The following is a 72,089-nucleotide window of genomic DNA, read 5'->3' on the forward strand; positions in this document are numbered from 1 at the left end:
TTCGTATATTTATGCCATAGTTTAGTGTAAGCTATAGCGACTAGTCCATACTTAGTGAACATGTCCTTATTAGGGGTGCCCTCCAGTGGAGCTGGATGGTTCATCTCTAATAAGCGGTCCGGGCTAAACAGGCTACCAACCAGTGGGGAGAAGATAGGCATGACGGATTACAACGGGGACAAAAGTCTGCACTACCTATCTTATCACGGCGGGCAAAGACTAGACAGAATATTTCTATTCTCCGTTGTTTGCCGGCGGTGAATACCTCAAACGAACCAATACCGAACAATCGGTCAATCAAAACAATTCAGTGGGGAGAATAAGTGGGCACGAAAAGTTATCGTTACCTACTCTTTCTCTCCCTGCAAAGAGAGACCTTGTTCTTCCCTGTTTGCAGAAAAAGAATCTCCAGACAATAATCCACGAACGACAGTTCGGGAAACAGTGGGGGAGGAAGATAGGCACGACCGATTACAATGGGGACAAAAGTCTGCGTTACCTATCCTTCACTGTTTGCAAAGAGAGAGCCTGTTGTTTTTCTCCGATTGCAGACAGCGAATCTCCAGAGGTTTCAACAAAGCGTAATACTAGTATTATCCAAACAAAACAATTTTTTCTCAGTTCGTCGTGTTTACACGACCTTACCCGGACCGCATGGACGGTTTCCTGTCCTCTGGATCCAGCGCCCGATCGTCCTCTCTCCTTCGTGATGTTCGCGGCACTCCTGATGGTTCCCAGTCAGGACCGTAGATCACTCGAGAGAGGTCTGTTCAGAACTAGTGAAGGTCGGATGATCGGCTGTCAGACGAGGGTCTATCGGACACGAGCTCTTCCCGATCGTTGCAGTCGTTCACTCTGTCATCGGGACCTCTCCCACTGGATCCAGGTGTCGCTGATGGCCCCACGTTGGGCGCCAATTGTGGAAAAAGGTAGGGCTAGGACCTTTCTCAGGATTTGCCCGGCGCTAACCGCCCTTGTACCATTCAAGTTTACCAAGCAATGAGGCAGGCGCCGGAGACCAGAAGGCAGGAAACAGAAGTTTATTCCGACGGAGCAGAACACATCAGATCAGACAACAAGGTATCGTCTCGAGGTGCTCTAACAACCTCTCGGAGGCCTGGCCTCTTATACACTGGTTTATGGCATGTGACCTTTCTTTATTACAATCAGAACTTTGTAAAGCAAGGAAAAGACATCCCCGTAATCCTCGTGTCAATCCCACCCCCATATACCTTCACAATAGAGGTCCTCAACCTGCTGATAAGAGGAGGGGGTCATCACGCAGCTGAGTGTTCCGTCGAGTCTTAGGATGTGTGCGCCTGATCATATCACAGGGGGTGGGGAGGCCTGGATCAATAGAGGGTCCTTTGAAGGAGAGCGACCTCATACAATAAGGGGCAGTAAATGATATCTCCCGGCTTAGGCAATGGCCTCGGACCTGTGTGGACAGTCGGACACGGGGTGAGGGGCCATCAATGGAGTGGTATTCATGCTGCGTGGACAATCCAGTGCAGAGGGGAGGTTTATCAACAGAGGGGCATTCATGGGAGGAGAGGAGGTGTTGGTCAGGCGCTGGCGTGACTCCCAAGGACAGGGTCATGCAGAAGGGTCATGCTCATAAAGAGGAGGGAGGGGGAGCCAGGGTGCGCGGAGGATGCTTGCTGGGTCAGAGGGGCGCGCCGGCGATCGATCGTGGACAGGGAGACCATGATATCTAAAATGGCTGCCGTGCACGTAGTACATAGGTGACAAGCTGGCGCAGATGATGTTCAGATCGCAAACTAAAATTCCACACCTCTGTAACCTTTTAACAAAGGCATGTAAATATGCAAATGGTCTTTAAAGACCTGTGAAAAACTCGGGCGTGTGGAGATAAGACTCCAGACACTGCCCAGCCGAGCCCCCAGCAGCGTGAGCTGCACTGCAGCAGCCTGGGCTGAGACACAGGATGGGGGAGGAGGGAAGCTGAAGCCCAGGCTGAATGCGTGACCCCCTTCACATCACTCCACGGCCCCCCTGGGGGTCGCGCCCCACAGTTTGAAGACCCCTGCACTATGGGGAATTACTCCGTGCAAAAAGAAATTGTAGCACTGAGACTTTATTTCAAAGAGAACAAGAGACCATGTGCCAAAGGTTCCTTGAAAGAGGATATAGTAAGAAGATCATTAAAGAAGCTGTAGAAAGGGTAGAACTAAAAACTAGGAATGACCTACTATACCCCAAATTGCAAAACAAAGAAGATAACTGTATCAGATTCATCACCACGTTTTCCGGACAGGCAAATGCTTTGCGACAGATTTTTTAAAAACACTGGCATGTGTTATTAACTGATAGCCACCTCAGCAAGAATATAAGTAGTAATCCACAAATTACATTTAAGAAAAGTAGATCACTGAGGGACGAACTGAGTCACAACCATGTCCGGTCATTGACAGCTAATGACACCTCAAGGCCAGTTGGCTTTAAATGCTGTAAAAAAGTGCAAAGCTTGTAGAAATAGCAAAGACTGTGATGTTCTAAAAGTACCCAATTCTAACAGGGAATTTACAATCAGAAAGAATCTCACCTGCAACACCACGTACTGTGTGTATGCTTTAATATGCCCATGCCAGAAATGGTACATTAGTAGTACCAAAAACGAAGCAAAAAAAACGTGTGTTAGAACACCTGCGGGCTATTAAAAACAAGAACAGTCAGTATACGGTATCCTGCCACTTCACTAAAAATCATTTCAGCAATGAAAATCGGGTGCAAATGGTGGTGATTGACTGTGTCAATTTGGGTGTCAGAGGGGGGAATCGTGAACTCTCCATACATCAGCTAGAGTCAAAATACATAATTGATTTGGAAAGTCTTGCCCCCAATGGTTTGAATATTAGCGAAGAATTGGCAATTCATTTACATGAATAACATGATTTTGTCTGTATACAGTTTTGCTGAATGTAATTTTAATCATGTTTTTATTTTAGATGTTTGAGCACTGAAATTTTGACAACTGACGGCCTGGAGATGATATAATGAATTGCACAAAATGAACTACAATTGAATGAACTTGTATATAAAGACTGAACAAATAGGGATGTATGGTATTTATTTGCCCACTTGGGCTTCACTCAAACGACAATTCCGCCCACTTGGGCATGACTAAGAACTGCCTTTATTTCAATAAAGTTACATAATTGAATAAGCATAGGAGGCGGTATGAAGTCTGCGGTAACATCGCTGGTAACATTTGTTTTAACTGGTATTATCATTGGGAATTCCTAATATACAGTTAAAAAAAAATCTAAGAGGATAAACAAGTTTTGCAAGTTTCATTAACGAATGAAATAAGAACATGATATTATCATATCAGAGCATTTTATTTTTTCTTATGTACAATCAATCATGAACTCTGTGGTATTTATTGAGAAACTGCATGTGTATCAATCAATTGTATATACAATACGCAAATTTGCACACTACAAAATGGCCGCCTTTGTTGCCTCTATTAGTCACATGAGGTGTATATTGTGTTTTTTTCACGGAATGTATTTAAACATGGTGGACAATAGTACACACGAGCGTGATCAAGGGCTAATCCCTGAAACGCGCCGTATTTCCCTTGCTGAATAAATATTTCAACAGCACCTGAAGTGTCCGAGTGGTTCCTGCGTGGAAGGGAGCCTGGGAGTGGATATGTATTTATATATATATATATATATATATATATATATATATATATATATATATATATATATATATATATATATATATATATATATATATATATATATATATATATATATATAACCTACTAGCGGTCACCAGTAGGTAGTTATAGTTAGGATTATTTTCTATAGGAAAACCGCAACATTCTATTGGGAATAACTTTGGCGTCAATTGAGGGGTCTGCCTGTAATTTTCCTGAAATTTGCCTCGCTGCGCTCCGCTCCTTCCCTGAAAGTTTGGGAGGGAAACGTCAAGCGGGGACCGAGATAAAAGGGGGGTCCCAAAACATGTTTTCCCCATGTTAATTTCCATAGGGTGGTTGGACTCACTTTTAGCCCTAACGGCTGAATGGATTTCCACCAAACTTGGCAAAATTGTAGGGACTGGTAGCCCAATGTGCCTTTGCTATGTCTCAAGATATGAGCTCCAGTGGATTTTGAGTAATTTAGGTTCAAAAAAATATATATATCTATAAGCGCGCCCCGGTACGCGCACCGGGGCGCACTCCAGCACGCTACTCGAGTTCAGGAGCGGAAAGCTGATTGGCTCTCGGGTGTCTGTCAACATTCCAAACAGTTCGGAGTGGCCGCCATCTTGTGTCTCAGTAGGATCGAGACACAAGAGGTGGCAAAAACAAAGGGGGAAATGACCAAAAAGGGGCAGGGTAGACACCCCTGACCCCCTAGGTTTGATGTGGGGGCCATAAAAGGGCAATTTGTGCGGGGGGGGCGCCCGGTACGTGCACCGCGGAGCGTACCGGGGAGCGTACCATGGGGAAAAAAGAATGACAGTTTTTAAAAAATGTAGCATTTTTTTATAAATTGGAGGTAGTTCTAAAAAGAACTGTTGTTTTATTATGTTTGTTGTTTTATATTTTTTATTGTTTTTTGGAACATTTTTAACTTTTTTTGGCTTTTATGAACAATTTTATATTCTTTTGTAATTTTTATGGGGACAAACAAAAAACAGGGAATTGTAAACGGCTCAACTGGAGCAAAAAAAAACAGGAAAAAATTAAGGTTTCTTTTTACAGTTGTGGTTGTCTCCAGCACGGTTGATGAGTTTAACACTTTGCTCTCCATAGCAAATTGTAGTCCCGCAAAATTTACAAACGATTTTAAAATCTCCAAACTGGGTTTGGATGTTTGGGACCATCTCCCTTGTCTCTGGACCCGATGAAATGGGTTGTTTACTTTGGGAGGTGCTGGGAGAAGATTGGGGAGGGTTTCTGGTCAGTTCTCTGACCTCTGCCGCAGCATAGTTGTTTGGGTGCCGGCGTTGCTTGTGGCGAATCATATCGTTGTTGCCAAAAGAATACTTTTTGGCAGCGTTCCCCCTGGAAAGTACAGTGCCACAGATCAGACAAGTAACCTTTGGCGCATTAACTTTCTTGAGGCCCCTTGGGATTTTAAAAAACTCCCAGACAATGTGCTACTTTGGCTTATAGGGGGTAGTATCTTCAGGCAAGAACCGCCTCTGCTCCTCCTCCTCCTCCTCCTCCTCCTCTTCTTCTTCTACACCACTGTGGTGTTGTGGTGGTCCTTGTGGTGGTGTGGTGGTGGTGGTTTTGATGCTCCTGCTGCTGCTGCTAATGTAGCCATTTCTCAGTACAAATAGGTACAAATAGGTCTGCAAACAGGTCTTCCTCAGTCAAATTACAAAGTGAGAATGAGGAAAAAAGGTGGGAGCTTTCATCATTTGGAAAACAAAACTGTCCTGAACCAATGAAAGTGTTATTTTCAGGTCACATGACCCAGGAATTCATCATTTGGAAAACAAAACTGTCCTGAACCAATGAAAAGTGTTATTTTCAGGTCACATGACCCGACGCGCTTACGCTAGGCGCCCCGGGGCGCGCTCCGGGCGCACCCCGGGTCGCTTACGTAGTGCGATCGTATGCGCTAGGGGGCTTCCGGGGGCGCTTACGCCGTGCATATCACGCGGACGCGGCTACGCGATATGTCACAATTATATTTTTGTTTGCGGCAATAGCGCAAACGGGACGCTCACCGGTACGCGCACCGGGGCGCGCTGCAAGACTGCGCTTTCCGGTGTGCACACCGGTATGTGCACCGGGAGCGCTCCAGGGCAAAAATATATATATATATATACATATAAAAAATAGTATTACATAAATATATAATATAGGATTCATTATAAAAAATATTATATTTGATAGAAATAGAAATTTGCTATTAAAAAACCTTTGAAATTCACTGAAAAAAACATAGGTTTGAGGCCCTATATATAGTTAGGAATTAGCATTTAAAAAACCTATGAAATTCACTGAAAAAACCATAGGTTTCACACCAGTTATAGTTAGGAATTAGTATTTAAAAAACCTATTAAATTCACTGAAAAAACCATAGGTTTGACACCAGTTATAGTTAGCTGGAAATTTTACTGACATAAAACCATTGATATTCCTACGTTATAGTTAGTTGGACTCACTATAACTTGCGCGTGTAATGCACTGCTGATGATATCACATATTACATCACTCATGACATGGTCAGTGACATCACTCATGACATCACCGATGACACCATCCAGTGAATGTGTGTCTTTCTGAAAAATAAACATGTTTTATATATGTATTTGTAAAGGTCAATGGAAAAATACATGTTTAAATAAGTGTCTTAATGGATGTTTTTAAAAAAAAGAAAATTGATTGGTTAACTGGCTTATTAAGTGTACCTTAGTGTATAAGTGGCTGCATGGGTTGGTGAGTAGCTACATGTGTGTGTATATGGGTTATTAGATGTTTTTTTAGTATCAGTATAAGTGTCTGTATGATTTGGTGGGGGTGTTACTTAACACATAGGTGCATCAATGATTGACTCACTGTTTCTATGTCTTTTGAAGACAGCATATGTGCAGGACTGTATGGGTGGATGTGTGTGTATATATGTGTGTTAGTGAGTGAATGACTGTCTCACTAGTGTCTTTATCAGTAACTACATATGTTTTAATCTAGTATATGTGAGTATTGATGTATATAAGTGAGTATATGTGAGACTGAGAGATTGTAAGAGTTCCTGTTTAAATAAGTTTGTGTTTCTATAAGTGATTGTTTAAGAGAGTAAGTATGTGTAAGTTTCCTTAGAAGTAAGGTGGTTGTGTGTGTATAGCTGTATATGCAAATAAATGGATGTTCAAAAGTTTATTTGCATGTGTGAGTATGTGTGTGAGTAACTTTTGGATGACTGTCGGTGTGTAACAGGATGTATAGGTGTATCACTACATATGATGAGTGAGTATATGTATGAGTGACTATATAGAACTGTTGGTGAATGAGTGAATGTGTATATAGATGGTGGAATTATTGAATTGGTTGTTGTAACTGGTATGGGTATCTCCATTTTTAAAATAATTTTAATTTATATTTTTCAATATGTGTTTCATGGGTTACATTACAGTGAAAGGAGGTCTGTCACTCTGTAACAAGGATGGTGTCATCAGTGATGTCATGAGTGATGCCACTGACCATGTCATGAGTAATGTAATATGTGACGTCATCAGCAGTGCATTACACGCGCAAGTTATAGTGAGTCCAACTAACTATAACGTGGGAATTTCAATGGTTTTATGTCAGTAAAATTTCCAGCTAACTATAACTGGTCTGAGTATAGAGAGACACTTCCAAGAACCTGTAATAAACGTGGAGTACTTAACAAATGCACAATTTGCCTATGAGATAAAGAAATGTATTGTTCTGGTATATGCTTCATGAACAGAAGCAGCAAACCACTACAACCTCCTAATAGAGTCACAGTAGGACCAAACACATGAAGATAAACTAAGTCACCTAATGTCCTATTTTGAAGTTACTTTGGTTGGCAGACTGCCCCATTCCAGTCACAGATGCCAACCTAAGTATCACATACTATGGTGTAAAGTATGTGTAACAGTATAATGCCAAAGCAAGGGGGAACATCCTTTACAACGCAACTTTTACCACGCAGTGCCTTTACGACGCAACTATTACAACGCAAACCATTACAACGCATTGCGCTGGGGGGCGCTCTAGGATAGAGAATAGATTTAATTTACTATCCAACACCTTCCCTAGTGTCCACGGGGACTGGAGTTGGAATAGTAAATTCAACTATTCACTATCCAGCACCCCAAAGTGCTATGCGTTGTAAAGGTTTTCGTGGTAATACTTGCGTTGTAAAAGCATGCGTGGTAACAGCATGCGTTGTAATGTCATACATCCCAAAGCAAGTAAAACCAAATATTGTAGTTTAAAGGTGCCACAAATCCTCTAAAAGGCAGATTAGCTTGAAGCCACCCTACATTCTACCGATTTCTAGAACTTTTAAAAAAGAAAAAGGAGCAAAGCTGCCAGAAATTCAGAATAGAAGAAATATATAATGCAACTAAAACCAGGAGTATTAAAAAAGACCAAAGAAATGTATGAAATGCTATAATGCAAAGTGCAAACATTTACTAACAACAAGATCTACGATGTTTAGAATATATAGTAGGAACACTGCTCTAAAATATCCAAATATTTCAACTAAAAGTAGAATACAACTGTAAATAATAAAAAGAAACTAAATGTATTTATTTATATCACTTGAAAAATGTTTGCCAGCCAGTCAAACAATTAAATTGTATTAAGAACAAAAACATTAAGACTGAAAAGTAAAAATTGCGAAATCGTAATATATAAAAATAAATTTAACTCAATACCACCTTTTAACACCACAACCCCTACAGCCAAAAGTGCAAGAATATACATAAATGTAGAACACATGACAAATCATAGCAATAAACAACCACCTTCAACAGCAATAAACATTTCTCAGTGAAAATAAAATATAACTTACAATTTTGCTGACTAGGTTTATGATCTCAATGTAATCCACCAAAAAACAAATCCACAAAACAGAGAAAAAGAAAGCCAAAAAATGTAGAAATTCAAAGCGTAACATAAACACACATCCACAGGTACATTTAGTTCTCCTTGCAAACCAAATAGATGCAATTAGAGGGGCCCCACAATCCAAAGACACAGTGCTCCAAGAAGAACTTATCAGTTGCAAACAACTCGCTTTGGAAGGCACTACAGATCCATTATTCCAAATTCAAATACCCAATCAAAAGACATTCATACTCATAGTTTCAAGTAAGTTTAGAGGCTGCAAAAACAAATCAATTTTTTAAATACATTATAATTAATAATAAAAATTCAAACAAAAAATATATCAAGGAATAATACATATATAAAGATCATACAGAAGAAAACCCAAATAATCTAAAACAACATAAATACAGTGATAAAATGAGAGACACAAACAAGACAATCACATTTTTCATTGATCCGGATTAATTTGTAAGATTCAATAGGAACAATACTTAGAGACCATTTCCTTATCTTACGTGATCCTGTTCCCCAATTTAGTTCCACAATGTAGATTTTCCTAGTTATTATGATGGAAAGTCTTAATTTTATTAAAGACACGGAGGGGCTGAAAGGGGATCGATGTGCCTTTCCAGACACCAGCTTGCCCAAAGAGACCAGGCGGATTTGTAGGCCTTGGAAGTCCCGGGAGCCCAGGCTTGGCTAATGAAGAGCGCAGCTTCTTGTGAAATGAAGACGTCAGAATCGACAGGCCGGAAATCTTCCAGGCTGACAGAATCAGAGAGCTGTCCAGAATTAAATTGTGACGGGCACCCTGGGGACTCAAGAGTAGATTGTCGCAAGATGGGAGAAGTACTGGAAAATCCACTGACATTTCTAGAAGAGAAAGGAACCATATTTGGGATTGCCAGAATGGGGCCACAAGGACCAAAGAGGCCAACTGTCGGCGCACCTGAGCAAGAACTCTGCTGATCATGAGGAAAGGAGGGAAGGCATAGTTGAGGTGGCGAGACCAGTCCTGGAGGAAAGCATCCGTTGCAAAGGCTAACGGATCTGGTCGCCGACTAAAGAAGAGGGGTAACTGAGAGTTGAGGCGGGATGCAAAGAGATCTATGGAGAAAGGACCTCATAGTTGAGAGAGAGAAAGGAAAACAGACGGAAGCAACTTCCAGTCGCTGGAGTCTTGGAGGAAGCATGAATGCCAATCTGCTACTGAATTGAGATCTCCTGGAAGATATTCCGCTGTCAAGGAAAGTTGGTTTGACAGGCAAAACTCCCAAAGACTTTTCGCCAGCTCCGCCATAGGTTTGGATTTGGTACCGCCTAGGTAGTTTATGTAATGGACCGCAGAAACATTGTCCATTCGAAGCAGACTGGAACAGCGGATCCTGTGTTTGGAGAGGCTTTGGATCACAAAGGAACTGGCAAGCATCTCTAAACAACTGATGTGCAATTTGGACTCCTCTAGAGACCATGAACCTCCAGTCGAGATTTGACCACACAGGGCACCCCAACCCGACAGGCTGACATCGGATTCTAGTAAAAGATCTGGGGCCGAAGTGAAGATAGTGCGACCGTTCCACGCATCTAAATGGTCTGTCCACCATTGAAGTTTGTTGCGGGACTCTGAATCCAAAGCGATAAGATCGGCGTAGGTCAGACCTTGACGTAGATGTTTGATCTTTAAGCGCTGAAGAGCGCGATAGTGAAGGGGGCCTGAAAAGATCGCCTGGATGGAAGAGGAAAGCAGACCCACGATCCTTGCCAAGGAGCGAAGAGAGATAAGAGAAGTTTCGAGAACTTTTGCGATCTCCGCCTTGATCGCTGAAACTTTGGCCTGAGGGAGACGGAGGGAAGCTGCAGGGTAGTCGACCATGAACCCCAAGAATTCCATGTTCTGTGACGGGATAAGAGACAATTTTTCGGTGTTGATGAGAAAACCGAGATCCAGCAGAAGACTCTGGGTTACTTGGTGGTCGGATAAGAGAAGTTGTTTGTCCGAATTCATGAGGAGAATGTCGTCCAGATATATGATGAGTCTGATGCGAGTGACCGAAGGAAGGCCACCACAGGTTTGAGGAGTTTTTTAAAGCACCAGGGTGCTGAAGAAAGACCGAAAGGAAGAGAAGTAAACCTGTACGTCACTCCCGACCACTGAAATTGCAGATATTTCGAGTGGGAGGGGTGAATGGGAACAGTGAGATAGGCATCCTGAAGATCCAGACGGACCATCCAGTCGTTGGGATGTAAGTGTCCCGAAGATGGAGAATAGTTTCCATCTTGAAGTGGCGATATACCACGAATTGGTTGAACCATTGTAAGTTTATCACTGGGCGTAGTTTCTTATTTTTCATTTGGACCAGAAAAATGGAGCTGAGAAAGCCTGAGGAGTCGAAGGGAGAAATTTGGATGGCTTGTTGTTGAAGAAGACTGCGAATCGCGTCGGAGATTAGGAGGGCCATGTCTGAGGAAAAAACCAGAGGAGGAGGAAGAGAAGGCTGGAACGGCGGAGAGTAGAGCTCTATAAGATAAACATGGACTGTGTTGAGAACCCATGGGTTTGAGGAAATCGTTTGCCATTTGTGTAGAAACAGTCTCAACCGGCCCCCTACGGGAGGAGGGGAAGAAAGCTCACCTTGTTGGTTGGAGTCGTTGATCCGGAAGTTTTTCTGACCTCTGCCGCGGAAACCTCTACCCCGCTGAAGGTAGAACTGGGGTTTGTAGTCCTGGGAAGCGGTGTACGAGCCTCTGAAGCCTTGGTTGTTGCTGTAAGGATGGCCAGAAGAGCGACCCCTGCCTCTGCTGGCCCGTCCAAAAACCCGGGGGCAAAAACTTTTTTGATAGACTGTTGAGCCTTATCCAAAGATGCAAAAGTAGAAACAAAACTACTAAGATAACGTATAAGGTTCTCACCATAGAGGATACCATTTGCTTTGGAACCAGGGCCCAAAGGAGTAAGAGTGGCCAGTTTTGGATCTAGCTTAATAAGGAGGCCTTTGTGCCATTCATGAGTAATGGCCGCATTGGCATTGCCCAACAAACAAATTATTATTATTATTATTTATTATTTCAAATTTTATATAGCGCGCAGTTACCCTTGGGCATCCCAGCGCTTATCCAGACACCATCAGATAATAAAAACGGCCAGTTTGATGCACTCAAGCAGGAAACAGAAAGGTTTTAAGACATTTGCGAAACCGCAATGTACAGGTTTCAGCGCGTAATTTTAAAGGGAGCGAGTATCACAACTTCGCTGTGTTAAAAGAGAATCTTCTCCCGCCCGTGCGGGCCCTTTTAACTCTGGGGACTAAAAGAAGATGTTTGTGGTCAGAGCGCAGCATTCTGCTCGCTTTGTATGGGACCGCTAAATTCTTTAGAATAGGGGGACCTTTCCCCAGAAGAATTTTATGGGCTGTACAGAGTGCCTTGAATATAACTCTCTCCCGCACTGGGAGCCAGTGCAGCGCCTTTAAGGCAGGTCTCGCTGATTGTGTCCTAGGAATGTTCATAAGCAGCCTTGCCGCCGCATTTTGGACCTGCTGGAGTTTCTTAAAAGTGGATTCAGGGGCGCCCAGAAAAATGGCATTGCTGTAATCCAATCGGGATGTTATCAGGCCCTGAATCAGCAGCTTCCTAGATGTTACAGGTAAAAGAGGGAACATTTTACGGGCAGACCGTAGTAGGGCGAAACACACTCCTGCAGTTTTCTTCGGTTGGGTCCGAAATGACAAGTCTTGCTCTAACCAGACTCCCAAGCTCTTAATCACCTCTTTGGGGTCCGGTAGGTCTCCCATACAGCTCGGCCAGCTGGTCACAGGGAGAAGAGGAGTTTTACTCCCTAGCAGCATTATTTCCATCTTCGAGCCGTTCAGCTTAAGGGCCCGTTGCGCCCACATGGATACGTCCTCAGCTGACAGGTCCGAACCGTCAAGACGGGCCGACTCAGCCATATCAAGAACTCGAGCCAGAGGACCCGCCGAGTCCAACAATGTATCCTGGCAAGTGGACCAGACTTTATCCACCCCTTTGCGGGGGTCCTTGCCAAACTTAGAAAAGAAAGTAAGCAGCGGCTGGTCTATGGGAGGAACAAGGGTAATTTTGTCAGGAAGAGAAGGCTTCGGACATTCAGATTTAAGACGGGACCTAACTGTGGATTCTAGGGGAAGGCGGAGCCTGGCCATGATGTATTCCCCCACATGGGAAGTGGGAAGCCATTCTGTAGAATTGGGATGACGAATGGAGGAAAGATCAAACATTGGAAGAGCTTCGGCATCAAATACAGGCTCAAAAGAAAAAGAATCAGTTTTTGCTTTTTTTGGAGGGGGGAAGGGGGGTCAGCGTAATCAAAAACAGCAAATAAATCATCTGCGTCAGGAATATCATCGTCATCATCAGTGTCCAAGATGGTGGAAATTACTAACTTCTGTTTAGCAGACTCTGCATGCTTAACTTTTTGTTTCCGTTTGCACTCGGTACCAACAAACCCCTCCAGAGAAGGGGGCCTGGGAGGAGCCCTGTCCTCAATCAAGTGCGAGGAAACCTCGCTCGTCAAACCAGACACAGTTTTAGAAGCACGAGAAACAGAAGAGGCCACCTTTCGTTTTCTGCTATCCCCCGCAGATTGGGCCAAAGCCTTGGACACAAGGTTTATCATCGTGTTTTCCATGGACTTGAACATTTTCCTCATAGAGACTTCAACTGCAGTCTCAACAGAATTATTAATACATTTACTGAGGTCTTTCCTGAAGGCTTAACCTTCCTCATTATTCTGCATAGGCTCTGGAGAGCTTTCTATCATGAAAGGGCTGCAAATGGAGAGGGAGGGAGGCGAGGGTTAATAGCAAAGGCAGGGGGAGTGGCCAGATGACTCGAAGGCAGAGCCGGGAAAGTGCCCAGCAGAAGGAAGCTTCGGCAGAGGAAGGCGAAGGCTCCGGGCAGCAGAAGATATGAGCAACTGGAAGCCCGGGTGAGAGCAACGCAAAGGAAGGCTAAAACACGCTGAAGAGGGCGTGGCCAAGATGCCGGAGTGAGCGGACTTGCATCGCCACAGCTCCTGCCGACGGCCCTGTTTCAGCACCGGTTCCGACGCCTTCTGCACCTGCAGTCTGGGCTCAGAGCTATCGGAACCGACCACATAGCAGAGCGGACCCGGTGGGCGTTGCAGAAGGCACAGCAAGTGACGGTGCGGGATAACCGCGGACCGGAGGCGCGAGGCGCCCTTCCCCCCTCCGGCCTGAAAGCGAGGCCGTCTTGGTGCGGAGGGCGCGATTGAGCGGAGGAGCCCCTGCCGCGGCGAACAAGCACAGCGTGAAGCAGGTACCTCCCGTGTACATTTCGAAACAGCACCAGGGCCCGCGGCACCTGCAGAGGTCTCCAGATTGATGGCGGAGGTGGGCGGTCGACCCGACAGACGGCAGAGCAGTGCGGAGATGCCGCGGGGCCCAGAAGACAACGGAAGAGTGCCGCAGGAGAAGAGGCCGGAGGTGAGAGTCGACCCCGGGCACCACAGGCGGCGTGTTGGCAAGTCCCGAGTGGGGGCGGCGTTTGAGGAACCGGGGCGGCGGACCCCTTCGGCGGGTATATCGGCCCGTGGGGAATTACGACTCCTCAATTTGAATCACCCTCGACAGGGGCCTGGCAGACTGTGTCCTCCCTTAGAAGCAGCGTGCAAAACCGCGTTGCCGGGCGTAACCAAGGCGACCTGCCATTCTACGCGTCGAGAGGCGACCACCCCAATACAGCGTCAGAAGATATCCCGGTCATTGGAGGGGGACGCATCGCAGCACAAAAGTGTCTCCCACAGACACCGGAGGCGGCAGCCAAGTATCGGAGGGGGCGTGAAGTCTACCCGCGCCATTCAGGGGAACTGGGCCGCATCGAGGCCAATTCAGCATACAGGCCGAGACGCGGCGAGAGAGCTCCTGCAGGAGGAGGCCAGGAGAGTCGCACTGGCACGTGGGAAGCCGGCGCCATCTCCGGACCACGGTGAAGGTCTGCACTCACCTGGGACACACGCCGAGACCGTAGCACCGGGTAGCAAGGAGGCCCGAGAAGCGGGATGTCGACGGCCAGGCCTCCCAGGGGCAAAACGGTGAAGGAACTGTTCGCAAAAACCCTGACCCCTCTCAGAAGGACGCGAGGGCCCCTGCACCGAAGAAAATGGACCAGGCCTCTGATAGAGGGACGGAACCCATCACGAAGGCCTTTTTGGAGTCCCTCTTTGCGTCCCTGCGGGACGATATCCAGACTTTTAAGACAGAGTTCACCAGTGAAATCCGAGAGGTGCAGCGCGAAATGGACGGTATAGGGGAGAGAGTGGCGGACCTGAAAACCAAGAGCGACGACAGGGACACAGAACTGGTGGCCCAGCAACAGGAGATTATCCGGCTACACGACCAGCAGGTAGACCTGCAGCTCCACTTAGAGGATTTAGAAAACCGCTCTAGGCGCCATAACATTCGCATTCGCAATGTAGCCACTTCCGATGCCACCCAAGATGTGTTTCACTACGCTAAGGAACTTTTCAACCACATGCTGGGGCGACCACTGGACTCTCCTCTGCAGCTGGACAGAGCGCACAGGGCGGTCCGCCCCGCGCGGGGACAGCACCCCTCCTGACATTCTGGTGTGTGTACAGGACTACCGTACCAAAGAGGAGATCCTACAGAAAGCACGCCAGAAACACCCGATAGCGTTTCAAGGCACGTCCCCGCTGCTATTTCAGGACTTGGCAGCGCTCACGCTCCACAAACGTCGACTCTTCAAACCCGTCACGAGCTACCTGCAGCAGAAAAACATTCCATATAGTTTCGGCCACCCTTTTCGCCTTGTTTTCCGGCTGGAGAACAAACAATATCAGCTTTGCTCGCTCTCGGAGGCCTGCACGCTATTAGGAATCGAGAAGCCCGAGGACGAGGCCGAGACCCAGGGCTCTGTACCAAGCACAGATGGAAAGACATCGCAGTGGAGCCATCCGAGACGGCGGAAACGGGTCAAGAAACCCCCAGCGACAGAAATCGAGGCAGGTCAGCGAGCAGCAGTAGAAGCAGTGGCCACAGATAGCGCCGCCGGTTCCACTGGATGAGAGACACACAGTCGCCTACCGGCATGGTTGTCCGCTCTGGCCGCATGGCAGTTGGCGGGAAGGCATTCCCGAACAGACTAGTAAGACTACCTTACACTTACCTTTTTCTCTACTTTTCATCCTTGGATGAGAGACATTGACTACTTACAGTTGTTTTGGGGGGCGGGGGGAAGGGATGGAGTTGGGGTTGGGAAGGGAAAATGGTCCATGGTTCGGTTACTGGCAGGGACGGCGCTGAGGCAAGAGGTTGGAATCACGAGGCTAAGGCAGACCGGATGCTCACGGGCCTGGTCACTCCAGGGCCACACCAGAGGCTGGGAGTGGAGTAGATCTTTTAGATGAAGGGCGATGAGCTGATTATCCTCACACTGAATGTCCGCGGCCTCAACAATCCCACTAAATGCAAAGCAGTCCTGCTCCACCTAGAACAGTCCGGAGCGGATATATGCCTTCTACAAGAAACACATCTCTTAGCCAAAGATTGTCACAGGTTGAAATCATGTAAGTTCCCTCACCAATTTTTCTCCTCCCGCCCAGACAAGAAAGCAGGAGTTGCAATGTTGGTGGCACAAAAGTTCAGAGGCAAAGTGTTGGGGAAGCTTGCCGAGACCAGGGGGCGCCTGCTAGTCTACAGATTTGCGGTGGGAGACAGGACACTCACGATAGGTTCGGTGTACGGGCCCAATGAGGGCCAGGAACACTTTCTCCATAGGGCGCTCACAGACATCACTGACACCACTGATCATCACATAGTGCTGGGCGGGGACCTAAACTTAGTTTTCGACAACACGTTAGACAGATCCTGCCATCGCACTACACAGGTGGGGGCACTTACTGCAGTGGGCAAGGACAGACTGTGAGACTTGGGGCTTACGGACCTTTGCCGCTGCACCCTGGTGAGAGGGACTACACATACTTCTCGGCGGCACACCAGACATATGCACGACTTGACTACTTACTAGTGTCCAGTGCCACTAAGGCACTGGCTATTAGTGCAGATATTACCACCGCTTCCCTCTCTGATCATGCCCCTGTCCGTACTGTCCTTTCCATGCCTGACACCCAACGTCCACATAGAGTTTGGCGCCTCCGAGACTCACGCCTACAACGGAAAGCGGTGGTCACCAAAATTTCCAGCGCGATCACTGATTATCTAACACATAACAGCAATACCGACACCACTCTTTCCACACAATGGTGCTGAAGGCAGTTCTTAGGGGGGAATTCATTTCACTTTCCACGGCCGGAAACGCAGAACGTCAAGCTAAGAGGGAGGAACTTACACGGCAAACTAGAGAGTTAGAACAGATGCACCGGAGAACGGGGGCTCCGAGAATCTGGCGGCAGTTGAAAGCGGTCAGACAACAGCTCGCAGCGCTCGACCTCGACAGAGCGGAATACGATTGCGCCACGCTTAATATACAACATGGGGTGGTGAGGGACAGAGTCTCTGAATTAAGCAGAAAGCTCTCACCCAGTCAAGAGATCAGGGCTAGATCCAACACCGTTTTTTAGCTCACTGCACCATCCCAGTTTCAGAACCTGGCTGTATGCAAATTAGTCTGTTCCTGTCCCAGTGCATGATGGGAACAGGGCAAACCAAACTACAAAAGCCAATTCTTACACTGGTAAGGAAACAAGCTCCCGGGGACCGGTTTCTGGCATTACAGCTGTCTTCGGCCCGGTTTGCTTGAATCCTGATGGTGCAATGAGCAAGGGTCTCACATCTGAGAATACCCTTCCACGCTTAGGGTGGACAAAAATATTTACAACAAGGGGTGGTGAGGGACAGAGTCTCTGAATTAAGCAGAAAGCTCTCACCCAGTCAAGAGATCAGGGCTAGATCCAACACCGTTTTTTAGCTCACTGCACCATCCCAGTTTCAGAACCTGGCTGTATGCAAATTAGTCTGTTCCTGTCCCAGTGCATGATGGGAACAGGGCAAACCAAACTACAAAAGCCAATTCTTACACTGGGAAGGAAACAAGCTCCCGGGGACCGGTTTCTGGCATTACAGCCGTCTTCGGCCCGGTTTGCTTGAATCCTGATGGTGCAATGAGCAAGGGTCTCACATCTGAGAATACCCTTCCACGCTTAGGGTGGACAAAAATATTTACAACAAGGGGTGGTGAGGGACAGAGTATCTGAATTAAGCAGAAAGCTCTCACCCAGTCAAGAGATCAGGGCTAGATCCAACACCGTTTTTTAGCTCACTGCACCATCCCAGTTTCAGAACCTGGCTGTATGCAAATTAGTCTGTTCCTGTCCCAGTGCATTATGGGAACAGGGCAAACCAAACTACAAAAGCCAATTCTTACACTGGGAAGGAAACAAGCTCCCGGGGACCGGTTTCTGGCATTACAGCCGTCTTCGGCCCGGTTTGCTTGAATCCTGATGGTGCAATGAGCAAGGGTCTCACATCTGAGAATACCCTTCCACGCTTAGGGTGGACAAAAATATTTACAACAAGGGGTGGTGAGGGACAGAGTCTCTGAATTAAAAAGCTCTCACCCAGTCAAGAGATCAGGGCTAGATCCAACACCGTTTTTTAGCTCACTGCACCATCCCAGTTTCAGAACCTGGCTGTATGCAAATTAGTCTGTTCCTGTCCCAGTGCATGATGGGAACAGGACAAACCAAACTACAAAAGCCAATTCTTACACTGGGAAGGAAACAAGCTCCCGGGGACCGGTTTCTGGCATTACAGCCGTCTTCGGCCCGGTTTGCTTGAATCCTGATAGTGCAATGAGCAAGGGTCTCACATCTGAGAATACCCTTCCACGCTTAGGGTGGACAAAAATATTTACAACAAGGGGTGGTGAGGGACAGAGTCTCTGAATTAAGCAGAAAGCTCTCACCCAGTCAAGAGATCAGGGCTAGATCCAACACCGTTTTTTAGCTCACTGCACCATCCCAGTTTCAGAACCTGGCTGTATGCAAATTAGTCTGTTCCTGTCCCAGTGCATGATGGGAACAGGGCAAACCAAACTACAAAAGCCAATTCTTACACTGGGAAGGAAACAAGCTCCCGGGGACCGGTTTCTGGCATTTCAGCCGTCTTCGGCCCGGTTTGCTTGAATCCTGATGGTGCAATGAGCAAGGGTCTCACATCTGAGAATACCCTTCCACGCTTAGGGTGGACAAAAATATTTACAACAAGGGGTGGTGAGGGACAGAGTCTCTGAATTAAGCAGAAAGCTCTCACCCAGTCAAGAGATCAGGGCTAGATCCAACACCGTCTTTTAGCTCACTGCACCATCCCAGTTTCAGAACCTGGCTGTATGCAAATTAGTCTGTTCCTGTCCCAGTGCATGATGGGAACAGGGCAAACCAAACTACAAAAGCCAATTCTTACACTGGGAAGGAAACAAGCTCCCGGGGACCGGTTTCTGGCATTACAGCCGTCTTCGGCCCGGTTTGCTTGAATCCTGATGGTGCAATGAGCAAGGGTCTCACATCTGAGAATACCCTTCCACGCTTAGGGTGGACAAAAATATTTACAACAAGGGGTGGTGAGGGACAGAGTCTCTGAATTAAGCAGAAAGCTCTCACCCAGTCAAGAGATCAGGGCTAGATCCAACACCGTTTTTTAGCTCACTGCACCATCCCAGTTTCAGAACCTGGCTGTATGCAAATTAGTCTGTTCCTGTCCCAGTGCATGATGGGAACAGGGCAAACCAAACTACAAAAGCCAATTCTTACACTGGGAAGGAAACAAGCTCCCGGGGACCGGTTTCTGGCATTTCAGCCGTCTTCGGCCCGGTTTGCTTGAATCCTGATGGTGCAATGAGCAAGGGTCTCACATCTGAGAATACCCTTCCACGCTTAGGGTGGACAAAAATATTTACAACAAGGGGTGGTGAGGGACAGAGTCTCTGAATTAAGCAGAAAGCTCTCACCCAGTCAAGAGATCAGGGCTAGATCCAACACCGTTTTTTAGCTCACTGCACCATCCCAGTTTCAGAACCTGGCTGTATGCAAATTAGTCTGTTCCTGTCCCAGTGCATGATGGGAACAGGGCAAACCAAACTACAAAAGCCAATTCTTACACTGGGAAGGAAACAAGCTCCCGGGGACCGGTTTCTGGCATTACAGCCGTCTTCGGCCCGGTTTGCTTGAATCCTGATGGTGCAATGAGCAAGGGTCTCACATCTGAGAATACCCTTCCACGCTTAGGGTGGACAAAAATATTTACAACAAGGGGTGGTGAGGGACAGAGTCTCTGAATTAAGCAGAAAGCTCTCACCCAGTCAAGAGATCAGGGCTAGATCCAACACCGTTTTTTAGCTCACTGCACCATCCCAGTTTCAGAACCTGGCTGTATGCAAATTAGTCTGTTCCTGTCCCAGTGCATGATGGGAACAGGGCAAACCAAACTACAAAAGGTGTGGCAGGGTATACTCAGACATGAGTCCCTTTCTCACTGCACCATCAGGATTCAAGCAAGCCGGGCCGAAGAAGGCTGAAATGCTAGAAACCGGTCCCCGGTAGCTTGTCTCCTTTCTGGTGAAGAATTGGCTTGGTAGTTTAGTCTGCCCTGTTCCCATGATGCACTGGGCCAGGGACAGACTGATTTGCATATAGCCAGGTTCTGAGCTGGGATGGTGCAGTGAGATAAATAACGGTGATGGATCAAGCCCTGATCTTTGGACTGGGTAAGAGTGGTCTGCTTAATTCAGACACTCTGTTCATCACCACCCCCTTTTCTGAATCGTTTTTGGCCACTATAGGTGTGGCAGGGTATACTCAGACATGAGTCCCTTTCTCACTGCACTATCAGGATTCAAGCAAGCCGGGCCGAAGAAGGCTGAAATGCTAGAAACCGGTCCCCGGTAGCTTGTCTCCTTTCTGGTGAAGAATTGGCTTGGTAGTTTAGTCTGCCCTGTTCCCATGATGCACTGGGCCAGGGACAGACTGATTTGCATATAGCCAGGTTCTGAGCTGGGATGGTGCAGTGAGATAAATAACGGTGATGGATCAAGCCCTGATCTTTGGACTGGGTAAGAGTGGTCTGCTTAATTCAGACACTCTGTTCATCACCACCCCCTTTTCTGAATCGTTTTTGGCCACTATAGGTGTGGCAGGGTATACTCAGACATGAGTCCCTTTCTCACTGCACCATCAGGATTCAAGCAAGCCGGGCCGAAGACGGCTGAAATGCTAGAAACCGGTCCCCGGTAGCTTGTCTCCTTTCTGGTGAAGAATTGGCTTGGTAGTTTAGTCTGCCCTGTTCCCATGATGCACTGGGCCAGGGACAGACTGATTTGCATATAGCCAGGTTCTGAGCTGGGATGGTGCAGTGAGATAAATAACGGTGATGGATCAAGCCCTGATCTTTGGACTGGGTAAGAGTGGTCTGCTTAATTCAGACACTCTGTTCATCACCACCCCCTTTTCTGAATCGTTTTTGGCCACTATAGGTGTGGCAGGGTATACTCAGACATGAGTCCCTTTCTCACTGCACCATCAGGATTCAAGCAAGCCGGGCCGAAGAAGGCTGAAATGCTAGAAACCGGTCCCCGGTAGCTTGTCTCCTTTTTGGTGAAGAATTGGCTTGGTAGTTTAGTCTGCCCTGTTCCCATGATGCACTGGGCCAGGGACAGACTGATTTGCATATAGCCATATAGCCAGGTTCTGAGCTGGGATGGTGCAGTGAGATAAATAACGGTGATGGATCAAGCCCTGATCTTTGGACTGGGTAAGAGTGGCATGCTTAATTCAGACACTCTGTTCATCACCACCCCCTTTTCTGAAACGCTTAATATACAGGCGGAGACAGGTGTGGGCGCTTACTGGCGCACAAACTTCACGAAGTCTCGCAGCGAAGAGAAGTCAGGGAGATAAGGAGGGGGGATGGCATCACGGTAGACCAGAATCAAGACATAGCTGAGGCCTTCAGCTCAATCTACGCGGACTTGTACAAAGCTGACCCCACCTGCCCGGAAGCGGAGTCTGAGTTCCTGGAGAGTGTTCCCCTGCTGAAGCTGACGCAGGAACAAATAGACTGCCTGGAAAAGGACATTCGGCCGGAGGAGGTGATATCGGCCATCTCCCGGCTCAAATTAGGGAAAGCCCCGGGCCCAGACGGTTTCCCGGTGAGTTTTTACAAAACATTCTGTTGCCAGATAGCCCCCCTACTCGCTCGACTCTTCACCTCCTTCGCTGAGGAAGGAGCGATCCATAGGGATCTGTTGGAGGCATCTATCGCAGTGATACCTAAGCCAGGTAAGGACCCGGTTGAGTGCGGAGCATATAGACCTATCTCCCTCTTAAACGTGGACCTCAATTTATATAAAGGGACCCTCGCCTCCAGACTGGGACCATATATGGGGAGGTTGATTGATCCGGACCAATCCGGATTTATTCCGGAACGCCAGACCACGGATAATACAAAACGGGCCTTCCACCTCCTAGAAAAAGCCGTGCGAACGAAAGGAGTGTACATGATGCTGACTATTGACGCCGAAAAGGCATTTGATAGAGTACACTGGCCCTACTTAGAAAAGGTACTACTTAAAGCAGGGATAGGGCCTAAATTCCGTAATAGGGTGTTTAATTGCTACAAATTCCCGATGGCGGCGGTCCGTGTCAATGGGTGCACGTCCCCCCGATTCGACATCGAACGTGGCATCAGGCAGGGGTGTCCATTGTCCCCTCTTTTGTTTGCCCTGTATATGGAGCCCCTTGCACACCTCCTGCGCTCCGATTCGGGGATACAGGGTATTAAGTTTGGAGGCAACGTCCACACCGTTAGCCTATATGCCAATGATGTGCTGATTTTTCTCGCTAAACCCCGGCGTGCATTGCGGTCCTAGAAAGGTTCGGCAGTGTCTCTGGCTTTAAGGTCAATATGACAAAATCGGTGGCCCTTGATCTCTCTCTGGACCCCTCTACTCGCACACACCTACAGGCACTGTTCCCCTTGCCGTGGACATCGGACACGGTCCCTTACTTGGGGATTCAACTAGCACCCTCCCTTCAGGAATCAGTAGAGGTCAACTACTCCAAGCTGCAACAGAAAATCAGAAATGAGCTAGGCCGATGGAAACATTACCCGCTATCTTGGCTGGGTAGGGTGGCCGCAGTGAAGATGACTATCCTCCCCCAAATCCTGTACCTTTTTCGAACGATCCCTCTTGCACCACCTAGAGGTTGGATAAAACAAACACAGTCCGATCTGTCCCAATTCATCTGGAACGGGCGGAAACCCCGTCTGAAATGCCAGATCGCTATGCTGGCGCCAGAACAGGGCGGAATCAGGATACCAGACCTTGCAACGTATTTTCAAGCATCCCAACTCCGCTTTCTAGTAGAATGGGTCAGGTGGGAGTCAGGGAAACATTTGTTGTTTCAAGATCAGGCTGTAGCAGGTCGTACTTTGCAGGAAATTCCCTTCATGAGACGAGAATGTAGGCCGCCCAATCTCTATGCATCCTTCATTACACAGGTTGCCCTAGAAATTTGGGATCGAGTGGGGATTAGTCAGGAGTTTACCACCCACCCCTCCCCCCTTACACCCATCGTAGGGAATTCCACCCAGGGTTAGATGAGAAGGCGTTCGCACGCTGGAACCCTGCCGGCTGCCGAGCTCTCCATCATGTCTATGACTCGGAAGGGGTGATTCCCTTCCAGCAATTTTGTCAAGAATTTGGTCTGCCGGAGACGGAAAGACTCCGCTACCTGCAGGTGAGGCATTGGGTTCTGGGCACTACAGTGAGGCCGATGGCGGATAGACACCTGACCAAATTTGAACGATGGCTGATCTCCCGCACCACTGGCAAACAATTAATCACAGACCTCTATAAGATGCTGATGCAGAAACACCAATACACGTATAACGCGGGCAGAGTGCGCTGGGAGAGGGAACTGGGGAGAACTCTGACACACAAAGAGTGGGAGGGAGTCTATTACAGGGCGCGACATTCAGCCTACCACATGGGTCTCACGGACACACTCACGAAAATTGCATCCTACTGGTATTACACCCCCGAAAGACTGTATGAAATGGACAGCAAGCAAGACCCCTTGTGCTGGCGCGGTTGTGGCCAGATTGGCACACTGACACATATATTCTGGGACTGCCCACTTCTACAGGAATACTGGAACCAGATTTTGAAGGAGGTAGACACACATTTTGAAACAGACATCCCACGCTTCCCCGCATACGTGCTCCTGGGGTTACCTAACGCACTGACGTATCCATTGAAATCACGAAGAGGCAGACTGATTGCGATCGCACTGGGTTCGGCTGTGCAGAATGTTGTGGCGCATTGGCGATCCAAACATGTCCCCACACACCTGGGATGGCTACATCGTTTGTGGATGGTTCTGGGGATGGAGAAATTGTCCCTTTCAAAAGCAGGGGAGGGAGCGCGCTATGCGGAACTGTGGAAACCATTCTTGTCCCTATTGGCATCTGAGTTCACGGAGGTAACCTGTCCCAAGTACCTCCGACTTTTGAGATTGACAGATACCGACACGGAGACAAGCCATCAGTGATCTGCCATCACAGACTTTGTAGGCCCCCGGCCGGAACACAAATGAACCATGGACCATAGGGAGTGGGGGGTAGGGAAGGGTGTTTTTTCTTTGGGGGAGGAAGGAGCTGGGGAAGGGGGGGCGAGGGTTCGAGGTTGGAGAGACATTGCGATTGATTACGACAGGCCCGTTCTACCTTTTCTTGCCTATTTGGTTTTGAGTTAGTTTCTTGAATTCTTTAGGGCGAGGGGCCTCGGGTGGCGAATAAGCACTAATGACGGCTACCAGAGCTTGCAGACGTGGCACCAGACTTCCAACAAAGGTGACGCAGGTCATTTAGATCGCTGGCCTCTCAGTGGAAGGGGGGGGATGCTATGCATCAGTGAAACGCCCCAACCACCTTAGGTTTATGACGCGGCCGGCCCTGTCGGGGTTGTAGGCGGCTTGCTGTGCATTAGTTTACAGTCTCATTGGGTGGTCGGTTTTGGGCACTCCTCGACACTGTGTGGTGGGTGGGCGCTCAAACAGTTTTGTCATTTTGGAAATGCCACTGTGTATTACCATCTGTTGCACCCTCAATAAACATATGTAATACTAAAATGCACTGAAAACGCTCGTGCCACCGAACTGCACCAGGTGAGCGCCGAGCGTAGAGAGGGAAACGCGTGTGAGGCACGCGGGCAGCAGGAACCAAGAAAGGAGCTGGGAGGGGGGGGCAGCAGAATACGAGAGGCACAGAGCACCTAAAGCGGGCAACAGGCTACGGAAGTGAGCGCCGTAGGCGCGAGGCACAATAAAATTGCAATATTACCAAAAGCTAGCAAAAGTAAAGCACATAACCAGAAACAAAGGCAATAATAATAACGAGCATAGAGATAAAGGCACTTATCTGACTGCGAGCAGCAAGAAAAGAGGAAGCTGCGCAGTCAGTGGTGACCTTTATTACTATGCTTGTTTACCACTGGTCAGTTATGCCATTTTTTCTACGTTCCCATTGGCCAGCCCGTTGCTTGGCCCCCTGGGAACTGTAATGTTTCACTTATCTTGGCTGCTGTGTAATAAAGCAAGATAAGGAAAAGCATAATAAGAGCCTCCAGTCTTGCCATAAAATTACGCTAAACAATTGCATCAAACCATCCAAACTTCCTTACAAACCACCCAGATCCCAAAAACAAATAAAAGAAAACGACTCAGGAAAACAAAAAAAGTTAATTTAAAATAAAATTGGCTAACATGTAACCATTCTTATTTCCTGTAAAAAAAATACAAAATCAACACCCAAAAGGTAGGAAAATCCTGGAATCCAATGAAAGACCTATCAATAAAACACCAAGGGCCTGATTATGAGTTTGGCAGATGGGTTACTCGATCACAAAAGTGACGGATATCCCGTCCGCCGTACTACAAGTTTCATTATATTCGATTTGATATAATGGAACTAGTAATATGGCGGACGTGATATTTGTCAAAGTTCTAGTCTTTGTCCTTTCCTTGGCAGAAGCAGAAATTGCAGGCCTAACCCACACAACACATAGCAAAAGGGGCTGTACTCCTCCTCACAGCTCTCCTTCACTTCTCATTGGCAAAGGTGCCTCTTAAGTCCAGAAGTGATCTAAAGTTCTGGGTTTTAAGGTCCACTACTTATACCCCATTTTGTCTTTGTTATTCTTGGTGCAGGGTCTCTGAGCCCAGTCCATACCGGTTCTGTCCTCCCTGGTGCAGTATGACCACAACAGGCCCTAATCAGGTGCAAGGAAATATCCTCCCACTACTCTAAATGGAGCCAATCCCCATTGAGCTCAGCTATGAGTCATCTAGGAAGGACCAGGCATACCTCAACCCCCCCTGCCCCGCCCCACCCCCAGTCGCGTAGCCGTCTACAGTGAATGCACATCCCAGCCCCTGTCACTCCAAAACCAGACAGTCAATCCATAAACAGGCATAGGCACACAGAACGGTTAAACAAGAAAATGCCAACTTTCTAAAAGTTGCATTATCAAACACACAATTTAAAATCATCTTTATCAAAAGATATGTTATTGAATTCTGAGTTCAGAGAGCCTAAACTTTATTCCTCTATCTTGCCCCAAAAGGATGTTCTACTTCTAAGAAGTTATAAAGTATCTCCCATTCTATCCTTTGGGACAGATAGCCTTTCAATAGTGAAAAACTAAATTGGCAGTATTTCACCAAGAACAGTGCAACAAAACAGTTTTAACAGAATAACTGTCGATGGGCCAACATGTTTCAGCCAAATGGGAACCGTCCCACGGCTTTCTTCAGGGCTTCTGCTCGATATGTATTGCTACTGCACGAACGTGAGCGTAATAAGTGCAAAAAAGGATATAGGAAATATTCATAATGGTATTGTTCCTCCATCTCAAGTGGTGTGTTTCACATCCAGCTTGACCGGGGACCGGACCTCACCTCTCCTGGACCAAGCTCAGGGAATGGGAGGCCCCGCTCTGTCTGTTGTTGCCTCGGACCGAACCTGAGACAAGGGGGAGGCCACCCCCTTGTCTCAGGTTCTGTCCGAGGTTTGTTTGCACTGTTCTTGGTTTTTAATTAGGGACCGAGCCAGTATTCTAATAAAACACTGTCTTTTTCTGGACTCTTTACCCTATTTTATTTCACCACTTCTCTTTGCACTGCACTATTCCCTTTGATTACTTCTCTTATGGTCAAAATGTGATTGTGGGCATGACCCATTTTGTGAGTCTGTAACAACGGGTTTGGTTTATGGTCTCAATGATCAAGAGACATACCATCCCTTAGTTTGGAGGACCAAATGAGAAGCTTTGATTATCATGATAGATTCATGGGAATCCACTGACTTTTTATTGAGTCTGACCAACAACCACTGGCGTCCTTGCTTTTTCTTTTGTCTTGTTTGTGCTTTTTACAGTTGCTGAGGCTGTGAAGGACTTGGTGCCTTAGACTCACTTAACTAATTGAGTCTGGCCCGGGAAGATGACTAAGGAGCTTCTTATAAGACCCTCTGACTTTATTAAATAGGACAAAAACTCAACATCTTACTAGCGCACGTTTGTCCGGATATGAATTGACTCTCTTAGCCAGTCATATCACGATTCGCCGCTGCACAACGCTCAATCCAGCCACATTTTTACCCTTTGTTGATGGTGACACTAGTTCTGATCCACATGATTGTGTCCTCCGGACGGAGGAAAAGACTAAAGGCTATGTGGACTTGACTGACACACCCCTCACTGACCCTGATGGTACCCTGTATGTGGATGGTTCTTGCTTCAAACTTCCTGACGGTAGCACAACTGCTGCCTATGCTATCACCACGTTACATATTACAGATATGGTGGTCCTAGACATAGAATTCCACACACAAATTTTCAAACAATTTTTAGCTCAGTTATTATTCATACCGGAAATTGATTCCTAAAGTGAAAAAGAAAAAACATAAGAGCCCAAAAACACACAGGTGTCCAATATACATACACACAAACCAGATTATCGTTATTAAAAGTAGAGGAGAGAACTCTACTGTTTATTCATAATAAAAATCTCCTCATATGGCAGTACACAAATATACAATATCTACAATTCGAGACAGAAGGGGTTACGGAGGGAAAACAAAAGTGTTTTAGAGTGAAATTCAAGTGCTCGTGCAAAGGATAGAAAGGACCAAGCGGTCAGGGGATATTGATTGGTATGATAATCAAGAAATCTGTTAGCTTAGATGTAGACAGAGCCAGCCCTCAAACGTTCGTTCGTGATGAAGTTTGTAATTGTCTTAGCAAAGGTCCCTTTGCTCAGATGGTTTTTTGATCTTCAAGGAAGGGTTGATGGGCAGGGGCATAAGAGATGCCGGCTCACTGTAGGGAAAGGCTGTCGACGTTTCGACCCAAGGATAAACAGGGCAAATTGTATCCTCATGAACGGGTCTTCATCAGGACGGGACGATGAAGGGAAAGAGCATAGTTACATTGGATTCATGTAACCCCAGTAGTTAAGTAGGACACCTGTAACACAAATGTAGGGGCTCAGTTTGTTTAAAACCAACAACATGAAGGTTGATGATAAGTACTCCAGAAGCACTCACCCTGTTAGTGGTGTGCCTATATGCCAACTGGACAATTCGTTAAAAGAGAGCCGAGCAAGCGTGCTCTCGAGTACTAGGAGGAAAAATAAGAAACATAAAGCCATCAGTGCTGTGTTTCTTACGTAGTGATTATCACATACAAAACATAGACTAGACAAAGACAAAAATGAACAATGTGAAGCTAGCTAATTGGACTCACCCTCGCTCAGTCGGCGAAAAGATGATGAGTTGGGTTTTCTGTGAAGCAATATACACGCTGTGTCTGTGGACAAGAATGTATAATGAGCTAAGTGTAACTGTTGACCCACTTAGCTCATTATACATTCTTGTCCACAGACACAGCGTGTATATTGCTTCACAGAAAACCCAACTCATCATCTTTTCGCCGACTGAGCGAGGGTGAGTCCAATTAGCTAGCTTCACATTGTTCATTTTTGTCTTTGTCTAGTCTATGTTTTGTATGTGATAATCACTACGTAAGAAACACAGCACTGATGGCTTTATGTTTCTTATTTTTCCTCCTAGTACTCGAGAGCACGCTTGCTCGGCTCTCTTTTAACGAATTGTCCAGTTGGCATATAGGCACACCACTAACAGGGTGAGTGCTTCTGGAGTACTTATCATCAACCTTCATGTTGTTGGTTTTAAACAAACTGAGCCCCTACATTTGTGTTACAGGTGTCCTACTTAACTACTGGGGTTACATGAATCCAATGTAACTATGCTCTTTCCCTTCATCGTCCCGTCCTGATGAAGACCCGTTCATGAGGATACAATTTGCCCTGTTTATCCTTGGGTCGAAACGTCGACAGCCTTTCCCTACAGTGAGCCGGCATCTCTTATGCCCCTGCCCATCAACCCTTCCTTGAAGATCAAAAAACCATCTGAGCAAAGGGACCTTTGCTAAGACAATTACAAACTTCATCACGAACTAACGTTTGAGGGCTGGCTCTGTCTACATCTAAGCTAACAGATTTCTTGATTATCATACCAATCAATATCCCCTGACCGCTTGGTCCTTTCTATCCTTTGCACGAGCACTTGAATTTCACTCTAAAACACTTTTGTTTTCCCTCCGTAACCCCTTCTGTCTCGAATTGTAGATATTGTATATTTGTGTACTGCCATATGAGGAGATTTTTATTATGAATAAACAGTAGAGTTCTCTCCTCTACTTTTAATAACGATAATCTGGTTTGTGTGTATGTATATTGGACACCTGTGTGTTTTTGGGCTCTTATGTTTTTTCTTTTTCACTTTAGGAATCAATTTCCGGTATGAATAATAACTGAGCTAAAAATTGTTTGAAAATTTGTGTGTGGAATTCTATGTCTAGGACCACCATATCTGTAATACTTGATACCCAGGTCCTAGGACTCATTTCGGGTTACCCCATATATAATAACGATCACCACGTTACAGACAGTAGTGGAAAGTGAGAGAATACCTTAACAATCATCACAGGCTGCTGAGTTAGTAGCACTGATAAGAGCGTGTGAACTGAGTACGGGGATGGCCGTCAACATCTACACTGACTGCCAGCACGCCTTTGGCGGAGTGAGAAACGAGTTTGAATAACCGCTAACGCCGAATTAGCTTCCTGACATGTACGAAAACATCCACTAATACTGAAACATGACAAATCTTTCCCTCAGTATGCAGTTGTTAATCAGCTACCGAAAATAAAGACCTGAGAGTGCCCGAATTCGCTTTGCATTGGAAATTGTTATTGGATTGAAAATGAATGCCGCCTTTAAGACTGGCAACCACTGCGTAGAAGCATAACTTTAAGGCCACAAATCTACTTTGGCATCACACAGTTGTCAAAGAAAAGATTAATCCAGCCCTGCTGAGAGTTCGGTAACTCATAAAGCCAGAACTCGAAACGCGTCGGCTATGCGGGATTTAAGTCTTTGATAAATCTTTGTAACACTTAGAGTATTAGGATTAGTTGCTCTCTAGGTGTAAAAAGCTTTTCTGAGTTGTTCGATTTTATGCAAAACTTTATGAGATTGAATATATGTATATATAAACTGTTTTTTTTACATGTTTAATGTTATGTAATGTATTAATGTATTGAACTTCACCGTGTGTCTAAATGTATTGTAAATATATGTGGAGGTATATGTACAATATGATATAATTTAGTTGTTGTCAGATTGTTTTTCATTAATGTGACATTTTGTTTGGTAGATGATGTGTTATTGTTGTGGTTAAATAGATATCCTTTTTTCTACAAAATAATTTAAAATAAAGAGGCAAAAATCACTGCCGAGATAAACATATACATTTTTGTTTATCGTATTCTTGGATCGGAAATTTGATCTAAACTAATTGAGGTGTGGGTAAATTTTCCTAATTCTTGATTATGAGGCCCTACCCCCCCTCTATCCCTTCGGGCCAAACCCCTTTTTCTTATCAAATAAATATTCCGACATTGAATACCCATTGTTGATTGATTATTTACATGAATTGACCACTAACCTACGTCTCATTCATCGTCAGGTACAAGATATCCTGCCACCCAAACCCGAGGGCCCTGGTCACACCATCCAGCCAGGCAACTGGGTCTGCATCCGCAACTTCCAGAGAACAAAGACCTTGGAGCTGAGGAGGAAGCGGCCTCAGCAAGTGTTGCTGGCTACCAGGTCTGCAGTGAAGGTGGCAGGAAGAAAAAACTGGGTTCACAGAGTGCACTGCAAGAAGGTGCCTCTACCACTACCATATGACCGGTGGGCCAAGGAAAGCCTGGGAGACGATGAATGTGAGAAAGTCCTGCTCTTTGTACCCTTCAGTGACGCCAACACTGCCTGGGCTTCATCTGAATGAGAGGACGACAACATCCTGCAATCTGCTGTTCCTCCACATCTGAGGTTGAGGGACACTCAACAGCCTGAGCCTTTGTTTCCTGATCAAAGAATGCCCAGGTCCACCCGGTACAACCTCCGACCCAGGAAAAAAGGACTGAAGAGACAAAGGTCTCTGCCCTCTGCTTGACATGGTCCGACAAATCGCTGCAGGGCTGTGATACCGAGGCGCATTTTGACCGGAGCCGGAACAGCGACCGGAGCGTGCCAATAGGGCTGCCGGAGTCACTGACGGGTGAAGCAACCACCAATCACAGGCACCAACTAAGGAAATACAAAGTGAAGCAGACGATGAACAAAATGAACACTGAAAGCTTAAAGAGCAAAGAAATAAAGAAACAAGAGTACATAAAGACAATACGTATCCAGTACTCGATCTGTCTAATCGTACTAATGACTGTTTCATTGGGACTGGCCTGCCTCTGATGGGTAATACACACTGCCCTTGCAGCACCTGAGCATCCTACCTCTACAGAATCACCTCATCACCATGTGTCATTACCCACCCATGAGAAGAACAGAAGGACAGGTTTCTTTAACAACACTTTCATTCAAATGTTACACCAGCACCTGCGTGTGGTGAACACAACAAACTGTTGGGTATGTGGGTTGCTGCCCCATACTGCAAGCACTGGGATGTCCCTGATTCCTGCTCCTTTTTCTCAAGCTACTTCGGCCTACGGCTGGTACACTGTGTTCGTTGATGCATTCTATTCAGGTGACACATTCACACGATCCCTGGGGAAGATCAGTAGCAGACAAGCATTCCGCCACATCATGGCTGCGGAGTGGCCAAGCATGGATAAAGATTCAGCAGAAAAGAATGAATATGAGAACAATCATGAGTCTTTTTATCAATCGAACATCTACAATGGTGGGGGAAAGAAAAGACTGCCACCTCTCAGGGACCTCCCTGTCTACCCACATCCCGCCAATACTGCATGAAGAGCAGTGGAACAGTATGGGTGGGAGAAAGTGACTGTGCCTACACACTTCAGCTAAATGGTTCGACTCGCCCGGCTCTGGTGTCTTCACTGAATACCTATTTTGTGTGTGGGAACAAGGCCTACAACTGGCTGCCCAAGTCTTGGGCAGGCACCTGTTACATTGCTTGGTTGCTCTCCCCCACCTACACAGCCGATGCAAAACACCACATCCAGAAGAGAGGTGTGGTTGATACTGAAGACACAGCTGGCCAAGAATTTGGTGACTTTTCTAAAGGGTTCCCCCCCTTTTGGGGCCCTATGGTCAATAGTCGCAATCTCCGACATCTCACCAGGGTGGTAGAAGCCACCATCAACGCAACTGCCGGTGCCCTCAGTAACATCACAGCTGAACTTCAAGCGGACCGCCTCATGACTTTACAGAACTGAATGGCTCTTGACATAATACTGGCGGATTGTGGAGGAGTCTGCACATGGATCTAAACAAGTTGCTGTATTTACATACCTGATAATGCACCGACAGTTTATTAAGCAATCCAGAAGCTCCATAAGATTGCTTCTGACATCCATCAGGATGAGGGTTCATGGTGCCTAACAGGCTGGTTTTGGAGCATTGTATCTCAGTGGGGATGGAAGATAGTGATTGTTATTGCAATCCTTGCAGCCGCATTGTTCTCTCGCTGCCTCTGTGTTCTATGCATGCCCGGGCTGTGTGGGCTCTGTGCCACCTCTTTGGCACACAAACAAGTGAATTCACACCATCACAATGCCATGATGATGATCAAGAAAGAGTTCCAGGAGATGATGGACATTGACCTATATGACGACTGATTGTTGCCTCTGCATGGCAAAAGGAGGGACTGTTGAACTGTAATTAAAATGACCCACTAGACTCCATTTTGTGTTGCCATGCTCTCTGCAACCTGGTGAAGAATTGCTTTCCACGTCCCTGTTGGTCGAGCCAATTCCAAGAAGCTGCCTGTGTACCTCACCCCCCAGTTGTGTCAGAGACTTAGCCACATCCTGCCCACCGTTGGTAACTCAGCCTGTCACGACCAACTCCTGTGCCCCGTTACCACACCATCTGATCAAGGAAGCACGAGGCTGCGCCCTGTGACCACACAATTGGGCAAGGAAGTACGAGGCTGTGTACATTGTGCAATCAGAGACAGATGTCTGCTGGCCTCGATTGCACCATATGAGACTGACGAAGAACTTGTCTGATGAGGATCTTGTCAAAATGTGGAACTATGTATTGTGCAAATGGGCGTGGCTAGCGCTATAAGTATGTGTGCGCTGCAGAGTAAAGCAGCAGTCTCCGTAGAATTGTCTTTGTACCATTCTGGGACTTTGTCCTTAGCTCGAGCTAATAAATAACTCACTTCCCTCCACGGCTGGTTGTCCTGGTCTCTTTGGTAATGTATGATTTAAGGAAGAAGAACAAGTAGATTCTAGGTGTCCCCTGCACCGCTGGCTTTGACTCTCCTAGTGGGGGGGCGGGGGTCTTCAAAAATCCGGTTCTACACACTGCACCCTGCCAAAGGGATTAACTTGGGCCTACCTTAGGGGTGTCTTACATGTGAGAAAATGGAAGGTTAGGGCCAGGGAAGTGGGTTCACTTGCCAGGTCGACGTGGCAATTTAAAACTGCATGCAGACACTGTAGTGGCAGGTCTGAGATACCTTTTTAAGGGCTACTCGTGTGGGTGGCACAATCAGTGCTGCAGGCCCACTAGTAGCATTTGATTTACAGACCCTGGCACACTCAGTGCCCTTTATTAGGTACTTACCAGTAAATCAAAAATGCCATTCAGGGAGAACCAATGGTAATATCAATTTACACAGAGAGCACTTGCACTTTAACACTGATCAGCAGTGGCAAAGTGCCCAAAACATCTAAGACAGCAAAAACAAAGTCCTGCACAGCATCAAAAATACAAGTGGTAGAGGCAAAACGTCAGGGGAACCACACCAAACGATGTCAAATCAAACACTTGGCAATTGTGTATATATTTTATGTGGTGTTTTTGCTAACTGTTTATAAGGTGTTGCAACCTGCTTACTACTTTGAGAAACAGTTTCTGATATTATCATCATATTTAAATGTTCTCATTTTGGGTTCAGGACATAAATAAGTTTGCTGGAATCACAGTTACAGCATGAGCAATTGTGTATCGCAAATTGTAAATGAATATCAGATACAAATGTGTAATGTCCAAACTAACCTGGTCTCAGTGTACTGTCGGGTAATGTCCCACTGGCATATTACTATATAGAGAAGAAAGGGGGGTGGATGAAGCAAACCAAGAAACGTGGTTGTAAACAACAGACGTGAGTGAGAATAACAATAAGCAAAGAAAACAGAGGGAAATTAAGAGCATTCGCAAACAAGTGGGGAGAGATAAAAATGGTGGGGAGGGAAGAGTGTAGAAGGGAGACATGAGTGAGAGAAGATGAGTTTGGAAATAATGGAAGAAGCCACATAGCGAATAGTGATGAAACCATTGCCTCAAATCTATCAAAACCTCAAAAAACAAAATAGAAATTGGAGCAAAAAATTTAACAGCATCAACAGATAGGTTACGGGTGGCATGGAGGGGGATAGACAACCGAGGAGTCTTGGCGAGTGTGATCAAAAAACATCCTACTTTAGTCTCGGTATGCCTATCAACCACCAACACGGGGACTGACATTGTTAATTCCTTTTGTGAGCTATGTAAGGTGATAAACGGAGAAATTTCTAAACCAGTCCCAACCCACACTAATAATAATCCTAGGTGGTTCGACACCGCTTGTTCCAAAGCCAACCGGGAACTCAGGGCTGCCCTAACTGCAGCACCACGAGACCCATCTCTGGTAAGGTCTTTGAGACTCAGGTACAAATCTTGTTTAAAATCTAGATCAGATGAACTACTAAAAGATCACTGGGACTCCCTTGTCCGTACTGCAGCCCTACGAGACACTGGAGGATTTTGGAGGGCTGTCAAGAATCTCAGGTCATTGGGCTCTAACATCTGTCCCATTAATTGCAACATCACGGGGGATGCGTGGGTTGACCATTTTTCTAAGATCTATGACGCCCCTGTGACTGGCAATCCAATTATAACCATCCCTGCCATACAGCCACTAAATATTTTGTTGTCTGAAGTTGAAGATGCAATCACTGAAAGCGCTGGCAACAAGGCTCCTGGCCCAGACGGCTAATTCATCGATCAAATCAAATGCGAACTTGACTTCTGGGCACCCTTGTTATGCAATGTATTTAACAACCTAACCACCACTGTTGTGCCGACAACATGGTCTTGTAGTACCATCGTGCCCATATTTAAAAAAGGCGATAGACTTGACCCTGGCTGCTATCGCCCAATATCTTTAATTGATAACACTCTAAAAGTTTTAGGCAGGGTTCTCTTTAATAGAATTAGCACTTGGGCAGAAGAACATACCATCCTACATCCCTGCCAGCTAGGGTTCAGGAGTAAAGTGGGCACAGTGGAACAGTGTTTGAACCTTAACCTACTTATGGCCAAATATACTATTGCTAAAAAATCACCCATATATTTTGGTTTTATGGATTTAAGTTCTGCGTTTGATTTTGTTAATCGTTCTCGTTTATGGTCAGCTTTGTTAACTTATGGTTTAGATGAATCTTTAGTTTATTTTCTGGCATACCTTCATAGCGATTTGAAACCCGTGTTCGTATAAATAATGATGGCGAAGTCTCCAATGATATTTTAATTGGTAGGGGGGTCAGACAAGGTTGTGTATTGGCCCCCCTACTTTTTATTTTGTATATTAATGATTTGAGTACCTGTCTGAGCAAATTAACTAATGATGTTCCGCAAGTTAACGGCAATTCAGTTCCCGCATTGCTCTACGCGGACGTTGCGGTCCTTATGGGCCGCACCCCTAATGCCTTGCGAATCTTAATTTCTGGCTTTGTTAAATTCATGGCAGACCTTGGGCTTTGTACCAATTTTAAAAAATCACTTATAATGTCTTGTGGCCCAAAAAGTTATAAAATAAGCCATATCCAATTAGGGGATGATATTTTAAAACGCACTTGCACTTTCCCATACCTCGGTCTGCTATTTGCTAACACTGGCTCTTGGCAACCCCATGTCGCCCTGGGTAGGAATAAAATGAGCAAGGCCATCAATTAATTAACCTCCCTTCGCCAACCCAAACAAGCAGACGTGATTGTGTCACTTTTACAAATCTACAGAACACAATGTCTGCCTGTGGGCACCTATGGTGCCGAGATATGGGGTTACTCCAACAGCACACAATTACAGTCCGAAGAAAATAGATTCTGTCGGAAGATTCTAGGGGGGTCATAAGTGCACCAACTTATATTTGTCACAGGGAACTAAACCTCCCCTATATTGAAGATTTTATAAGATCTAGACCCGCACTGTTTTGGATAAAAATTTGGTGTAATCCTGCTGCATCCTTGTCACGTGATATCATCAAGGACTGTTTGAAATGTGAGAAGGCTAATCGCATACCCTGGTTTATGGCTGTAGAAAACAGCTTATCAAGTGTGGGCCTGGGTCACCTTTTTACATCCCCACAATTGATTGATCAAATATATAAGAACTTAACAAAAAGGGCTCTTTATGAAAGTTATCGCAAGGAAAGGCTAAGGCGTGACCTGACAAAACCTTCTATAATTAGATATACTGCCTTTATGGAGCCATGTGAGAAACCATCTGCCCCGCCTCAGAGTTATTTACACCTAAAACTAGGCAGATGGACCAGGAGTTTGCTATTCCGATTCAGAGACGGAAGTATTATAAATCTACTTTGTTTTCCGTTAGGTTTTAACAAATGTGTGGAAAGTATCAAATGTCCTTGTAATCTCGGTGGTACACAAAGTTTGCTTCATTTCATTTTCTTTTGTGGCTTTTACAGATTGCACACTTTGCACTTTATAATGCCGTATTGTAGGAAAAATGCTCTGACTGATTTTAATCTAGCTTTTATTGATATTTTAACGTTAAAAACTGATGAAGCCATCTTCAGAGTGAGCAGCTTTCTTAAAGCAGCTGTACGATCACGTGCTTCTCTGCTAATTGATTGAAACATTTGCACTATGCTTATTTTTTGCACTTCTGCTATTGCACAATGCACATCTTTGCACTAAGAATTGTATTTTTGCACATGATTAAATTGTATGTGGATATGAGTTTGGATATGTGGGACGGAATCTGTGTTTTATATTATATTTGATGAATTTTATGCTGTACTTTTATGGATGTTTTTACAATCCGAATAAAGATCATTTGACTTGACTTGACATTGTCATTTCAAAATGAGGGGAGTAGCTTTTTTAGTTGTATAACATAAAGGTTGAACATGGATGCAATCAATTGTGATACAGAATATTTGTTAAGGAATTTAGCAATGCATGGTTAACAGTTTACAAGCAACAGCTAAAATTGATGTACTGTCTACACTTAAATGTATAACATGCTAATGGTAAATATTTTATTGTTACCTATAGGTACCCCTGAAGAAGGGCTTTGGCCTGAAATACATCGGGATTTTTATAAATACTGCCTTGAACAAACAATGCACTAATCCTGTTTCAGTATGAGGCCGGGTTGGGCACTACAGTAACATAAGAAGCTTGGGGACTGGCATAAGCATATCTGCATGTGGATTGGACTAAACGCTTGAAAGTTAAAGTTTGAAAGTTGAAAATTGGAAAACACGGATTACTTGTAGAAAACGTAATGAACTGACGCAAAAAATATAGCGCATAACAGCAGTGCAGCTGGGGTGGGGCTACAGGTCGCCCCACACTTCAAATTGTGTGTTAGAACCTGCTGATAAAACAAATGTTCTTGGTAATTCCCATATTGCTCCAAGTAGTCAGGGTCAGACTATATCAAATACGAAACATGCAGTAAAAATATCCATTGGGTTGGTCATTCCCTCGCACTAGCACACGCTCAATCTTTCACACATTCTTGCTCTCTCTTGCCCACCTTCTTTGGCCATTAGGGTCATCAAGCCAACAAACTAGCTTACCTGCTTAGAAGTCTGTGACTAACACATGCCAAACAGATCAGAAAAACAGCTACTCTGCCCTCTAACCTAGCTCATTGAATCGGAGCCTTTGGGTGTAAGTTTACATGGCATGTGCAATAAGCCACCAAGCTAGCTTATTAGTATTGTAATATGTGACATGTAGATCACTGACAGAGCACAGTAGCAGCCTCTCCACCTCCTTAACCATCTGATTGAGACTCGAGCCTGTAATCAGAAATTCTAGTAGTATCCCGGTCAGTCGCCAAATTTGTTTATGTATATACAGCTACATTTTAACCACATATTTTTAACAAAGACCCTCAAGTCTTGAATACATTTGAAGGACATAAAGAATATTAAGAAAATGTTTCTCTCTCCTACTGCCCCCCCTCCTGACCTTCAGAAACATCTTGAGACCCCTCTTGACACCTGCACTCTTACCTGCACGTGCCTTCATTTTTTGTTAGTGTAGGAAGGTGGCTACCTGACTATGCTTACCCCAGATTTTTTGCCTTGTTTTTAGCTGGTTTTTTACTTAGTTGGCCTGGTTCCCTGCTAATCAGGGCCCCAGGCTATCTGCTCTCTCTGTAAAATGGATTCCATGTACCCTAGGTGCATAACTAAATTGGCTTGGGTCACCTTAACAGCCCCTGTACAGAGCACTATAGGTGCCCAGGGCATAGGTGCATCCAAGGACTACCAGGGGCTGCAGCATATCTTTTGCCACCCCTGGCTGGCTATCTAAAATTGGCACAACTGGCTGATCACTCAGCTGGGGCAAGGTGGTGTAATCACCCCTTGCTTAGATATAGTATGCCTATATCTAAACCAATCTGGACACATATAAACCTATAAGCCACTCCTATGGCAGGCCTTAACAATCCTGGAGGCAGAGTGCGTGGTTTTATGTGAGATGGTGCTCTAGCATGAGCTGAGCCTGTCTGCAGCTGTCGGGACCAATTCCCTAAGCTGTTCCGGGATAATGCCATACCATATACTATTAAGTGCATTATAATTAAGGCTCCCGGTTTTCCGTTTAAACGGATTTTTACACATAAATACAGACGGAAAACTTGTTTTCCTTTTTCTGTATTTATAAATAGAAACAGAAAAATACTGCCAAAAGAAATGGCCAGGTGAAATCTGAAGTCACTGTAACTGCCATCAAACTGCTGCTCTGGAGAGGAATGAACATGTGCAGCCTGGAGTGCTGTGTCTTTCCACCCCCAAACCGAAGGAAGCGCCTTAGCTGCTCATTTCCTCCCTGCACAGAAACTTTGTTCTATAGGTACCCATTTCTTACTGCCAGTATTTTGGTTCTGTTCTAGTTATGAGCGGATGTGGGCTACTTGAACATAGGTTTTTAAACTAGAGAATCCCAGCTCCCCTTCCATAACAGGTTTTAATAGCGCAAGTAGAAAGGGCTAGTGAGATTTTACATTTACAGAAACAGAAAAAAGTGCATGAAGTTTGGCGAGGGGCATATTTTGAGGATGGCTTCGGCAAACTTCGGCCCTGACTGCTTAGCCTCTTTGAGCCATAACAGCCTGCCAGACGTTTTCTGACAATAATTTGTCACCTCGGGGGAAAAATAAACATTTAAAAACAGGAAGCCTTCCCGAAGGACATTCACAAAGTTTTTTGCGATTTTACAAAACTTCTCTATAACATTCAGTTGAGAAAACAAATATGAAAACAGAAGTCAGTCATGCCAAATGTTACATCCAAGTGGAAGGTGGCAATTTCCATTGCAACACTCCAGTCTTCCTTGGGTCCTCGGTATCGCCCAGTGATATCTGGAGACAGTTGAAATCTGAAATCACTGTAACTGCCATCAAACTGCCGCTCTGGAGATGGATGAACAATTGCATCCTGGAGTGCTGTGTCTTTCCACCCCCAAACAGAATTAAGCACATTAGCTGCTCATTTCCCCCCTGCACAGTAAGTTGATATAAAAGCGAGATAGCAGAGTGCTCTCCAGTACTTTAGAAAACAGGGGAGAAAATGTAGTCTTTGCCAACCTTGACGAATCTCAAACTGACTACGAGGGGCAGAGGGTTTACTAAAAGCTACAATGCAAACAAACACAATGCAAAAGTGAAAAAGAACCACAAGGCAGGTAACAATATTCAAGGGAATTCAGCCCACCCATGCCTCAGCTACTCGTACTGAGAGCTCTCCCTTAAGAGGCTCACCCAAAAACTCGACTCTAGGCAGCAACCGCCCTTTCACAAAGACGGGGTTAAAAAAAAAAGAGGTGTGAAAACGCCGCAGGACATCGGCTGTAGTCTCAGCAACTTTTGTTTTTTTTTATTTTATGGGAGGGGAAAAGACGTTGATGGTGGTTGGAGCCCAACGTCTGTTGCACCATGCTTTTTAGTGGTAATGCACTTTCAGGATTCTTCGTGAAATCCGATGGAAGCACTTTCTAGAGCGTTAATTTCAAGAAGGGGTAACAATAGGACTTTGCAGACAGCTGCGCAAACAACATCTAATCAATACCACTAGTTCAAACATTTTTCCCAAGAGTACAGGGAAGACATTTGCTTCCAATATGTAAAGTGTGCTTACCATAGGCTCCAAATTCAGAAACAGCTGTGGGATGGCCGTAATCATTTCAGTGAAAGAAGTATCCAAAACAATGCTATTAACAACCCAAGTGGGTGTGAACAAAACTTGACTTCACTCATGCCTAGTCTGGACATGCATGATCATGCAAGTGAAACTCCAAAATTACACAAGTGCCTTTTTTTAAAAATTACCAATTGTATTGTTTACTTAATTTGGTGTATATATAACTATATCTAAACCTAAACAACTGAGTGTAGGTATGCAGTCTATTTAAATAAATGTGGAAAAATACTAGCTCAAGCATTTTATTTTGCTTGCAACAAACATAAATGTGGATAAATACAGATAATATGTTAAAAAAAAAATATGGATAAATACAGACGGAAATGTTAAAAAAATAAATACCATAAAACCGGGAGCCCTAATTATAATCCTCGCGGTTATATGTTAACTTTGGTTTGGCTTTATCAAAACATGTTGTGTAAGGTGTCATACGATTTGGAATACTATCCCCTCGACAGTCCTGTCGACGGGGATAGCATTCCACCCCTCTAGAGGGAGACGACATGCTACTTTGCTAAAACGCGGTTGATTTTTAAAAAGGCCTCAGATCCACAAAATGGATGCTTCTGCCACAGACACAAGTCTGACCTCCTGCAGCTGACCGAAACTCAGCCAAGGAGGCCTGGACAAAGGATTTCCTGTCACAGGGAGGTGTCACACCACCCCAGACAGGAGATAGTGGATTGTAGCAGGGAGGTTTGAAAGAAACCAGACACTGCCTGGGGAGCACAAGGCTTCCCCTTGCATAATCCGGCCAAACCGGTTCTGGGGCAGACCAGCCCCAGTCCCAGCGCGGCTTGGACAAAGGGAAAGGGGTGTATCCACCCCCTTCCTGGATCCCACCCATAGGAGGGGACCTAGCAGGTAATCCAGCCCCCTAGATTGGTATAAGAATGGGAGCAGTGCCAACGCACTCAGATTATCCTGATGAAACATTTGAAATGAAACTCTGGACCCTTCGACATCCTACTCGACGTAGAAGACTGAAGAATCTCCCTTGTGGTCAAGGAGTGACCACCCTGTGCAAACAGGCACCATCCAGCACCTCGACATCTGCTTTGTTGCAGTTCCTGCCGGAACTCAAGTGACAGAGATCAACAAGATCAAGCTTTGCTGCCTTCTACTAGCCCGATCCACAGTCCCTGTAGAGCTGAGACTCGTGGATGCAACCAGAAGCGTGGGGCCCGCCATCTTGAAAAGATCACAAGACGCTGACCGTGCATCCCATGAGTGACCCTTGAAGCTGTACAACCAGGTTTGAGAAGCCCCAGCCCTGAGCCACTTTTGCACCGAAGCTCATCCCTCGACACTCAACGAGTGCTGCGTGGGGCCCTTCTTCTTCTTTTGGTTCAATGCATTGGCCCGGTCACTTGCCCTCTGGCTTGTGGCCCCTGTGCTGATGAAACTTGAAATCCGACTTGTGATTCTGGTTGCTCCAGACTTGCACCCGCTCCTCTGAAAAGGAGCACCCGCTCTGACCCTCCTGGTCCGAGGGAGAAGCAATCTTCTAGTCCTGCGTGGATTGCTCTTGCCAAGTGTTGTTTGCTCCAATCTTGAAGCCGAAAAGGCTGACGGTGAGAGCCTTTGTGAGACAGCTTGTGACCCACTCCTGGACGTCGCAGATGCCCCAGAACCCACGTGGTAGTGGAGAGAAACTCCTTGACAACCACCTGATTGCGCCCAACATTGTCTGGTTCCGTCCTGGTTCCACCCTGGTCACTGCTGAGTGACCCAGACTCTGTCCCCTCTGCTTTCAGGTACTTTATGACTCTGATCCACCCTTGGATCACACCGGACACTTCTCCTTCACATCGCCTGCAGCATCTTCAGCTTCAAGCACCAACAACCTGCGTGACAAAACCCAACGCCACTTTGACCTTATGCACCCGCTTCCTCTGGGTGAGGTAACTCAGAAACGCCGGTGTTCCCACACTGGTACACACCTCTAGGGTCTGTGTCTAAAATTGTATCCTTCTAGGTTGAGCGGAAGTATCCTTAAACTCTAACTTTGTAACTTTTACGCACCAATGACTTTGCATTGGTGCATGCGTGTGCTTTAAGCGCTGCACCCGAATCCCGCTGGCTTTTCCTGACTTCAGCATTGCTAGTCCCGGCTGCTCCCAGCGATTCCCTAGGCCCTAGGCTTAACCACTGTTCGATTGGTATCTCTTATACCACTTTCTTAATATATGGTTTGAGTGGCCACCCGCCCTCATCCATAATTGTGCAACTTTCATATGTTATACTGTGCTTTTGTTTTAACGCTTGTGCCCCTTTGCTCATAAAGAGTACTTGGGATTATTCTAGTAATAAATACATATATTTTTATAATATATACTTGTGTGGTGTCCTTTCATTTGATATTACAGGATTGTGATTGGTAAAACAGCTCTCTTAACACGACCTCTTGAGTTTAGCCTTTCAGGCTGCTTAGTCCATGCTACCCCTAGGATAGCTTGTCTATAAGGTTGACTTACAACCAGACACTATAAGGGATTGTTTGGACTGATACAAGGTGGTTCCAGAATTGGAAACATCATACATCAGGCCAACTTCTCACAGTTAGGTACACAGAAGTTATTTTGGGGGAATCCCAAGATGACACCCTTGAAATTTCAATGGCTAAGATAGTCCCTTCATGCCAGGGCACTGGACTTACAAGCCCTAATTTTAATGAAAAATGTAGGGGACCTCTAAGCGAAGCACCACAATCACAGAGAACATAAACACAGTGTGGGCACTTGATTGACATTTAGCAACAGAGGCTACCACTACTGCCCACATGGAACAGACTCAAGTCAATCCACCAGGCAAACACAGAGCTAAGGAGCACATGTCAAACATCACAGTGCAGGTCTTAGTCTCATCAGTGAGGCAGGAATACAACAGGCAGCACGGGGAGACCACAAATCAGGGAGACACGGTACACATACTACAAACCACTGGCCAAACAAGCGACCTAGAGGGAAGCTCCTGGGAGCAGCCCACCATACCTCAAGAAGTAAAACCGATCTAAGAGCAGGTCAGAAAAACGCACCTTACATCCAGCAGTGGAAAATTCACCAGTGTCCACAGAGTTGTTGCAATCTAGTCTCAATCCCAGCAGGGAGTGCACACTTAAAATCTGCAACCAAAACTTTTGAGGTGTCCTTGGACCGAGGATTAGATCATCGCTCATGGGGAGCCACCCCTACCCAAACACTAGCACAAACAAAACTCAGGGGTGATCTGGTCAACCATCAGAAGCAATAGATTCAGAAGAGCATCATGTGCATGCACTGCCAGCCGATCAAAGCCACAAGTCCAAGAAGCCAGGAAAAAAACAGGACCCAACACCCCACAGAAACAGAGACCTGGAAGAAGAACGAAAAACCAACAAGAAAAAAAAGAGCCAAAGAGTAAGCAGGGACTCCTAGTCCATAGATGGAAAGCTAAGGCTGACACCTTTTAGAGGAGACAGAAAAACAGGAGGATTGTGGTAGAAACGGCACTGTGTAAGCAACTGTGGAGTGGGGAAAAGTTTAGCTTCGTTCTCGTTTCATATAGGCAGCAGTGTGTGTCTCCAGAGAGAGGGCATTACTCATCACTGAAGGATTGGAACAAGGGAGAGAAGAGAAAGTGCTAAATTATAAGGACACTTGATGAGATCTGTGCTCAATTTATATCCCTTCGGGGACTTTCATTTGCATAATAAATTAAACTCTCACCAATGTAGTATGATTTGCTTCTTAAATGGCTTTGAAGGAGCAGACAGCACAGCGTTTTACCTTTGTATTGCTTAAATAGCAACATCGGTTCGCATTCTAGTTGCTAAAGCCTGTGCTTTGAATGGAAATATAAAAGTGCAGGTACTGACTGCAGGGGCCGTCACTAGGCATGGGCGGTGTAGGCAGCTGCCCAGGGCCTCGCACTCAGCCCACCAGCATGGGGCCCTGCACCAGTGCAATACAACACCAAACCTCTTGTGTCCCCGCTGATCCAACTGAAAGAAAGGTTGTCTCCTTGCAATTATGCTGCATGGGAGCACCCCCTCTCCCCATTCCTGGGCCTCTCACGGATGGTGCTGGGCGGCCTAGGGGAGGGAGACACTTCCTCTTGTCCCATTTGCAAGGAGACACATTTTGCACGTTTGTTTTCTCCTGCCTGGCTGCTCACTCAGAGATGGTAAGTCGCCCATTCTCCAGCATTGTAGCGCCCCCACAGTTTTAACTTTCAGCCCACGTGCAATTCTCACACCTTCAGCCTGATAAGAGCTTTAACCCCTTCACTGCGGCGGCAAATCTTCTGCAGTGCTAGGGGGGAGGGGGGCCGCGCGGCACTCTCATTCTCGTGACGGAACCACTCCATCCCGAGCCTTGGGCACGCTGTGCTTATGACGGAGCGGTTCTGTCACGGCCCCGTCCACTCAATGGAACGCTCAGCATAGGCACGGAATCCGCGCAGGCGCGCTGAGCGGGCCGTCACGGAACCACTCCGTCACCAGCACAACGCGACCGAGGCTGGTGACTGAGCGATTGCGTCACCAGCATGGGAGGGGTTAAAAGAGGTGTTTGTTGGAGGGAAAGATGAGGAGCTATGGCCCAGGAGGAGTCTGCAGGAAGGAGCTTCCTGAGCCCTGAATGTGTCACTTAAGTAAATTAGAGGGGCCTCCCACATTCCATTTTGGCCGGGCCCCAAAAATCCTAGAATCGGTCCAGCTCCCTGGCCCTGTATAGAGCACTGTTAGCTCATAAGACGTGCAAATGCTCTCCCATTAAATGTATTGCAGGAGTACTGAGAAGTGCAAGTACACTGCCTCTCAACTTAAACAAGCACAGGTAAAGCACGAGATGACTTCGTGTTACCAAAAGCACAATGCTCCAGCACTGGGCTTTATTTCGCAAAATAATTGTTTTCAGACGTTAGTTACATTGAACCTAGACGGCAACTCCCAGAATGCATTAGACTGTTCGAGCTCGTGACCTTCACCTACACCAAGGGTAAGCATCGGTGGAGTAATGAACTCACTGAGCCACCATGTCGCCTTTACAAACGAAGCCGAGTTCTGCAAACAGCTGGATCTGTTAAACACGTCTGTCCTAATGGACGGGAGTGCCCTCTCCCACCACACAAACACGCCAGTCCTGAACTCTAGAGGGGATTCCACATATATCATAATGAAACCACGTGAAGCTACTTAATTGAAGCAATCTGTGACGTTTTAAGGGGACACCTTCTCATTAGTTGTTTATCAGGTTTATATCTAATGATGCCAAATGTCCTGTGCTGGGTTAACTTCATGCCTCTAATCAAAATATTATCGAAGGCGAGTGAGTAAAGAAATGAAAAGGACATGGGGTGTGGAAGTAAAAACAGAACAAGTAAAGTAAGAGAATTTGGGGGGTGGAAAGATGTGAAAAACAAAAATGAACTGATTCCATTGAAACAACTGTAAAAATTAGGTAAATACAAAAAAATGAATAGAAAATGAGTGACAAGTGTGGCCGAGGTGAATGGGAAAATAAGCAAGAAATAAACTCTTGGAGTTTCGCTTACAAAATAGGAGAGTAAAACATAAGGGTGAAGAACAGTTCGACGAGTTATATAAGAAATAAAATGATGATGGGGAATACAACAAACAAATGTAAGTGAGAGAACAGTGGTAAAATATACCATGTCAAATATATTGCCATAAATGTGCCTCAGAATTCCAGAAAACCTGCCCCAGTGTGGGGCCTGAAGGAAAAGTCTAATTTAGGAAGTGCTCCTACGCAGGTTTAAAGGGGGGTTGAGTTGGGGGCAGTTCTACCAATTTTCTCTGGTTCATGCCTAATGTGCTGCTCCACTGCAGGTTTTTTCTTTGAATTCTGGGATTTGTAGTATTTTTTTAAGTCATTATAAAACAGGACTACAAGTCCCAGAGTTAAAAAGAACCTGCACATCAAACATGGTACTGAGAAACTTGGCTTCTATTGAAAGGGCCCTGCAGGCAGACGGCCCCCAATCCTTCTCACTCCACCCCACCGCCTACTAAATAACTGTTAGATAAGGGGAGGCCCGGCCCCACCCCCTTCGCATTCTGCGGGGGAGCCCATCGTTTTACCTACACCACGAGCGGGGCGATTAGGCTAATGAGTATTCGAAAATGAAGGCGGTCCTCGTCACGTTCCACATGGGCCCATCATTTAGCGTTACATCACTAGCTCTAGGCGAGGCCTGACTGTACAGAGGAAAGGTGCCCTCGCTTGCTTCCACTGCGCCCTCACCTGCCCAGTAGGCAGTGTGTACTCTCTGGAACCCCTCGCCAGACAGAGACTGCGTCGTTGCGTTTATTAAGATCCATATATTGCGCTCTATGATTGGATAATCTGCGCTGCTGCGGCTCTCTCTCGTAGCTCACTAGCGCCACTCTAAGCCCACCCGCCCAACTCCAGCCATGCTGCTGGAACCGCTCCCACCCCCTGCACCAGCTCCCAGGACTGAAGAGTAGTGCATAGCTGCAGAGCGCAGCCTTAGCTATACCCTGCCTGAGGCAAGCTGTGCGCAGCCCGTCTTAACAAAACATGGCACCGATGCACCTGACGCTGGCACGACGGCCATTTTAGACTTCGCCTGTCAATGAAAGACAAGCACGAGTGCTCGCATGGGTCAGTGATGAGCCTTCGTGCACTTCCATTTGTGAGATTCCCGTGCCTCGTTACTGTAATTTCTGCCATTTTATAGATAAGTGTTTATAGAAAAAAAATTAGCGTAATACTTTAAATTTGAGGTGCAAATAAAAGCTAAATAAATCTGGGTGAACTGCTCTCACCCAATTGTAACATCTGTGGTGTCGGTTATTTCAATTAGCGTTGCCCAAAGAATATGCGTAGAAAACTTTTATATGGCACACGAGGTGCATAAACCCTTATGAGGTGGCGTTGTCCAGGGAACAGAAAAGTGAAGTTGATTTTCACACATAAGAATGTCTTGATAAGGGGTTACCGAACCCTTAGCCAGAGAGGGACGAACTTGCCTCCCAGCATTAACTCCAGCTTCCGTGGAAAAAAAAGCCCAGTTATTAGCGAGAGAACGCTACTCGCCCTCATCGATTTTTTTCGCACTAATTGGGAAAGGAATCCAACGCTTCTGCGAGTAAAGATTCCCAAATCTCCCTTTTCCGCAGCTTCTCACCTCAAAGGCAAGCGTGCGGGGTGTAAGTTGCTGGTTAAACAAGGGCATTGCCATTTGTTAATTGATGCAATTACGCAGCCCTGGTAATGGGCAGGCTGGTCCCCAGGCAGCCATCAATCACCCTCCCATTGACCTGTCAGAATCTCCAGCCAGTTCTACAGGGACCGCTTCTGGGTCTAATGGAGAAAAATGGATAGCCCATCATCATTAATTACTGGGTACCAACCCCTCCGGCCGGGTGGGGCTTAGGAACACCCAGCTGGCTCTGTTTGGTTATTAGCCTGCTGTCTTTTTCTGTGGCTGAGGTTGACACAACGCGCCTCCTGGGTGAGAGGAGGCGGGGTGCGGGGATTATCACGCGCCTTGGGAAATGTTGTTTTCATTTCTCGAGGCCTCGGGGACATGAGGCTGTAAGACTGTTGGCCATTTGCAAAAGGGACACATGCTTTATATGTACAAAAGGTCTGTTTATTGCTTCAGCCCTTTCGCTTTCTGCCTGAATTCCCTTTCTGTGTACCGGATTTATCAACAAACACCCGTGCCTGTCCCGTGCTAATAAAAGGTGCGACGCTTTTATTCGAAGCCAGTGGCATTAATAGCATCGCACCTCCCTCTCCATTCAGAATCTGAAGCAGAATGATGCGAGTCTAGTGCTCTTTGTAGAAAAAAATGAAAGTTAAGCGGCATCACGCTGTGATATTTAAACACAGAACAGCAGAAATAGCTGATTAGATAAAGTGTGCAAATTCCCTGCTTGACACTGATACACTATTTCTACCTGCTCTCCAATCTAGGTGTTTTTTTTGGCAGAGACAGTGTGTGATTTTAGTTCAAGTGCCGGCATCCTCGCAATCCACTGATCTCTTAATTAGTTGTCAATAGCACAAAAATGCAAAAGACAAGAGGTGTGGCATGTTCACCTCTGGCTGTGGCCAACGGCACGCCAGGCGTTCACTGGGACCCAACTGTAAAGTAACATGCCCAGTGCAGACACACGACCATCATGGAATTACAGAGATGACAGGTGCTCTGTAAAATAAAAACATCCCTCAATCACCCACGCGAACATATTAAAAGGAATGGATTTGCGAAGCAATTCACGCTGCCTGCCTCCTCGCTGAAGAACAACGGAGGTTTTTTTGAGTGCCTGCTACGTTTAATGGACTGAGTCGTGTCTGAACCCCCCCCCCCCCTCCCTCCTTTATTCCCAAATATAATTTGCTGGGTACAAAAAAAAGAGAGAGCAAGCAGGAAGCCTTGCAGGTCCCTTGCCTTTGACGTGCATCAGAGCACAACATTAAAACAACATGAAACAAGTGTTGGGCGCATCTCAGAATATTAGATGTGGAATATGATTGGCAAAGACATTATTATATCCAGGCTGCCCTGTCGGTTCGGGATTAGTATGACGTCACTTTGATACTCTTCCACGGGGCGAAGGCAAAAAGAAGTACACAGGCTGCAAATAATACAACAAGCCGGCTCCCTGCCCTGCCAGCCGTGCGGGTTGGTGGTGTTACCCCTCTCTAGCCTATGCCAAAGTCTCTGTTTAAAGTGTTTTACCATTGTGAAGGCACAGGGAGGGGGGTCTTGGCTTCCAGCTCCGAGCCGCCTGCCCGAGCCGGCTGCTTAAGTGCAGTCATCTATAATTGAGAACTAAAAAAAGGGGCCATATGCGGAATTGTGTGTGTGAAGGTGCGTCTGCAGCAGGTTAGCCTTTCATCGATCGGGGAGAAATATTGCCTTATGGTGGAAAAAAGAAGAAACGACTGAGGTGCAGTGATGTCCTTCTCACAGTTTGGCTACCCTTACAGCAGCACTTCCCAGGTAAGCTCGCGGGTCCGTCGCCTGCTGACAGCTGCTCTGCGTGCCCTGAGTGCGTGGTGCTGCTGGTTCTGTCATGCTTTGGGTGTGCGCGTGATCACAGCGCCTTCCTGTGCTGGTACCCCCGGTGCCCTGAACCTGCTGCCTTCACCCCACGGCTGCCACGGACCCGGCACCGAGCTCTCCCGTTAAATCTCTGTTTGCGGGGTCAGCAGCTGAGTGGGCACTGCCGCGTTTAACTCTTTCTTGCCAGCTGCCTGTGAATGTTTCCCTTCCGCTGAGGTCTGCGTGTTGTTCGTCCAAGTTTCTGAACTGCCCGGCACATGTTTCGACCTCACAGTCTCGCGCTGCGTTTCTTTTGAGCCTTGCGTTTTATTTTGCAGATTGTGTCAATTTTAAAGTGAATTAACCCGGACAGCTGGCGCTCACACACTGTCGCGATGCATAATTCAGCGCTCGGTAGGTTTAGCACTGAGAGATTCTGCAGCGGGGCGCCTCGATAGGAAAGATTTCCCTCACAGGAGTTGGAGCAAGGGGTCCTCGGGGGGCTTCAAGGCGCAGAGACCTTTAGTGGCTGTGATTGCTGGGTCAAGGTTTGCAGATGAGGTGGGCTTTTTATGCGCTCCCATAATAAAAACAGTTCTGCCGCCACTGCTGTTCCTCTTTAATTCTAACACAATCGGAGTGTGATAACTCTTGCATCTCTCGGCAAGCAGGTGCAACCTGGGACAACACCATCTATTACAAGCCCAAACTTAAAAAAAATAAAATAAATGCATGTTTCAATTTATTGCGTCTCAAAAAAGTTTTGAAACTTTAGTGCAGACGTCTTTATTTCACAGAAGTTTGTTTGCTCCTGTGTCTGTTTTATTATGATGTACACCGCAGAAACAATGGCTAACGTGTTTAATTATAGTTTTTTGTAGCTACCAACCCCAGCACAAGCTGCTGTGAGTCGGCTTCCAGGTCGCCTCCGGACGGCTCCTCGGGGTCCAGCCCGGCTGCCACGCTCTGCTGCTCGCCCTATGAGAACCGGCTGCTGGCCGGAGCCAGGACGGAGCTCAGCGCCGCCCTGGGCAGGTACAGCGCCCCGTACACGGCGGCCGCCAGCCAGGGATATGCCAACTACCTGCCCTATGGCTCCGAGGCGCCCACGCTGTACACGGCGCTGGTGAGTACTGCGTGCGTCTTCAGACCATGTGCGGGCTGAACAGGGCGGGTTATATGAACGCCCATACCGGGCAATGGAAGTTAACTTACGCAGGAAGCGGAACGTGCTTCAGCGTCGGACAGGAAGTGGCATATATATGTAATTATAAATGTTATTATAGAATCATTTTTAGACGTGTATCCATTTATATGTGCAGGCCCTTGAGTAGTGCTGACAACTAGTGGTACTTTGGGCAACAAATAACCCACAGGAACACACTTTGCTACACTCAATGAAAAGTTGCTCTGTCCCGATTCCGCACACTGTAAGAAGCGGGCTGGAGCAGGCTGTGAGTGGAACTGCGTCAGGGCGCTGCTTTTTTTTCTGAAAGTGTCAGCGCGAATCTTAACTACCCTCAACTTCTCTTGCAGACCCCGCAGTATGAGGTGAAAGACGGCGCCGGCTCCCTACACCCAGGCATTACCCAGTCTGCCTACTACTCTTACGACCACACCCTCGGCCACTACCAGTATGACAGGTGAGTCCTCCCGCGCCCTTTGACCCTTCAGCACTCACAATGCGAGAGCGAGTTCAGCAGCTGACAGCTACTGTCCACCACAGGCCCAATGAACACTTTGTTAGTCCCTCGAGGTGACCTGGGGTCTTGTAATGGGCCCCTAAATGCAATTGACAGGCGCAGAGCTATGAACAGTACAGCAGGTGCAGTAGCGCCGGCCCCAGGAGTTTATCAGGGCGCGATAATCAAATTAAATTAAAGCTCTATTTTCGGAATCAGTAAAGGGGAGGGAGTGTTGGGGTATCGTTGTCACTGTCATTGCCTCGGGGAAACTTTTTTATGCCTAACTGGTATGATAACAACATACCAATTTTTTCAGTTCTGTTATTCGAAAGGCAGCTACTTGGTATGAACGGCCGATAACTACATAAACTACATTTGAAAGGAAGTCAGTGTGCTATAACTCTGTAAAACCCGTACAGTGCATTTTAATAACGTACTTCAAAGTAAAGGTACGAGGTTATTCTTCCGAAAACCCAAAACACCATCTCCTATGCCACATAAATGCAAGTGTTTCTGCATTTGTCAGATGCATGCACAAAACTAATATAACTGATCATTTGATTTACACAGTACGGTTACGTGTGCACTTAGTGGATGGTAAATTAGCTCCTATGTGAACTGGATTGTTTAATATCTGTGCGCTTAATTTATTCGAGTGCAGTTAACTGATATATGTGCATTTTGTGGTGGGTGCACTTAACTGATGTGTACACTTGTTTTTATAATTTACTACATGAGTGCACTTAATCAATATGCGTGCATTTAAATTGCACGTGTTTGCTAAAATAGTATGTGTGCACCTTTAAAAAAAATAATGAATGGAAGGTCATACGTATAATTTTGATATGCACATCTTTTGGGGCTCCCCTTGCTAGTGGGCACCCCTTCAGTGGCAGGTGGTCTCATGATCCGTGCACGTCATGTCTTTGGTAGGTACGGGGCGATGGATTTCAGCAGTTCTGCTAGACGTAAGAATGCCACGCGGGAGACCACCAGCACCCTGAAGACCTGGCTCTACGAGCACCGCAAGAACCCCTACCCCACCAAGGGCGAGAAGATCATGCTGGCCATCATCACCAAGATGACCCTCACCCAGGTCTCCACCTGGTTCGCCAACGCCCGGCGGCGGCTCAAGAAGGAGAACAAGATGACCTGGGCCCCGAAGAATAAAGCGGGGGATGAGAGGAAAGAGGACCCGGGGGACGAGGAGGACTACTGCTCTGAAAATAAAGACACCGGTAAGATAAATGGGGGGCCGTGGGCTGCTCAGTGCCACTTTGACACCACAGAGTCCCGGCGTGCACTAACTCGCACAGCCGAGGAGGTATGACATCCGGTACTGGGAGTGAACTTTTACCGAGGAAGCACAACATGTGCTTCCGGGTACACGCGGCAATGGCGGCGTCAGGGCGTTTCACACCTTTCATGCCGAAAAGGCCCAGCCATCTGGGGGCTCCTTCGGAATGATGGAAGTGCTCAGAGCCTGAAGCCTCAACCAAAGGCTGGCGCGGGGCATCCTAGAAGGCTTTCTTTCCCACGCCATGTGCTCACGCTATGCTAGTAAATACTGGTTTATTTGTAATTGTATTTTATATAGCGCTTACAGCCCCATACGAAGTGTTGAAGCTCTTTATGCCGGGCTGCACGCTGCTCCGAAACCCACGATTTGCATTTTGTCCAGTGTTGTTTATTATTGGTGGCTGGAATTAGTCTTTTGCGCTCAAGCAAAGCATTCCATGCATTCAAGGCAGTTTCTTTGTAGTAGATTAAAGTAACAGAAGATGTGTGTGATCATTAGGGGAGAAAGGGGGACATGTGAGTCCATGCAGATATTTGTTGGGGTTTATAGCAAGAGGAGATTGGGCAGTGTTAGGATACAAGGTTATCGCTTTCCAAAAGGCAGAGGTTGTGATATTCAAAATGGGTTGTGGACAATTTGTAGAAATATATTAATAGCTATTAAGGCAAACACACATGACTTAGAGATGTGGTGCTCAGAGAGGAGGCATGCAGAGGATGGCCAGGAAGGTGATGATAATTTAAAAGGAAAATAAAATGATAGAGATTAAGGGTGATTTAGAGAAGGTTGTGCTCGGAGAGAAGAGGCATGCAGAGGGCGGAAAGGAAGGAGATAGTGATCTGAAAAAAAAGGAGGTGAGACCATGAGAAGTTCTAAAGAAAGATCAGTTTTTTATTCCTGATTTGAATTATTCATTTGTTTTAACGTTATATCATTTTATTAGTACGTGTCACTGGAATATGCCCCATATAAATTCAGAGGGGCCCAATACATTGACCTGAAATGGCCCCTCTTTGTTTATACAGAGTATGGACCCAAGGGAAAAACTCACTGTGTCCACCCCAAGGGGTAGACACTATGATGTGTATGAGGAGCAAGAAACTCCTTAATCCCTGCATATCTGATCCGTACACAATCGTGCTCCCTGCCAGAGTTCTTTCTTTTTTTTTTGGTCCTCATTTCACCAAAGGCAGTGCAAATAAACTTTCTCAACCCCATTCCGTCCTGGGCGCCCAGGGCTGATGTTCTTGCATTCTCCTGGGGCTAACCCGCCCAGCCCCTTTGTTCCGAGGCATGGTGTAATCATAGGACTTTGCAGGGCCTTAGACCAGCCTAATTTCTCTTCCCCATTCTAACAAAGGATCCCAAACTGTGCTATTTACATTTTGTGCCATACCAGATTCTAGACGTGCAATACTCAGTGCTGCCCGGAGCCAACTTTCGTAAAGAGGAGGGCTAGCATCCTTCCATAACTTGCAGATCTCTCTGCGAGCAATTAAAATGAGACTAAGAAATAAAGCAACTTGTGCCCCCTTAACATAATAAAAAGATTTGTGTCCAAACCAAACAAAACTCTAGCTAAATTCAAACTCAATTTAACTTTAAAAATACCCTCCAAAGCCTTCTCCACAGTAATCCAAAACGGACCCAAGATAGGGCAGTCATAAAAAACATGAATGTCATCTAACATGAATGTCATCTGCTTCGACTAGTCCACATTTAGGACACAAATGGGATGGGCTCACGAACTTCGCAATCTTTTTTGGTGTATAATATAGCCTCTTAATGGTGAAAACATGTTTTTTCTTCAGAGAGGCTGATCTAACATACTTATACAAGATATGGAGAGATGTATCGTAAAGAGCAGCTGATGCATCTTCCAGCCTAGAGGAGTTCCAGATTTGATACACTGGGGGGGGGGGGGGGGCTTGGGGGGGCTGTATTTCCTCCTCCTCTTGCATTTTTCTATACCAGAATCCCACTTCCTTCTTCCTGGGACTGGGGGATTGGAGAGCAAACTCGATATCCCAGTTCCCGCCAATGTTCTCTCTCTCAGCGGCAAACCAGGAACAGAGTTGAATGTATTTAAATCTGGAGAGGGAGTCCCCAATCTTCAATCTCAAAACCTCCCAAGGGAGAACCCCCACTGATGTTACTAAGTCCGACCATATTATTATCCCTGCTCTCCTAATGGGAAGAGACAGACTGTCCCCAAGACATAACGGCAAACCTGGACAGTCCCAAATTGGGGCGAGGTCTGAATAATACTTTATGCCTCATCTCCCTTTAACTCTAGTCCATACTGAAAGTGCATGTTTTAATACCTTTAGGCGTACCTTTTTGTAGAATTTTGGCGTACCAAATTTATACAAACAACTAGGCCCGCCCCCCTCTTAATCCACCATTATGTTCAGTAACCGCCCTCAGTTAGAATCATCGGGGCTGGTAAGGAGGCTTCAGATATTTTTCAGCTGAAAGGAGAAAGCGTACCAAAGGACGTCCGGAAGCGCTAACCCTCCCTTTGACAGTTTTCTTTTTAACTTTTTCCAGGATAGCCTAGAATTTTTATTTGCCCAAATGAAGCTACCTATTTTCCCCTGAATTTTGCCCAGAATTTTATAGGGAAAAGTCAGAGGTATCATGTTAAACAAGTATGTTAATTTAGGCAAAATTACCATTTTGACCAAATTGACAAGGCCATAAATTGTCAACTGGAGGTTCTGCCGTCTCAAAAGGTGATCAATATCCTTAGCTACCTTCTTTATGTTAGTCTGTGCTATACTGTTAAGGTCCGGTGTAATTATTATACCCAGATACCTAAACTGACTGCTTCGAACTCCCTCCCAATTGTCAACCCCCCAGCACATTATTTTGGTTTTAGAATTGTTAATCATATAGCCGAAATATTGGCCAAAATCAGTCATTACCTCTTCCACACCAGAGTTCTTCCTAACCGTGTCAGTGAATCTGCTTATATTCTACAGCTAAACAGTGCGTTTTTCTGTATATGTGCTTGTATTTTTGTGTGTCTGAGTGTGACTCTGCATGTCAGATCACATGTGTTTATGCCTATTAATCTGTGTGTGCTTGTGTTTTTACACTCTGCATTGTGTCCATATTTGTTTGTCAGTTTTTGAATATGTGCTTGTCAGTTTGGGTGCCTAATTGATTGTGTGTGTGTGTGTGTGTGTGTGTGTGTGTGTGTGTATGTGGGTGAGTATTTAAGTGGAATTGTTTTGTAGGGGGAGATGCAAGAGTTAATCTGGTGGACGATGTTTGGTTAAATTCCCATTCCAGTACTGGAGGTGGGTAGACAAGGATATATCTTAAATACACAAAACACAGTTGAATCCAATTCTCCAGTCCCCGCCTGCTTGTAAGGGCAACTTTTGGTACTGATTTAAATCCAAGTCCTGTGGTTTACACACTTCTGGAAGAACAAAAGACACCAACCCACCACAGGTGGCTGGAAATCACAATTCTAAAAACTAGCTCTCTCAAAAGAGATCTCTGTATAAATGCCTTATTTGACCCTGTTTATATTGCTGTGTTGTTTCTCTGCAGATTTCAAAGTCTGCAAAGACGAAAAGGAGCTGAGGCTAAGCGACCTGGAGGACTTTGATGACGGAGAAGCAGGGAAACTCGAAAACGGTCTGAAGATTGCACAGCAAGGCACACCTTCAAGCATGAACACAGAGGAAGGACAGCCTGAGAAATGTGACTGCAGCATGACACCTCCTTGCAGTTTCCAGGGAGTGGCTTGCAGCAAAGCCACCCCCGCATCACCAAGAGGAGACTTCTTGGAGGGCCTGCTGGCCAAGCCGTCTTCTTTAGCAGATACCTCGGCTCCAATGCAACTCTTTGATGCCACAGAGAAGCCCCGCATCTGGTCATTGGCTCACACGGCTGGGGCTAACGTCATAGTGAGCGCCCCCAACCATGAACCCAAGGCAGTGAGCCCCGACTGCCTGCACGGAAGGGCAAAACCCCCAGTTTCTGAACAGTGCAGCGACGTCAGGCCTCATCCTAGTGGGAAGACCCAAGTCAGCCATGAAGGCCTAGTAGATGAACTGCCTCAGTCAGCCAAGATTTTCAGAACAACTTCTTTCAACGTGCAGTCTTTGCAGCTAAGCTGTGCCCCCTACCCAGTACTGGGAGAGACCTGTCAGTATTCCTCCGCAGCAGAAGGGAGCTGGACCTCCATGTTTCTGTGCAAGCTCATGGGAGAGAACAACTGTTGACTACTTCTGCTGAACGCAGGCCTCCTCCAGATAAAGCTATTTATTCCTTTGTGTAGATTTATCCTCCCTGCCCATGCACAGGCATAGCTCTCTTCCTATGCCACCCATCATCTATAGATGTTATGCCAACAACTCTGATCTTTGAAACATCTGCTAGGCCCAAGCAATGCCACTGAATCTCTCAAAGCCCGGTGGGACTAGTTTGAGCAATGCGAGCAAGTAACGCCGTGGAGCATAACTAGTCACAATCAAGTTGTTGAAATGTGTCTATATATGGAGAATATTTTTCCTAGAGACACAATCAATGCATTTTGTGGATTGCAAACACAATCATCCATTAGTGTTGCCTGCATGCAGGCGGAATGGGAATACATTGTGACTTTGGGGTCATGGAGCCTAGTGAAACTGTTTAGTTCAGAGGAGAGTGACTAAAAACGGGTTTTAAGTCTGCGCTAAAGCAATGTCATAGGCAGGCTCTTTTTATTGGCTGCTCATTACCTGTCTAATCTCAATATGAACTTTTATCCTTGAAATATGTGTAATTGGAAAGTTTTTTTTAGATGATTGTGCTTTGAAATGTTGTGATTCTTATCATATTTCTGTTGTTAATAGCATAAACTGTTTCCCTACTTGTGCCCTGGAACAAGATATATGTACTGTGTACACAGACAAACGAACAGCTTCCCAACTGTCAGCAGTCAGGCAGCACTAGTGCTCTGCTCCAGTAAAAGGTGGTAAACTGGGAACTTCCTGGTGTCCTTTTATCACTAGAATGGTGTTCCTAATCATGAGAAATGTAGCAGCTTGCCATAATATGAAATAAATTAATATTTAATCCTAAATGCTTTTGTATTTATCATTCATGTTTTACTTTTAAGCTGGTTGGCATTCATACGGAGCGATGCATCAATAATGGTTTCTTGGAGAACTCCATAACCATCACACAGATGAATGTATGATTTTTAATTTGTTTCCCAAAGGTCTTTTTTTTAATTATTTCATCCTACTTTCTAAAATCTAGTTCCTGATTTCTCTGCTGGTCAGCATTTTGTTCTGCTCTTCTTACAGTTGTGTTCTCTGCTAGGACTGAAACCCTCAAAATGGAGGCGCTCATACTTAGGGCTCCCTGTTTTATGGTATTCTTTAAACATTTCTATCTGTATTTGTCCATATTTTTGGGGGGATATCTTATTGGTAATTATCCATATTTATTTTGTGTTTTGAGAATAAATTGAGTCATAAAATGGTATATTTCCACATTTATTTAACTCTTAGACGTGCATTCATATGTGGATGCCTGTCATGTTTTAGCTAGTTGAGCAGCAACATATAAAAAACACTAAACTCATAGGTGCATAGAAGCGTTATACTACAAATATATGTTCACATATGCCTGTATGTAAGGAAATCTCATCCTGTTTTTTTAACTCCCCATGCTGTCTCTCTGCTCAGCTTTTGCCTGGAGTTCATGAAACACTGCACACAAGAACAACAATTTTCATTATTTTGCCACTTTTAAAAATAAAAATAGACATTAAACACATTTATTCGGTCTGTATTTACCTGTATAAATCAGTAAAAAGGGGAAACTGTGAGCCTTACTCATACTATAGGCAGTACTTTTCAAGGTGGCTAGGCACTAGGCACCACGTCAAACACTGCACTTGTGCAGTGCTGTCCAGCATCTTATCCAGGACCTGTCCCGCATACCACCTGTACCACAGCTGTCTGTTATGAGCACAGCCCCAAGGCCAAGAATAGATGGCACGAAGACGAGGCTGAAATCCCTCCACCCTAAAAGATCAACATACACATTACTTGTGTGGTTGTATGCAAACCAATGCCCCAAAACGTGTCTCCTTTAAGTGCCATACATTTACGTTAGTTCAAATTAGGAGTAAGCTACTTTGTTTACGTATTTTAGCTTTTACTTCTCTTCCCGAGTATAATTCTATGCACTGTGTAAAGGGCAACAACCTTCCCCAGAAATCTATTATTATGATAAACGTCATAATCATTAGTATTAATGATATTAGCTAAGTATTATAGAAAAACTTCAAGAAATTACAAGGGGTGTCAATATTTACATTACTGTATATTTCAGATGTGATTATTTTAAAACCATACAGAATTCTGCCAATTGATTATTCTGATTACTTTAAATATTTGAATTGTTGTTAATAGGCCAAGGAGGCTAGAGAGTGAACTCGATTTCAGACTGGGGGATAAGAATTGAAACTCGAGGAATGCAAAGAAGAATTTCAAATCAACGTTGAGACTTGTGGAGTGCACCTCGAAAACACACTAAAATGCTACCTCTGTGGTCTATGCTACTTTATCCGCAGTTTGTGTTTCTTTTAGTATTCTTTGTAGAATAATGAGATTGTATCAGCCAATCAGAGGGCTTAGAATGTGGCCACTGACTACTGTAATTTGTCTGAATTTCATGTCCAGACAAATTGTGGAGTGGGTCATGAATCCGATGGTGACAGTACTTTGTGGACGTTTAATGTTTTTGAATTTGAATAAGAACTTTATAGCTTAGATGCTGTTGGGATCTGGCAGCTGTCAATTGCACTCCCCCCTCAGCGTGCAGCCTTTCCTTTTGCCACTTTCACAGATCTGTTTTTAAAAATTAGCTAACACCCTGAGCTTGAGACAGCAACACTTAATTATTTGTTTTATAATTACATTTGTGATGCTGAAGGAAAACGTTCTCCAATTTCCTAGCATTGTTTTTTTTATATTTGATAAAGGTGTTATCCCTGATGTAATCCCCCTTTCAATCTCAAGGATGTTAAATGCCACATCCTTGGCATCCTTTATTTTGCACGTAGCAAAATAAAGGATGAAATAGACGCAAGATAAGTAGAGCAATCACTGCAGAGAGTCTGTCTGCAGTGGCTCAGTCTCTGGTAATTACTAATTTAATTATTCATTTGTTTTGTTCTCCACTGCCAGGTTGCCAATAGCTACATCATCGCACCACTACCTGTTAGGTGTTCATTCTTAATAAGAGACTCAAAACCGGTGACTGGTAATCCCTGTCAGTTTCCCATACTATTAGGTTCAATGTTGGGTACAGAGGCTGGTTGGTGGGGCCTCGTCCTCTCCTGAACGGGAATGAGGTCAATGGTGGTCTCTGGAGTGATTACCCAGGGTCAAGTACCTTTTTAAACAAAGAGTTCTTCTTGTAAATGTTCTTGCTCTGCAAACCCCTTACTTGGAAGGTCTTGAATTTCCTGATTTGCTTGTCCTGTGCTTTAAATGTATTGTGTCCTTCTTTGTTGGTATTTGGTGCTTTCCATACCACTCATGGAGCCTTGTGTATTTTCTGGGTGGTCTGCGGCATTACTTATATAGTGCTTCTTATCCCTGGCAAGAACGTGAAGCTCCCAAACGTATACTGGATTCCAGTGTGCCTCTTAGAGTGCGTGGTTGCAGGGGTCTTGTTTGTGCTTACGCCATTATTGAACATGTTGCATGAAGTGTGTGAACTGTGAACAAAGCAGTGGTGGAAGCAAAGTGCATCTAATATCACTGTGCATAAGCATGAGACTTAGCAGAGTGTGTGAAAACAAGCTCCATGGTGCATGCAGGTACTTATTCATTTTAGTATGGAGAAATGTAGGACCTGTCTTTAAATACATCTGGTAGGTCCACTAATGGAGCCAACTTAGTAGCATCAAAAGATCCAGCTCATTGGAGGCAATTAAGCATGGGCGGAAAATCCGTTCCGCTCGCGGATTTTGCGGATTTTCGGTAAATTCGCAATCCGCGAGATTCGCGAATTTCCCGCAAAATCCGCAAATCCGCGAGCAGCGGATTTTATGGCTTGCTCGCACTGTTCGCGTGAGTTCGCGGCTTCCCAGTTCAACTTCGCGCCCCGCGAATAAGCGCTAATTTGCAGAAATACGATCTTAGCAAAACTGAAACTACTTACCAGGTTCAAAAGTTCAAGCTCATCATTAGTAGCCATTTCCTGTAGTGCTTCCTGAGGGGCCCCTCCAGAGTTCAGTTGCCTACTTGCAACTATTATGTGACCCTGCTCTGACCCTCAGAATAGTTACACAAAGGTCCTGAATTACAGCTAAGGCAGACAAGCAGGAGCCAGGCTGGAAGTTCGAATCCAGTGACACATTAATCAGCCCCTAATTCATTATTGTCAGTTGGGGCAGGGCAGGTGTTGTAACTAATTTTGCAACAATGAAAGCACTTAGCAAGTGCAAAAGATCACTAATCAGGAAGCACTAAGGAAGCAGGTGCCAGCTAAAAAAATATTCTGTGACACATTAATCAGCCCCAAATTATATCAGGTCACTTGAGGCAGGGAAGGTGTGCTTTGCTTTGCCACAATAATGTACACTGGACAACCAGAGGGTGCTGTGATGAAACAGAGGGTGGCATGGGTAGGCCAGAGGGTGGCATGAGTAGTCAGAGAGTGGCAGTGGTGACAGAGAGTGGCAGTGATGAAGAAGAGTGTCCCAAACAGGCTGGACACGTAGAAACAACAAGTTCGCAAAACTTGCGACCCGACAGGTAAGTTCGCGTTTGCGAAATTGTACAAAACCCTCGCGAACTGGCAGAAACCCGCGCGAACACAAAAAAAAAAAATCCGCAAATTCACGAGAATTCGCGGATTTTGCGGATTGCGAGTTCGCAAATCCGCAAAATTCGCGAACGCGAGATTCGCAAAATTCGCCCATGCTTAGAGGCAATGTTAAAGTACCAAGGATATACAATATGTAATCTACCAAGAAGTGATAGAGTATTTCACTGGTGATACACTTTATTGGTTTGCCCCCATGATTCTTCAACACGTAGGAAATGGATGAAAAGACAGTTTCCAATAATGGTAATGATTTTTTTTTTATATTGATGTATAACGGTGTTGGGTTGTTACAGTTGTTGCTTTATGTAACCAGTAGCACCTTTCTGCTTTGATTTACAGCTCATTCGTCCTAAAATGTCCATGTCACAAGCAGCCCAAAAAAAAACATTTGGTCACTGGCTGTCTAGAATTGACCTCACATGAGACCTTGTGGCAAACGGGAAAGCTTCCTGAATTATTTCTGGGGTGATTCATGTTTAGTAGATGTGTGTGAGTGTTTTGTGCCACTGTATGTGGGTGTAAGTGCATCCACGTGTCTATCTGCCGGTGTGTGCCTGATTATACGTGTGTTTGCATGTTAGATGTGTGCACCTATAACAATGTGTGTTTGCATTCCAGCCAACATGATTATGTTTGTGTGTATGATAATGCACATAATCCTGGCAACACATTTTCACCTTAGTTAAACAGGTCTAGAAATAAGACATTATGGATTGAGTGGAGCTATCAGTGAAATCTGGAAAAGGAAAAAAATCTAACAGTCTTCTTTCAGTATTTGTTAATGAAAAATTGTATTTGCGAGAGGGGTCTGTGCTTGAAAAAAGTGGCATATTTACAACACCACAGAAAGACAACTGTCACAAAGACATGTCTTGATAGGCGCACCTTTAACCTGACATGTAGCCGTGTTTTTATATCCCATGCTGCTAAAATGAGCCACATAAGATAAATGTGCTCCTTTTCGAATGTTGTGCAAGAATATATTCTAAAAAAATACCTACCTTTTGTACAAGTATATCTTCTAAAAAAAAATACCTACCTAGAAAAAGTTGTATTGAAAACCAACAGCATTTTGTGGATCTGGTACTCCAACAATTCACAGAATGTAGGCCAACTTTGTTCCTCTCCCACAAGATGTTCTAATAACACTTGAAACCTCGAGCACTAAAATGCCTTAGTTGGATTCGATCCTGCATACATTAGTTAAAATCAAAAGTGGAGTCTCCCTCAGTGTTTACAATAAGCATTGCTTCTCCTTTCATATGCTGATGAGCGCGGTGGAGGGTGGTGCATCCTCATTTAGGATACAGTCTGTTGTTAATTGAATCTGCGAGAGTCCCTGATCAGAAAAATCTAAATAGAAAAGGGGTATTCCATTAATAATTACTATTACTAATTAACACTGAGATACACTGCCTTTCGTTTTTTTTTAAAACGCCATGTTTTAAATCATTTTCAGTTTCAATTTCATGTAGATGTCTGTTCTGTCAGCTCCGGTGCCTGATCTTGCATTCTGCTGGGGTCAGTTTGGTGTTGCCAAAGCTGGCTTAAAAGAGTAGGCTTAGCCGAGTCTAAAGTAAGCTGACAGTTCATGTGCAAAACACGGGAATCAACTTGGCCTGAGAAGAGATGTATTGCATTAAGATGCTACACAATGGTGCATTTTGCTGCAGGGTGTCAGCAGTAGCCATCCAGAGGGCTACAAGCCTAGACCAAAGTGGGAATAAAAAGCCTTGGTCTTACTTGCATGCCAACATTCTGTGACTAACAAGAGATCGGGCTTTTCGGGTTTCAAAAGTACTAGAGAAGCAGAAACACTAACTTAAAGAAGAGACGTAATAGAATGATATCATGGAATGTGAGCTGTGTTATGCGTTGTATAACTGCCAAGTGGCCCCGTGCAAAATCGGGCACGTTCCGCCATTTCTCTTTCTTTCGCCAAGAACATTTTACATTCTGGGACTTGTTTTGCCATGCTGATGGTGCCATTTTCAAATGTCATGAGGCACATTGGTAGCTATGAGTTTGAAGGAAGCTGAGTGGACTCCTAAAACAGGTAGGAGAGATAGCATTCTGTACTCATCTCCTATATCGCTCAGAAAGGCGTGAGAACAGCAGCCTCTGCTGATTGGCTCAGTTATGAGGGACATTTAACACATAGACTGGTTACCTCCTGCCAAGGAAGTAGCCTGAAAAGCAAAATACCCCCACTTTGAACCATAGAGCACTGTATGGGTGAGTGAAAATCAGCTCTTTCTGGCTAGATTCTTAACAACTGTTCCCAATAATAACGTTTTCTTCCTTATTTCTTTACTTTTTCCCCTTTCATGTAGCTTTCTGTCTTTCTCTTCTTCTTTCAATCCTTCATACGGCCTTTCCATACTGTTTTCTTTCCTACATTCTGCATTCTTCTATTTTTCGGTCTTCATCACTCTCATTCCATCTGCCTCTCAGTTCATTTTTTCTTTGCAACTGTGGTCATTTCTCATAATCTCTTTAATCTTGTTTTGGTTCATTGCCACCCCTTGACCATCAACGCAAATCAGTGCTATGTTGTCTTTATTTCAGTATTATTCATTAGGACCTATATTTGTCTGGTTACCTTCAAGTCCCAGATCAAAAGTAAATAGGGCCATAAAAAATAATTTAATCTATCTACCAGCACTCCTGCTAAAGCTAGTTTAGTAAGGGCTTCACTAGGCCCTTGTTTTGAGCCATCCATACACATTCCTTGTGAACATTTGCTTCTCCCAACTCCAGTTTCTGGTATTGCATGTGGCAGCCTGATGGGCAAGGAATAAGAAGGCAAATGCCCTTTTTAAGCTTTGTACAGAATAATTCTCAAATCTTTCTCCAAATGCTCCATGGGCACAAGCAGAAGTGGGGCTCAGGTGTGGCAGAGATTGGCAGTCACAATGCCCTCACTGCCTTTCTATCTCACTTGCTCACACAGAAGTTTCTAGTTCCATTTTCCAGATATGTTTCTTAAGTAAACCACCGCCTCCCTGCTCTGAGCATTGTTTTTACGGGTGCAGGAGGGACATTGAATTGCTAAAGCCTGCTGAGTCCTTGTGAAAAGCCCTAAGAGTGGCCTTTAAAATTAGTAGTTGTTAGGGATGCTGAAAAACTGTTGCGGCCGGCATAAATCGCTTGTGGGGGTGCGGGAGGTCATGTGGGGAGGCGGGTTAAATTTAATAATTGGAAAAAAAAGTACCTGTCCGCCAGCCGGGTCCTGCAATTTCTTTAACAGTTCCGGCGCTGGTTCCTGCTCTCCTGTCTTCAGCAGGAACAGGAAGTCTGCAGCCTCCCTCCCCTCCTGTAAGCCAATCTAAATGCTGCAATGGCAGCGTTGTGATTGATGGGGATGCCGTCCAGCCAGGCGCCTATGGGGAGGCCATTTTCTCCATGTAGGCTGCATTGCAGCCTGCATGGAGAAAAAGCAGAGTGTGCATGTCTGGCTACCAAGCCAGTCATGCTCACTCAGGAGTGGGCACACCACTCCTCCCCTGCCCAGCCCTGCTCATAGAGCACCCCCACCCACCCGCCCACTTGCAACCAAACACTTCTGCTTTTTCGCAGTGCGAGAAGCACAAAAATAATATGGTAGTGTTATCAATTTATGTTTCTGCTTCTCACACTGCGGGAAAGCAGGTGGGTGCCACTCCTCCGCCCTAGTGGACGAGCTGCCCCTGGCTTACATGGAGAAAATGGCCTCCCCATAGGTGCCTGGCTGGATGGCGTCCCCACCAATCACAGTGCTGCTATTGCAGGGTTGTGATGGGCTCAGGGGACGGAGGTTGCCTGCTTCCTCTGCTGCCGGAGGCAGCAGAGGAGAGCAGGAGCTGGAGCTGTAAAACAAACGCAGGACCCGGCCGGCAGACAAGTAACTTTTTTTAATTAAATTTACACCCACCCCGGGCGACCCCCCCCAGATTACTGCGAGCCGCGACTGATGTACACTGCATTGCAGTTTGCATGGAGAAACGGCTGAGTGCGCATGACTGTTTTGGGCGGCCCCAGAGGGCCGACCAAACCAGTCATGCTCACTCAAGAGTGGGCACACCACTCCTCCCCTGCCCAGCCCTGCTCGTTGAGAAGCCCTGCCCACCCGCCCGCCGACCAACAACCAAACACTTCTACTTTCTCGCAGTGCGAGAATCAGAAACATAAAATGGTAGTTTCACCATTTTATGTTTCTGCTTCTCGCACTGTGGGAAAGCGGTGGGCCAATGTTCCTCCGTCCTGGTGGTGGAGCCGCCCATGCTGAAAAGGTGGGAACATTGATGTATTTGGCAAGAATTGTCTATTAGCTTATGTAGAGGCCTTGGCAAAAACACTCACGCCCTTCCTGCAGAGGGCTCTCTTCTGAACATGGACAATGTGTCAGACACTACTCATTTTATAAGATAAGAGAACGGTGCCTGCAAGGTGCATCCACCTACACAGCAGGAACAGCAGAGAATGTTGCCGATGCTAAAGAGGTTTATTTACTATTCTATCTCCAGTCCACCCATATTTGGGGAAAATGCACCCTTCCCCAATATTGTCCAGGAACCTTAGCATCTATTCTAACCCCAGCCCATAAATATTTGGAGAAAAGTTAAGAACCCTCTATATCTTTATGAGTAAGTTAGGCATATAGTAAATTAGCATTGCTGGCAGACTTAGCCTTGAGAACACAATTGAAATGCAAAAATCTTGGAATACCATTCAATGCTGTTCTCCAGTATTTTCTAAGAGTCTAGCCTAGTAATAACATACGTAGGCATCCTGAGGCAGGTGCATGCATGCAACGTGGGAGCACTTCTACTGCACACATTCACAGAAGGGGGCAGCCATCTTCCGTCTACCCATGATGCATCGCGCCGATCCACCCAACATCTGTACTGTGTTTTCCAACATATCAATGCCTGTTATTCATCATGGACTGCAGAGTTTTCAACAACTGTGGTCCTATAAAGGCTCTGCTATTAAATAACGTTTTCAGTCCATGTTAATAATATGTCAGCATTGTGCTTGCTTCTCTTGTACTTTACAACCACCTTTTCCTTTGATAAAGTATATCTCAATTGTTTCCTGCATCCAGGCGAATTTTTCCTGAGAAAGGCATCTCTCTTGTTCTTATACACACATCTTGCTGCTTTTATTGATGTTTTGCACTCTCTCTCCGGAAATATCTCCCGTTTTGTGGCAAGACTGCTGAAAAAAAATCTCCTTTATGTGTGCATTTGCATTTTGGAAGGCATGATGCATGACCCGGGTGCTCCTGTGTGTGCTTATGACACTTTACAACAAAGTGCGTATGCCTATTTGACCATTGATTTAATTACGTGAAACGCTTTTGGCAATGATCGCTTCTTTTGTCTGAACGTCAAACACGTCACGATAAATCTGGAGGCGGCAACATTTGTGTACACCAGGCCCAGCTGTCTCGCACTCACTCACATCCACCCTTGAAGCCTGCCAGCTCTAGCCTGCACTCTGCATCTGACAGGCACCCACTGGCCTGGAGTGGCGAGCTGCGGCCCAGTTACTGGGTCACCGTAATTCGAAGAAAAGAGCAACGTTGCCCCCAATTAGGCGAAAAAGAAAGAAAACAACAGCACTGCATTACTTCACTTTAATTAAAATTGTCGTCAAACGCATTCTGTTCAGACTCGGGAACCAAACGTTAATGAGGCAACAATGAGTTATTGTTCACGTATTTTTTTGCTGAATCAAAGCACTATTTTAAATGAATGTGGCAATTACAATCAGATCTATACTAGGTGCTGGTGGAGGCATCTAGGCCTTTCTGGAGTTACAAGCAGGAAACTGTAGCTTGCGTCGTCCTTTTAGAAAGGGTCATAAGGTCAACTAACGTATACCTAAGGCCTCTGGAATTATGCGGCAGGGGAGCACTAAATTATGTGGCAGAGTTGCCTATATTTAGCAAGAAAGGGCAAATTACTCAGCACAGTGCTGCACATTTTTTTTATAGTATTCATTATTTTGTTATTTTTTTAAAATATGGCAAATAATGTCTGGACAAAGATTTCACATCATTATTTCCAGTTTAACAGCCAAATACAGAAATAATTAACTGAAAGCCCAGGACTTACTCTATGCCCCCCACTGTTGGGCGAATAACTTGTTGCCACATTTTTTTGTAACTTTTTGCCCGTTTGAGCTAGAATCATTTTTTATTGTTAAAATCTGCCAATTATGCAGCACATGATGAGTTACGTGGCAAATCCATATATATTCGAAAAAGCTGCAGCCGCAGAATTGCATACATCCAGTGTCCCTGGCTATATGGAATCCCACACATTCTCCTGAAGTCCAGTGCTTGTGAAATGTGAGTGGGAGTGGGATTAGAGCTCTGCAGATGTCCACCAGACTGTCACGTGGCCTGCACTGCCTTGGCACTACCTGCCTTTCAGAGGCTTTGGCACTAGCTTGTAGGGGAAATCTACCGATTTCCCACCAGGCCATTCCGCCTACCATCCACCCCCAAGTTCAGCGCGGTCAGCTTTCACTATGTATCATCTGTGGTTTCAACAGCCAGATCAATTCTGCTTCAATAAATCAACCCCCTCCGAGAAATCGATGTGAAATATCGAGCGGTTCACGTTTAGCAAAGGCTAAAAACACAGCGCGGATCCCTTGTTCTACTGATTTTGTGACCGAAGATGCTTAAACCATCGAGCATTTTTTTTTTTTTGCAGAATAGGTTCCCAAGGGCTGAGCAGTAGATATACCATTTAAAAGAACAGCCATCTTGGACTATGAATAATTCAGGTTCAATTAATTGAGGGCTGGGAAGTGGTGCTTGAAATGTGACTTTGTTTGTGGTCGTGTCCTTTTAAATACTAGGCCAGAAAAGCTTGCACCTGCTGTCTGTCTATTTTGAGTTTGATGAACCATGTATGTTTTCCTTCCCTTTCGGGCCAGTGTAGACCAACAGCATTTTCATCCAAGTAAATTTCCTCTCTCTAAGAATATGATAACCTTCCACGAACAGGGAACAACAGTAACCAACAGGGGCGTAGGATCAATTGGTGCAGCAGGTGCAGTGGCACCTGGGCCCAGATGCCCGAGGGGCCCACTGAAACCTGGTTATTGCTGTCTTTCACGGCTCAAGCAGCGACCGAGGGTGGGGGCATTTCCTTCCTTGCAGTAGAACCTATGACACACTGGCTACGTCACTGGTATCCAACTAGAACACACGGGTGGCTGTGCTGCTTGGGATCTTTAATTGAAATCCGGTTTCATTTTAAATTATATTTGGGGTGGTCTTTTCACCAAAGAATGAGGTCACTACGCCCTAAATGGCTCCGTGTCTTCTGGAAGACCATGCTCTGGTGCTCAGCTTCCCTTAAATAATTAATTGGTAGCAGGTGCGTTGGTCCAATTGTAGCACACTCTAAAGACTACGCCTCCCAGAATGCACAAGGTAGTTCACGGAGCACTGGAAACCGACTATCCCATAACATGGACTCAGTCTGTGATATTATCAATAGGATGGTTTTCATTCATGTTTTGTGTTGACGCCACCGCGCGCCACTTGGAACCCCATTCACACTAGCGCCATCTTTTAATGGCCCAGCTCATTGAAGTACGCTGCGCTCGTGCTCGGCTTCTATGAGGAAGACCTAAAATGAAGTACCGTGAACTTTTGCCATCTGTCTTAGAGAATCCACGCAATGTTGCAGTGAAAATTAATATTTTATCTCTTCAACATGACATGGTGTTTTTTTTTATAAATTACATTTTAAGCTAGACTCTGTTGTTTGAAAGATAAACTAAAACAACACTCGTAAACGTACTTCTTAGTGATACGTAAGCCTGCACATAGGCTGGTGACGAGCTGATGCATTCAGACAAAGAAGAACAGGGGCAGAACGTGGACTGTTCCGGCCCATTCCATTCTGGGAGTGTAACGAATAGCCGAGGCAGGCAGTTGGCGGGAAGCATCCGTGGTGATGTTCCACTTTCTTGCTGCCGCTTAGGAAGCAGGAACAGCACAGTCTGCTGTACTGACCTGCAGCTTAGGGACGGGAAATTAAGCTGCCAAAAGATAAACATTATTTCAAGTCGGATTTGAAGGATTAGCGCTTGTAATAAAGAGTATTAGGCCCATTCCGTGGCTTCTTGCAAGTAGTAGCTCGCGCCCCTCCCTTCTGTTGTCTTTATCATCAGCCGCCTTGCCTTTGTTTTTAACTCTCTCTCTCCCTTCCGCCTTTCTCTGTCACTCTCACTCTCTCGTCACCCATTCATTCTCTTTCTACCTCTCTCCACCTCCTTCGCGCACTCTTCTTTTTACACCTAGCCGCCTTTGACCATCTCCCCTCACCTTCCATTCACCCTTTCGCCTTGCTTCTCGCCCACCGAAGTTCGACCTCCTTTATCGTTCTTACATTCTCTTCGCCCCATTCTCATTCTCAGCTTCTCTTTCACCTGCCTTCCATCTCCTCTCTCCCCTACCTCTCTCTCCGAGCTCTGCATCTCTCCGGCTCTTTTGTTTCTTCCATTCCCTCTTTACCGCTTTGCACCATTCACTCGCTCCCTTCTCTCCTCTCCCCCTCTAGCCCCTTCTCTCCCCTATAACCGGCCTTCCCTCTCACCCTCATTCTGTTTCCATCTCTCGCCCTTGACCACTCTTTCACCTTCCCCACTGCTGCAAACCCTACTCTTTTCGTCTATTTTACATCCACGTCCTGCGATGGACTGTCATGCAGAGGTATGTGGCACAGAAGACAGCCGCCCGCCATACATTTTTTGAAAAAAAAATTGCACGAAAACTCTGTATAACACATTTGCCTCGAGCACGTAGTTTTGGCATTTCCAAATAAAAAATTCCAGTTCTTGGAAATAATTTACACATCAGATTAAAAGGAGTGGATAGGAGGGAAATGTATATGCGTGCTGAGAATAAACATTTTAGTCTTCTGAGTTAAGCATTTATAGGAAACCTAAGGATGCCAAAAGAGCAAACTCTTGAGGTAAAGAGTGGGTAAAGCACACTTCAAATGGAACTCTTCATTAAAGACTCAAACTTTGCAATATTCAGGTGTGAGTCACAAATGAAACTTTGCATGTTTAGATCAACTCATGGGTATGGCGACCTAAATCTAGGTGCAAATCTCTTCTTATTTCTCTTCACCGATTCTGTGGGAAAATTCACACTTGGAGGTAAACGTAAGAATATTCAGCCTTTCAGATGAGCTGTAGGAGTCCGACGACTGAATGTATGAGTGAAAAGTTACTTAGCACCTCTTTGTGGCGCTCTTCCCCACTTGGGTAGAAAGATCCCTATGGGTAAATATCTCCTAAAATTAACTTTATGTTGCTTTGTAAATGAATGTAAATATATTATGTTGTAAGTATTATTTAATGCATTTAGTATACGTTAGGTTTTAATTATCGCAATAATATTCAGCTTTTTTAAACTAAGTTAAAAATGTAATGTACTTTATTTCAAATTTGGTTGAATTATTTCACCAAAAAAAGTAAAATTTCCTGTTAATTATACTTATTTTATAGTTTTCCATAGGAGTGCGTTGCAGTTCCAGCAGTTGGCCACGTGTGGTGCTGGATTTACAACAAGCTGGGGTGGAGTCCATTCGAACCTATTTTGTCACTAGTAGGGCTGAAGTACAATTAGTAGTGTATTTTGAGAAATGCAGTTGTCTTAATCTTACAGGGATATGTGTTGTAGAAAAACATGACCCTCCCTAACCCCCTCCTTGCATATCCATATAACTTCCCATGTTTTAACACTTAGTCCACATATTTACTGCTAAACATAAACTTATGTGCGCCGAGATCCCCACCATGGAGGTAGAACACATAGGACAGGTGGAGATGAAGATTTCGAGCAATAGGTTTGTAAACTGCCTTTTAGAGTACTCCAATAAGTACTATTGTCCTGCTACTTCAAATACTCCCAAAATTCCTTCTGTGAATTGGGCCATTGACTTGTTATAGGATAAGTCCACCTACCACTTGGTGAACCCGGAAGTGTTCTGTTTCATATAGGTCATGGTTCTGCCCCCCAGTGACAGCCCCATGTGTACGTCCAGGAGGCCATTCAGTGGTAATGCACAGCGTTCCACACAGCTGGAAGCTGTACACCCACCACTAGGTGAACCCGGAAGTGTTCTGTTTAGTGTAGGTCATGATTCTGCCCCCCAGTGACATCCCCATGTGTACGTCCAGGAGGCCATTCAGTGGTAATGTACAGCGTTCCACACAGCTGGAAGCTGTACACCCACCACTAGGTGAACCCAGAAGTGTTCTGTTTAATGTAGGTCATGGTTCTTTCCCCCAGTGACAGCCCCAGGTGAACGTCCACGTGACAATCCAATGGTAATGGTACAGCGTTCCACACAGCTGGAAGCTGTACACCCACCACTAGGTGATCCCAGAAGTGTTCTGTTTAATGTAGGTCATGGTTCTTTACCCCAGTGGCAGCCCCAGGTGTTACCCCAGGAGGCCATTCAGTGGTAATGTACAGCGTTCCACACAGCTGGAAGCTGTACACCCACCAC

At 45.6% G+C, this 72,089-nt stretch overlaps 1 protein-coding gene across 1 annotated transcript; it reads left to right on the forward strand.

Moving 5' to 3' along the window:
* Positions 1-49,089: 49,089 nt before the first annotated feature.
* On the forward strand, positions 49,090-57,722 carry IRX6 (iroquois homeobox 6). The gene is made up of 5 exons (XM_086946464.1): positions 49,090-49,677; positions 50,591-50,845; positions 51,256-51,362; positions 52,338-52,642; positions 56,269-57,722. The coding sequence occupies exons 1-5, from the start codon at positions 49,633-49,635 to the stop codon at positions 56,943-56,945; spliced, it is 1,389 nt and encodes a 462-aa protein (XP_086802590.1). The 5' UTR covers positions 49,090-49,632; the 3' UTR covers positions 56,946-57,722.
* Positions 57,723-72,089: the final 14,367 nt, after the last annotated feature.

The sequence above is a fragment of the Lissotriton vulgaris genome, chromosome 12 (assembly GCF_964263255.1).
Source record: "Lissotriton vulgaris chromosome 12, aLisVul1.2, whole genome shotgun sequence".
NCBI classification, from domain to species: domain Eukaryota; kingdom Metazoa; phylum Chordata; class Amphibia; order Caudata; family Salamandridae; genus Lissotriton; species Lissotriton vulgaris.

Coding starts and splice junctions, on each gene's coding strand:
- IRX6 (XM_086946464.1), top strand. CDS start 49,633: ATGTCCTTCTCACAGTTTGGCTACCCTTACAGCAGCACTTCCCAG. Junction 49,678..50,590: donor CTTACAGCAGCACTTCCCAG/GTAAGCTCGCGG, acceptor GTTTAATTATAG/TTTTTTGTAGCTACCAACCC. Junction 51,363..52,337: donor GGCCACTACCAGTATGACAG/GTGAGTCCTCCC, acceptor TGTCTTTGGTAG/GTACGGGGCGATGGATTTCA.